Here is a 72,089-nt window from a genome sequence, read left to right on the forward strand (position 1 = left end):
GAAGAAAAATCAACATAAACCCAACCCTGAGTTGTTGTATATATATGCCAACGATCATCGCACATTTGTTTGAGAAGTAATGTGCACTCATTAGGAAGAGTTGTATTTAAAATGAAAAATAAGAGGCTAAAAACTATCTTTTACCTTTAAAAATCGGAGTCATAAAGTGCTATCATGCCAAAAATATCAGTGACACATGGCACAAGTTTCGAGGTAAAAATGATCTACTCCTCACACATGTCAAGTTAACTACACATTATAGCAGCCACACATGTAAACAAACATCCTTTTAAACCCAATTTTTGAACCACAAAAGAGTTTTTTTGAAGACAAAGCTCTTTCTATGCTCAATAACACCAACAGAAGGCTAACTTAGTCACAGCTCAAAATTATTATGTAGCACAAAGTGACTTGGAAAGATTTCATTGCCCAATATATATGCCAAGGCCTCAAAAATGCAATTTCTTTGACAAATCTAAGCTACCTCTGTATTAGTGTAACGAATCTTGCTACATGTTCCCAAAAAGAGCCTAACATATGAAACACGATTAGTCATGGCTCTCCCCATGGACATTAGTTATCTTGTGTTTCATACGTTGAGAGGAATCCAAGTTTCCTAAAAAAGAATGATGGATCAATAGAGCTAAATCACACAAAATGATAATTTTACTTACATTGATGTTGATAATAATTATAAGTGTATCAACTATATGAGTAAGGGTTATTCAGTTTGAGGTTTGGATATTGATGTTGCCATTCAAATTGAAAGTCCCACAAGGTTTGATTACATTGTGGATAAGATTTAAATATTATTGATGTGAACATTCAAATAGATCTTCTCTCTAGGGTTGAACTCATTGAGAATAAGATTTGAGATTTGCTAGATGACCATTGTTTTATTGTGAGACTTGTAAAACTTCATGACATAAATGGTCTTTGATGAAATATGTATTGAAAAAAATTTGAGGTGTGAAACGTGAGAAGTTGTAGGTTTCTCAAAGTCAACAATATTTTCAAAAGCGGCATCCAAGTGGGTGGTAACAAGTCTAGTAGTACTAGAAGTGAAAACTTATCGAAAAACTATAATGACTACCTACAACAAATCTAGAAAATAAGAGAAGACTATTGACTATACATTTTTTCCATGCCATGAATTCCTAAAAGAGAATTCATAAGGATGACCTCTTGAGAAAGATATTGAAGTATATCAAACTCCAATGACCAGTGTAAAAAAAACATTAGTTAGCAACAAATATGAGAAAATTTCACCAACAGCAACTACGTATAAATGATTTATTTGCCTTTCAACATACAGGAAAATATGTGTGTGTGGCACTATCAAAAAACCTAAGGAATCTGGCAATATTTGAACTAGGCTTTGAAAAAAGATATGTGGAGAGAAGTGGATCAACAATGAAAATGTTCTTTGCAATTTCATTGCTGAGAAAAAGCAATATATGTCATGTATAGAACAAAATCCCAAAATAAGATAACGAAGGTGCAAGGAACTTTGAAAAAGTTAATAAAACCAACAACAAACTGTACCTAAGATAATAATAAACAGCAAAAACTATACGCATAGTTGTGGATGGAGAGTTATAACAAATGTTTGTAGAGCTATAGGTTCAAAGTTGTTGAACATAGACAAGGTGAATGTAAGTCTTTTGTCTTTTACTTTTATGTTAAAATTCTCTTGTGTTCTTAACTGAGTTGTTGTGTGTATTGTTTTAGTGTAAAGATTACCCTAAGTCGGGATAAGGGAGAGATGCATTGAGGTAATTTTGAATAGGGCAATCACAATTGTAATATTTCCACGCAATTAAAAATTAGTTGGTTAGTTTGAAAGTTAGTTAGTCAATTAATAAGTTAGTAAGATTACTAACTAAAGACTAACTAAGGTAAAAAATAACTAACATTAATAACTTTAAAAATAATTAATTAAAAATATATGTTTAAAAAATTGAGAGATGCAAACCCGATATTTTTCTCGGATTGACAAGGACCATAGCCACCCTTCACGGAAGTTACAACCTGAACAAGATTTATGAGCCATATTAATCATTAGTTGATATATATAGTATGGATGGTCCAAAAATATTAGATTTTGGGTAAAAGTAACATATTCTAGATATTTTAGATATTATCCTAAAAAGATATGGAGATTTCTAGAACTGGATGTCATTTAAAAGAAAAGACAAGTGATGTTTTAGTTAGTTTTGGAGATTTTATAAAAAGAAAAAAATTAAGAGAGATTGGCAAAATCATGCACGTCGTGATTATAGTCTACAGGTAGTAGACGTCACTTCGAACAGGGAAAGAAAGAAGGAGTGATCAGAAAGATTTCTAACCAAGTGTCTTGGCATTTTACCCCCCTTTCGGAGCCAATGGAACCATTAGATTTATGATTTGAGTATCAAATCACTAATTTTTCCAAGATCCCCTCCACAAAGAGCTCCTCTTCTCAGCCACAACCCTTCTTCTCTAATTCACTATAAATATGAGGCATGGGGAGGCACAAGGAAGCATAAGGAGACCTCGAGAGGCTAGAGAAAGAGAGGTAGAGGGATACCCCTCCAAGAGATTGCGAGAATGAGCTTGAAAGAGAGAGAGAGAGAGAGAGAGAGAGAGAGAGAGAGAGAGAGAGTGTGTGTGTGTGTGTGTGTGTGTGTGTGTGTAAGAGAGAGAGAGAAAGAGGAGTTTTCCCGAGAGGATGCGAGGGAGACAGTTACCTCAATTCTCCCCTATCTCGGTCTTTGACTAAGCCATCTTCTATTACACTCTCCTATCTCGAATCTGTTCCATCTTCTTTATCTCTTGAATCTACTTGCGGACGATGGCCTCCAAGCGAAGGATGTCACGTGTGGATGGCAATCCCACAACTAGCAACGAAGCTTCGGGCAAAGGAATCACTGTCAATCCAACTGCGGTACCAGTCGTAAGTAATGTGTTCCCAAATTGATAGATGCTTGCTTTGATTCTCGTATGAGATACATTATACCCCATACTATGATGCATGAGTATAGATCATCAGAAAGGATAAATTTCATCTCACATATTTGAAAGCTTGCAAAGTGCATGTATCAAGGAAAATTAATTACACCTAGTTACATATGGCTTATTCGCTGATACAGCAAATACAATGAAGAATTGATCAGGGGTTATGAATGGCATAATCATAAAAAGAATGACATTAAAAATTTTGCATACAAGTGTTAAGTAAATTTTACATAGAATCGCTCTTTGATCCCAAGGGGGAGAGCAGATATGCGATGGAAATGTTATCATGAGTATTCTTGCATTGTTTGGGAAGAATATAATTATTTTTTTTGTTGGTTGATCGAACAACATCCTAAATGCTTTTACATTCTACTGGTTGTTTGGATGATTGTTCCAAGTGCTTGTGATTTATGGTAAATTCATGGCAAGGGTGTGTGATGATAAGTTGCCATGGGGATAAATAAATGTTTTCTTGGAAAATGATATTAGGGTTGAATGCCTTGTGCTAGATTCCTAAAGGATTTAATTAAGGAAGGATATATTGAATAGGTGGATCACCTCCATGATCGCACTGCAGATTAACCCGAAGAGGGAACTTCTCGATTCATGGGCCGAAGGTCAAGTGGTGAAAAGGCCAATCACGAGAATGATGTTTCACTCCTAGACAACTTGCGGGTCAGGTGGAGCTTTGGACACCCCTTGCTAGGTCTAGAATTGAGTTGAAGACCTTCGTGGCCCCCAACGTCCGGGCATGTTGGGAGATCCTATTCTAGATAAAGGATAGAATTTGTTTTTCCATGTGATTTGGACCAATTACTTCTGTTGGACAAAAGTGGTACATAATTTCTCTTGTATGGGCAGGAGACAAAGATTAACTTGAAGATAAGATAAGGAACTTGTTTGTCAATAGATTGCTTGATCTGTATTCGTGTCTATGTTGTAAATTACGTGAATTAACCCCATTTCCTAAAAGGCTTAATTAAGGAAGATGATTTTAAATGTCACACATAAATGTGATAGGACCTAATTAGATAACTAAAGAATGCCTATTGAGGGAAGCAGGTGGGCGAAACCTTAGATGCATCTGTCCTATAGCAGGGTGGTCCCAGAGAATTGGGAGGCTTCTCACAAGGTTTTACCATCTTTGACCTTAGAAATTTTTAGGATAGAATCCTGATTCATGCCGTTTTAGGGGACCAGAATGGGACTATGCCCTATGGGTAGAGAGGTCGAGCAGCACAACCCTCTTTTTCCCATTCTCCTTGAACCAAGTGCAGTATGGGTCAACTTCGGCTTGGGTATCTTTGCGTAAAGTAGGATGTCCAAGATCTGACCCTAGAATGCTGTTAGGAAACCTTGGCTACTAGGAGCCCAAATTTCAGGTCGATCCTAGTGGGTTTGACCACGAACGTTCTGTTGCGAGGCGGATTCAGGAAATCCTAGGTGATAAACCTCAGAACATTCCATGGGAGTGCCGTGTAGTGACTCAGATTCATTTCTCGATGGACCACTAACTCCTCTGTTTCTTCTAAATCTTCCATGGGAAATGCCAAGAGATAGGTGAAAGCTACAAGTAGTAAGGGCATTGCCAGGCAACCCCCAAAAATCCTTCAACTACCTCTACAAAGAAAGGCAAGGGTACAACCAAGTCAACCACCAAAAATATTTTTGTTGCCTCCAGAAAGAAAGGTATACTGAATCTTTCTCCTTTGAAGTTTGATCCATCTCCTATGAAGCCTCAAGAGAAGAGGGTACTAGAAAAATTCAAATTCTTCCACTAATAAAGAAAATAGCTTGAGTGAGATGAATGAAAGTGATGAGGATGAACCTATGTTGAAGGAGGAATGAAAGGAAGGAGAAACTAAAGATCAAAAAGTTGACTAGCCTTGTGTTTGTTTCTTCGTTACATTTGTACTACAGTTACATTTCCTTTGTACATTCATGCCTCAATTTTGTAACTCACATATATTGAAATTTTGGAATCTTGCTAACATGATTTCTCTCCAATTCCTATGAGTATCTATTGAAGAATACCTTTGACAATAATGTTTGTGAGAGAGAAAAAGTTTCAATTTTTTATATATATTCATAGTTCAAAACTCAAAATGCTAGGAGTCAAACACCTCTCATACAAGAGAAAGATCATTTAGCTCTTCTTCCAATTGTAGTGCCATTGATCTTGACCTTATTCCCCAGGAGTTGTATTATCTAGAAACTCCATGGCATCTCTTATATCCTTTAGACTTAGATTTCTATCCTTTGCTTCTTGTCCAATTACTCTCGCCTCCAATTTTATTGGAATACAATTAACATCAGAATCTAAAGGAACCATGACAAGCTGCAAATATTTACAATGATACAAACCATGACAAGTGTATTCTTCTAGATATCTTTCTAGGATTCATGGCCTTTTGAATGTATTTGGCTATTTTGAGTTTGAAGCTTTTTACCATTGCTTCATCAAGAGTCTCTCAATTCAAGGATGTAAGACTTAGCAATGGCAAATTTGCAATATGTCCCTATACACCTTCTCTTGACGGGACTACATATTATGCATAATATACAAAAATCCTAGTTGAGTCCTAGCTTCACTAAAAAAACCTATAGTTTGATTAGCATACATAATGTTTGCAAATTCTTTATTGATTTCATAGAATGTGCTGTAAGACTCTCCACATGGCTACCATTCAAAACTTGTGGAATGAAAGATATTTAACACTAATAATCCATTGTTTACTTAGTACTTTAATGAATAAATATATTCCCATACAAGATTTAATTAAAAGCTAAACTCACATTGGCTTTGTTGAGAAAAACATTCATTTAGAGGTCAAGTACATCTCCTTCATTTGTAAACATATTGCACCCAAACAAACCATAAGGTGTGATTTTGAAAGTAGTGATACTTGATATACTCTCATTTGTAAACATATTACACCCATGCAAACCATGATCTGTGATTTTGAAACCAATGATATGTCCCTTCTAGTGATACTTGATATCCTCTCCTTTTGTTTTCTTTACCTTATGAGAGCCCCTACAAGATGGCAACATGGTAACACAATTGCTTATAATAAATATTTTACTCTCCCATTTTTCATTTGCATTTTAGTTAAAGATGGTGCAAGAGTTTATTGAATGAGAAGGACACCTTTGGAAGCCATGAAAAAAGGGAGTACAACCGATGTACAAAGAAGGAAACTGAGATAGGAAAGCTCAATAAACTCAAAAATGAATGTCAACAAGGCTAATGAAAATACATTGGGCATGAAGAAGAATATTCAAATGCATCTCGAAAGATACAAAACTAATAGTATTAATTTTATAAGATTTATGAGCTTTGGAACTTCCAAAAGATGACACATCTTAGAGATTTTTGCTAAAAAGAAGTAGAAATTCATGAAATGGCCTCTACTATCTCCAAAGTGGAGAAGACAAGAATACCATATTCTTGCACATGTGGCAAACTCTTGTCGGCTCTTTTCTTAACCCAATGATTAAGAAAAGTAGAAACACCATTTTTTATGTGTTTTCACCCTAATCATAGGCATTTTGAGTCTGTTGGGGTAAAAAGCATCTGGGCTTGCCCGTGTACACTGTGACTATCCATTCTTTATTTGTGTATAATATGATAATGCAATAAGGCAGTCAATTCATTTGGACAGCACCTACATTCTGTGCAATCTTCTCTCCCACCGCATCTTCCTATTCTCCTTCTCCACTGCCATTGCATCCCCTTCAACTAGTATCAGAGCTTTGGATCAGAGCTTGATCGTGGATCTTGGCCCGGTATTACTTCAACTGGATTGAAGACCTAGAGCTTGGAGCTTCAATGCCAGCCATGGCTTCTTCCCCCCGGGGTAAGATTTCATCTCCCACCTCTCCTCGGCCCTCATAGGCTCTTTGCAGACGTTCCTTGGCTTCATTGGGCACCTTGTATGCCCCCATTTGCCCCCTTATCCTCAGTATAACCAGCATGCCCCACAATAGCAACTCACGTTTTTTTGCGCCTCTTTCAAAATCTGGCTCAAAAATCCCATTTTTTCTCATATCTCGAGCATCCGGAACCTGATTTAGGCAAGGTAAGAGTCAAACTTTGGGTTTTGGCACACTATGGATGCAATGATGATGTCAAATTTGCCAAATTCTGATCACAAATTTTTCTGTAACAGATCTGAGTTGATTTACAGTAAGAAAGTGTCATGCTCTTAACTTATGTGATGCTCCCAAGGATTGGTATTTGATGCCCAAATGCTTTGGGGATGTTTGCCCAATGTTTTGAGATGCTTTGGAACTTGGTTTGAGCTTCCATAGCTCTATTTATGCAGGGATTTACTGATGTACATTGATTAGGCAGCAAGGTTTTATCAGGGACGGCTTATGCATAATGCTCTTTGTTGACATTCAGGTGTCCTATTGGATGTATTGATGCTTGGTCATCATGGTTTATGCCCAGATATGCTATTTGAGAGCTATTGAGCCCCGATTTGGATACAGACACTTCATTGTTGGTTGGGATTTATGCTACCTTGGTTGACATGTTATTTTACCTCCAGTTTGGTTAGGCCTATGGTCTACGGGTGCTCCCAACTACTCAGGATTATATGTTGATGCATTTGGATGATGCCACTTTGATGTTTATGCTCCCGAATGCTTCTTGAGCAAAGAGTAGAGCTCAATTCTTGGTTCATTATCATTTTCTTTGCAGCTGGCATTTCACTTCACAAGGTTTATGCTCCATGCTACCCATTATGGGGCTAATGTTTGATGTGGATTCTTTTGGGTTCGGCTGCAGTATGGCAAATGATTGGGCTTGAATCGACTTGCATTTGAGAATTTTGTGGAGCAATTTTCCTTTGGTTGGCTTATCGCTTATGCAGCTTGGATGCTATTTGGCCCTTAATGCCCCAATTATGGATCTTGGATTTACTTGGATGCAGATACATGTTTTAAGCAATGCTTGCTCCATTGTCTTGGCAGTTGATTATTGAGATTTCATTGCTCATTGATGCTTGGTTCTTTGCGGGTTAGTCCTTGATCACTAGACTTCTTGACAATGCTTGGGTTTAGCAGTTATGGCTTTGTTGCTTCTGGTTGCCTAGCTTCTATGCTAGTTGGGTTACTTTTGCCCATACAAGCCAGAGAGCAGTTTCTCTTGATGCTTACTCGGCTATGCACTTTATCTACTGTCATGTACTTTACAAAGCCACTTATTTGGATGTTGTTGTATAGATACTTGGGCTTCTCCTAGAGCTTGACCATTGCAGGATCTTATGCCACTAACCAGTCTTGCATTGACTTGGATGCTACTATGTGGTATGATGTACTGCAAAGTCATGTTTGCCATTAACGGGCTGATTTCATGGTTGAATACCATATGCTCTTACGACAGATGTCTTATGCTTTACCGTACTGTGGTTGGTTATGTCATGTGGTTGGCTACAACTCTTCTTCATGTGGAAGCTTTTGCATCCTTGGTTGATGCCTTTATGTCCTCCCATCTGTTGAGGTTTCATGAGCCTTTGCAGCATGCTTCTACCACTGATATACTTGTTGCAGATGATTGTCTTTATGAGCAGGTTCCCTCCATTGGGATATCCCTTGACTGCTTGAGCTCTATGGATGCTATGGATAGCCCTATTCAAGATGACTTGGATTCTTTGTCGTCTTCTACAAGTTCTTCTACTTCAGATGTTGTTTGCTTCCGTTGTGGGAAGCTTGGGCATGTTCAAAGAAAATGCTTTAGACAGATGAGAGAGCAGCAGAGACAGAGATGGACTTGACATGAGTAGAGAGTCAAAGATACAGTAGATGTAGCAGGTGTTACCACTCTTACTAGTGGTGAGGCACATGCAGTTACCCATGATGATGCAGTTGACATGTACTCTTATCTCTTTTTTTTCCCTACAACTTACTTGCTCAGTGATCAGGCCTATGCGTTTGATTGGCTTTTGCACTCTATGGCATCTTGTCATGTTACCCCTCATAGAGCATGGTTCTCTTCTTACACAAAGGTTGACAAATGTATTGATTTGGGCATTGAGCAGTCTTATGCTATTGTTGGTATAGGGGATATACACCTAGCTTTGCCTAATGGAACTTCTCTTATACTCAAGGATGTTTTACATGTTCCTATGCTTAGTAAGAGCTTGATTTCTATCAGACAATTGCATAACGCAGGATATACTATTTCTCTTTAGGATAGGTCATGGAAGATCTATCGTGGTTGCTTGGTTTTGGCCAGAGGTTCTAGAGTTGGTTCTCATTACCCATGTATGTCTCTCATGTGGGAGATTCTATGGTTGCAGTTATCCGGATACCACATGCAATGTTATGGCATTATCGCCTAGACCATATGCACCATAGAGAGATGGAGATCTTGTCTCGTTTAGACTCATTGTTGCCTCCTATGTCACTTATAGATCTTGATGCTTGCCTTGATTGTACTCTTGGTCCTTGTAGAACCCCCTTGACTTATGGCAATCGTATGAGGCATGCTCCTCTAGATCTTGTCCATTGTGCAGTATATGGACCTATGCCTTCCCAGTCACTTGGTGGAGCATCGTACTTTGTGACCTTTTTTTATCATGCTACCCACCATGTTTGGGCTTTTCCCTTAGTGCAAATTGAAGATGCTACAGTTATGCTTGACAGGTTTATGGATTCTACTGGTAGCATGCCTAGGTGCTTGCAAATGGATTATGAGAGTCATGCTCTCTCTCCCAACTTTCGGACCTCTTGTCAGCAATATGGCATTGATTTCTTGTGCCCACGGTATTATGGGATTGCTCATGGCATGTGCCTAACCTTACAGGCAAAGGTTTCTTCTATGCTTACCACAGTTGGATTATCTTATGGCTTTTGGGCTAAGTCTATCTGGTTAACAAGATGTCGTGCTTGACCTTGGATGGTATTACACCCCATGAGGCATGGAGTGGCATGCAGCTCTCCTATGATTACTTGAGGATTTTTTGCTGCCAGGCATCTGTACGTATGCCACATGAGCCTATGTCATGTAGATGTATCCTCCTTGGTTATGAAGATGGTGACTTCAAGGCCTAGAGATTATGGGATTTGGATGCCCAGTAGGTCATACACTGCGCAGTCGTCATGTTGTCTTCTATGAGATGCAAACACCTCTCAGGCCTCTTGATGAGCGTTCAGTACACTTTATGGTTGATTTTATAGCAGCTATAATGCCATTACATCAAGTTTTTTATGCTAAAAATGAGGCACTTATTGGCCTAGATGACATAGCTGTGCATAGCAATCAGGGTCAGAATGTTAGTGATCAGTTACTAGACCCCTTGCAAGCTCATGAGAGTCATTTTCTTGTAGTTTTGCAGGCTAGACAACCAGACATATGTCAGTCTTCCGCTTCGCTGAGGCCACATGTAGTCTTGAGACCCTGTTGGATGAATGTCCGAGATGTTGGCTCTCTTTCAGTGATTGACTCTGGAGAGTTTGACTGCTCTCCATTGTCTTGTATGTGCCACAGTGATGCTATGCGCGACTCTGATGCTTTACATCCGTGCACTGATGAGTTGTGCTTGCTTCATGAGAAGAATTCTTGGATTGCTCCATTGTATAGAGCTATGCAATCGCTTATCTCCTAAAAGTCATGGACTCGGGGATGCTTGACTCTTCTTCTGCAAAGGTTCCCAACACTTCTTGCACAGCTCGCTTTTTGATTGGTGGGCGTTGGGTGAGATGTCATGATTCCTCGCCTTGTCTTTTTCTTTTCTTTTCTTTGTTTTTACTCCCCAACCACATTGGCCTTTTAATGGGAGGTTGTTGGGGTAAAAGGACTCTAGGCCTACGCGTGTACACTGTGACCGCCCATTCTTTATTCATATATAATATGATAGTGCAATAAGGATGTCAATTTAGTTGGACAGCACCTACATTGTGTGTGCTCTTCCTTCCCGCATCTTCCTCTTCTCCTTCTCCACTTCCATTACATCCCCTGTTGGGGTAAAAGGCCTCTGGGCCTGCCCATGTACACTGTGATCACCCATTCTTTATTCATACATAATATGATAGTGCAATAAGGCTATCAGTTCAGTTGCACAGCAGCTACATTGTGTGTGCTCTTCTCTCACGCATCTTCATCTTCTCCTTCTCCACTGCCATTGCATCCCCTTCAGAGTCAAGTACCTACAAAAGTAAAGTTACTATTAATGGGTGGATACCTCTTGTCTAAGCCAAGAGTAACCTCTAAAAATAGTTCTAACATTGAGACAAAAGCATGGATGCAATGTTCCCCTTGTTACATGGCCACCTTAGAGCCATAAACAAAAGAAGAATTTGAAGCAAAGAGCCTATTTGTCTCATACAGAGCTCTTCCATAAGCAAAACTAGAGTCTGAAGAGCAAGACAATGAAAGTAAAGAGCAAGGTTTTGAGAGTGTAGAGGAAAAATATTTCTTATAAGAAGAGGATCCCAATGATGCAGCCATAGAGTCCAAAACAGATGAAGATACCACATGGTGGGATGGAATGAAGTTGGTACCCTTTGGATTAGTTAATGAATCTCATCAATGTGAAAAAGGCATATCAAATATGGATCAAGAAAAAAAACATTTCCTTCACTACTAGCTCTTGTCATCCCGATCTACCTTTCTCAACAAAAGATGATGATGATGATGATGATGAAGCACCATGACAACAAGAACCAGTGGCACAAAAGAAAAATAACTTAGATAGTCCTTGTTATGTGACATTCCTAGATGTATCCTTAGAAGATGAATCCTCGTGTAATGAAGTGACTATTCCTTTAAAAATTTTGGAAATAGCCCTTTTACCATATCAACATCCAACAGTATTAGACGAGTTATAGTTGAAGGAAAAAGAGGCTAGTTCTAGTGGAGCATTCAAAGAAGAGACGACTCCCTTGAAGGAGTTAGAACATGTTCACATGATATTTAGCAAAGAAATGGAAGGTGAAAAATATTTGATCTTTATTGATGTAGATGATGGAATTGAATGTCATCTCAAAGTGGGTAGTAATCTCCTTGACGAGAAGTTATTGGTCCTCCATGACCTACTGAAAGAAACCTTGGATTTGAAAGGGATTGATCCCACTATAGGTTAGCACCATATTGATTTTAAGCCTAATGCCAAGCATGTATGACAATGTCAGAGATATATAAATCCTAACAATTCCACCCTGGTAAGAACAAAGTTGTTGAAACTTTTAAGAGTCAAGTTCATCTATCTAGTGGCCAATAGTGAATGGGTTTCATCTATTGTGATTGTACCCAAGAAGAATGGGAAGTTGTGGATATGTGTGGACTTATGAAAGTTGAATTCCAAGACAAAGAAGCACCATTTTCCTATTTTACAGATGTACTACTATGCACAGTGGTGGGACATGAGTTGTACTCTCTACATGGATGGATTTAATGGATAGAATCATGTGCAGATTGTAGAAGGAAATTATTATCAGTTGATATTTACCATTGAATTGAGGAGCCTATACCTACAAGGTGATGTTGTTTGGGCTCTACAACACTTCAGCCACCTTTCAGTGAGTGATGATGGCCACATTCCAAAACAATCTGCATGATTTCATTGAGGTTTATTTAGATGATTTGTATGTCTTGAACCTATTCTGCAAGCATTGGGGATACTTGTAGATGCTCTAATTGGAGCTCTGACTATTGGACCTCCCTCAACCCTAGCAAATGCATTGGGTTTTCTTTAGGAACTCTATTGGGTCACATTGTCTTTGCACATGGGATAGCAACAAATCTAGTAAAGGTTGAAAAGATAGCAGCTTTGATAGCACCAACCAATCTCAAGTAGTTAAGAGGTTTTCTTGGCTATGTGGACTACTACAAGAGATTTGTTACACATTTCACAACAACAACGGTAGCCCTCTTGCACAAGATCTTAAGGAAATATGTAGAGTTCATTTGGACAGATAATTTTGAAGAAGCTTTCAACACTTTGAAGTAGTGCTTTATTAAGTACATATCTTGTAACCTCTTGATCAATAATTCATCAATGGGTTGGGCATAGCCATCTACGAGAAAGATTCCTCAAAACTAGATCAACTTATTTACTATGAAAGTTGCAAGGTCACTGATAGGGAAAGAAATTATATAGTGACCAAATTGGATTGCCTAGCAATAGTGCTTGCCATAGAGAAGTTTCGGTATTACATTTAGTCAACTCACTTCAGTTGTTATGTGGATCATGAGGCTTTGTCCTTTTTTATGAATAAAGTTGATATGGCTGCATAATGAGGTGGTTACTCCTATTCCAAGAGTTTGATATTGAAGTGGTGACAAAATCTAGTTGCTCCCATGTACTAGTTTATCATCTATCGCAGATTCCTCAAGGCAAAGAAAAGGAGCAAGATGATCTTGATCTTCATGATGCTTCCTTGTTTTTGTGGTAGAAACTATAACACATTGATATGTTGACATTGCTAATATCTTAACTAAATAGCAACAACATCTTGGACTCTCTAATTGGGAAAAGAAGAAGCTTTTGTTGGAATTGGCCCTCTATACCTTACTAGGCTGCACACTTTACAAGAAAGGAAAGGATGAAGTACTGCAAAGACGTCTTATAGGAGAGTCTTGAAAGTTTACCATGATGAGCCATGTGGTGGTTGGACACTTTGTAGGAGAAGTGACAACCAAAAAAGCTATGCTTATAAACACTAGTGGCCAACACTATACATAGATACCTATGATTACTACAAGTGTTATGATACTTTTCAATGGATAGGAAATCCTTCCAAGACAACCAGTGACATGCCTCTAAAGCCTATTTGTCACTTGAAGTTGTTCAAGAAATGGGGCATCAATTTTTTGGGATCAATTGACCCTCTCATCAAAAGGAAGTAGAAGCACTACATCCCGATATGTACTGACTATGTGATGAAATTGTGTGAAGCCAAAGATTTCAAGCAAGATGAATCAGGGGAGTTTTGAGGTCTTGAAAATTCCTTTTAGGAGATAGAGAGAGTTCTCTAGACTAATAGGAGCAGAGCCTCCATAACTGAAGTTCTCAATGTTTAACTCATTCCAAAAAGATGGAAGATGGATTTCTACAATCATTAGCAAAGGCAGTTGGATCACCATGCAACATGTAAAACATGGGAAAAGGTGAAGATATGAGAACTCGTTCATCTTTGCTTGGAAGGGTAGAATGCGAGATTTCATGCTTGGAGTAAATAAGAATAGCATAAAAGAGGTACTGGTGGTGCAACATGTGTTTATGCATAGAGAGCTATATTTGGAACCTGGAACTTCAAATCTTCCAATGCATAGACCAAATTGTAAGGATTCGATTCTATAAGTCTTTCTTTTCTTGAACTTGGTTTAAGGTTTATAACATTTGTTCATTTGTCTTGTATATGTCTATCCCTCTAATCTTGAGAAATGGCAACTAGTCGAGTCTATTGTTGATGTTATTGATGTGATGCATGGCTAGATTGGAGAAGATATGTACAAATGTAGAAAGAAGACAGAGCTTGCAGAGAATGGAATATTCTTCTATGACCATTCTTATATTATTCCCATGCAGCGTAGCCAATGGGGATCAATATCCCCCTTCCTTTGCCCAATTTTTCAAGCTTTGAGTGGCCTTTTCCAAGTCCATCTACTAGTGAGGGCTATAGATGTAAAAATTTTTTTGAATATAGAGAGCATTAAAACCTAATATCTCAAGTAGACTAAACAAATGTACTTTGTTCATACCTATTAATATGTTTGTTGACTTCTTTTCTAATGATGAGATAAGAAGATCAAAGGTCATGCTTTTAGTGAAGAGACTAACATATGATAATGTTATACAATTTGTTGATGGGGAATGGGACACTAGGATAGAAGGAAAATTATATATAAGATAGATCAAGACTTGGTAGCTTGTAAATATATGATTGCTACTCAAAATTTCATCCTTAGCTTTTATTATAGTAGATGGCATTATATTGGTGGTAGTCTGGTTGCTTTAGACTAAAATCTTGATAATTTTAGCAAAGATCCTATAGTGGATCTTGATGTTTGGTACAATGAGAACATTAAACCAATCCTAAAGGTTAGATCATCATGTACACTACATCAAGTGAGGATGGATATACAAAATAAAGATATTGAACTATCATACTCATTTGTGCTCCAACTTAATAACAAACGAGTAAGTTTTTATATCGTATTATATCCACTTAGGTGTATATCTGATTTCACTTTCTTATTAATAAACATTTGTAACATGTTTTTGACATATATCAATGAGGAGAGAGAAAAATATACAATGCAAGGATATTGAAGAGAAGATCTCTTTACTATCAATATAAAATACATATACAAATTTTGTGGCAAATTTTTGTCAGCCATCTCCATGACTTATATGGCTTACAAGCAATGAGGCAAAGCTACTTCTTTTCTTGAGAACTTTTCTTAGGAGAAGGGACATACTTTCTAGGAGTCCATTTGCGTTTCTTTGATGCTTTGGTTGCCTTGGGTGTTGAAGGCATAGCTTCACCTGCTATAGTTACATGCACCTCCTCTCCTTCAATGTCCAAGTCTCCACTATTATCCATTCTTGCCGGCTACATACAATTGACCATTATGCACTTCATGACCTTTGCTCTTACATACTAACATGCTCACTTGTATAGCAATCCCTTGTAAACTATCATACATTTGTAAGAAAAGATTTTTAGTTCATTGGTAATTTTTACAATGGACTATACTATTATCATCAATGGATTATTTTGCAATAAAGCTCTATCTTAAAGTTTAGTAGCTTTCATATTACCATTATAAGTTTATCATCATTGAGATAAATAAACTTAACCAAACTTCTAGCATTTGCAATTACTCTCCAGCCACAAGAGTGATTATCATCTTGATGAGGACGCTGCAATCAACAATATAAAGTAAAACAATGAAACTTTTTTATGATAGTTTATAAAATAAATTTTCTTATTATATTCCAACCATATTAATCAAGACCTTAATACCGCAATTTGTCTATATTGCATTGTTGCAAGTAAATTAGAAGGCATGGGAGGCTTTTTCTCTAGCACTTCAATCAATCTTTTTACAACTCTGTACCAAAAAGGTAATAAAATTTAGAGTATTTGTAAAAAAATATCAAAATATTTAAATTACTTGAAAAAAAAATATTAAAATATCAAGGAGACCTTAGATTATATAACTTACAACCTAGCATTTCCATGTCTTCCTTTCATAGAAATGATGAGGAAACATTGCCTCTCTACACAATCTATTCCAACAATTAGGCTCTAATGAGAACTGAAAACAATCATATTTCAATAATCTAGCAAAACAAGATATCATAAAATCTAATAAATATCAATTTACTTAATTTTCATTGTATGGAATTAGAGGAACCTCCAAAGTTTCAAAGTCAATTGGATTAAACCAATGATCAAATGCACTTGCATCAAGCTCACTCCTCATATAGTATGTGATAGATGGATCAAGACCCTCAATTTTTTGTTGTATATCAAAGAGGAACTCATGCATTACACACCTAGCAAAGAAATGGAGATAGTAAGCATCAACATGAAAGTCTATTGCTAGAAAAATATAGTGAGTAAAAACAAATTTTGATATACTATACCTCATCCCAGCAAGAAGAATAGAGTCACTTACTTCTCTCATTTTATTCTTGATAATTTGAACATAGTCAGAGTTTAAAAATACCATATCAAATCTTTTCTTAATATCACCAAGTAAAAAGTAACAAACATTGAAGCCCTTAGAGCCAGCCCTTTCAAGAAGGGTAGATGGCTCTTCTTAAAAAGATGGGAGTTGCTTTGCTTCCTTTTCTTCTTCCTTATTTCTTTTATACTCCCTCCACTTATTTGCCCGCTTTTCTATGGCCTTTTCCTCTTTCTCATGTAGTCTTGTGTCCTTTTCATGGGTGACATCTTCAACCTTAGGACTTGGATCGCCTTTCTTTTTTCTATGTAGAGGCATATTTAAAATATTGAAAGCCTTCACATAAAAAAGGGGAACTGGCTCAGGGACCTTTAAAAACATGTATATCAACCTCTTGAGAATTATCATGTCTTTATCCATAAGTGCAAGCCTATGTGCATGAGCAGCACAAATATAAGAATCTTGAAAAAACTCAATCAAAAAATCTTCTACAACCTCCTAAATACAATTGAGAGCTACCCTAGTCCATCTAAAACTATCAAGACTATGCTTGTCACAAATTTCTTTGACAAGGCTTTGAAAAGGCAGTTTTGGAATTGCATTATTGAGAGCCTTCATTGTACTTCTTTAGGCATCTAACATGTTGTGAAAACCTTCTCCTTGGCTTTGATTTCCTTGTAAGTTTGGAAGGCTTGGAGGATTGATGAATCTTTGAAGCAAGATCCCTATGATCAACTTTCTTCTTCCTTGTAGTGGCCTTAGTTCTAGCCATTTGAAACAGTCAAAAAAAACAAAAAATACCTCAAAATTAGGACAGATCTATGCTAAGGTATTCCACTTTAGCTGCATTTCAAGAGGCGTTCACAAATCATTTGGCCAAATATCTTGCCCATCCTCTTATAGTTAATTAGGCCAAGAAAATCAATCTTTCTCTTGCAAATAACATATTCACTTTCAATCTCCTCTTTGATTTTCTCCTCCATGGTAGAGAGTTGTAGTTCCAGTTGGATATAAGTGACTAACATCTTGAATGATAGGCTCTAACACCTTTCTCAACTTTGGGGGAACATTGAGGATCTCAATGGCTTTATAATCAATACTAGACATTGGCTTCAACACTCTGTCACAAACCTATACCTAAGCCTGCTCACCATATTGAAGTCCTTGTTCATCAACGTGACCTGGTATGCACGGGCAGTAGAAATGTAAGAAATATTCATAAAATCTATGATGAAGTCCTCTACCGCCTCTTGTAAACATAGAATAGCTAAAACTTGCTACTTCCTTTGGAGTCCATCAATTGTGGCAACCCTAAACAATCTATTTGAGATATCCTTGACCACTCTGATAAATATGGCCTTTGGGATAAGATGCTTGGTTGCTTTTTGGGATTTTCTTATTTCTCTAACATTTATGCATACAAAACCCCCTTGACTTTCTTTTCCTATTGGCTAGGGTTAGTTAGCAATGTTCCTCAATTGACATAGTTGAAGGCTCACTATACTCAAGAGCATCAAGAGGAGGTGAATGTTCCCCTTGGCCAAGAATAGTAGGAGGGGTTGAAGCTTAAGGATTAGGAGAAGTTTCGAGACCTAAAATGGGCTTGACACTGGCTCTCTAGCACTAGTCGGACCTTGAAGACACACAAGACACCCCACACGGCCTCATGGCCAAGAGCATCTAAGGCTCACACTATGTTAAACTCTAATATCCATTTTGCATTTATAATAGGACACAGTCCAATGTTTACCTTTCCCTACTCCTCCGAGGGAGATCCCATAACATATAGGTATAATACCTCGTACCACATACACAGGAGGCAACCTCTCGGCTGAAACACCACGGCCTCACTACAACTCTCCTACATCTCAGGGATTGGCCCCAAGATGTGCTACCTCAACATGAAGAAAAAATGTACAAGCTCCACTCTTTGATTTCTCGAACGATCTAGGAGTTAATATTTCCTCACTGAACTTATCCCAAGGAACCGCTCGTCGAACCTACATAAAAGAACTTCCTCACACTCTCAGCGTTGGTCAATGTTTGGCATACAAGTGCTATGCATCCAGGATTTTGTACCATGTGACATGCAAGATGCAAAAGTGAATGCTTATTGTGCACAAATATTTTATTATTAAAAATCAGTAAAGTGGAGTGAAAAAATCAGCCCTTCAATGATTTTCAATCTATTCGTTGTTGTTGCTACGTTGCTAGAGACTAGCACCAAGTTACCTTGTGCTACTAGCCTCTTAAAACTTAAATCATCATCATCATATATGACGTGCATAGCCAAAATATCAGACTTTACTTCATTCTCAACACACTTAAACACTTCCACAACCCTTCTTTTCCCCCTACCGCTTATGTATTGCATCATTGCATAGGTGTAGGGTTTCGTTTTTTATCATTTTCAATGTATAAAGCGATAAAAAGGGACTAAAACACAAAAAACAAGGATGAGCTGAGGCTATACCTCTTGCCACACATTCACGAACATTAATCATATTTTTTCCTATTTATTTGTCACAAAAAACCTAACTTTTTTTATTTTTGTTATTTTTTCCTATTCATTTTCTTCAAAAATTATGAAAAATCATACTTGTGAGCTCTCACTGGTCAAAAGCACTCAACTCCACTTCTTTATTCAATTTTACTCCAAGGAAACTCAAAACACTCACTAAAACCCCCAATTTTCATGATTTCTTCAAAAACAACACTTTGCGGGTTTTACGTGTTTTGAGAAAAATTTATTATATCATCAAAATTTTTGGTTTTATCTTTCATTTCAGAGATAATTCAGCATATGAAACCAAGATCAATCATCATCAATTATTTTCTTCAATTATCTTTCATCAAACAAAGAAAAAGACCACTTACTCATAGAAACTCACGTGTTCAAGGCACGTATCCTGAGATTGAGAGGCCGTTGACGCTTCCCTCTTGTCGTTGATATGCTCTCTAGTCCTAATCTATGTCCTCTACCACTCCATCAACATGGTTTGCTTCAAAATCTTCATCAACTCCCCTTCTCTCTTTCATTGATGCATATGAACAGTCCACAAGAGGAGAGAGGAAGGAGGAGAGAGAAAGATTAAAAATCAGATTTTCATTCCTTTCATTATATTACACATGGTTACCATCAAAATCTTGCCCTCCTTGCATAGATCGGGGATCTCCCTCTCTCTCTCTCTCTACATAATTGAGGATCCAAGAGGCACAAAAATCCCCAAAAAATGAGGCATCAATCAAAAAATGCCCCCTCCTTGCATCTCCACATGGTTTTGCATGTTTTCTTCATTTAGAGTTTCATTTGTAAAATGTCCACTTCAAAAAAACCACTTTCACACTATCGCGGAAGGGTTTTCAAGAGGTGCAAACGGACTTCGATTCACGATCCGACTAGACAAGCGGCTTCGTTGCATCGAAATCCATCAAGTTGGCCTCTCCCACACACTTTTTGGCTTCCCAATCTGGTAGCCGCTTTATAATGTCGAACCTTGCAGGGATTAAATGGGGGGTCAAACGACCTCCGATTGACAAATCGAGACTTGCGTTTGGTTCATGACGTCGAAATGCATCTAGGAGAACTCTAGCTTAGCCATCTGCCACCATTTTGTTTTTCATGAAAATTGGCTCTTTAACGCCTCTTGGGCACTTTCTGGCTCCAAAACAGGCTCTAGTGCTCCAAGAACGGGTCCAAATTGGGTCCTAAAATCTAGCTCTCAAGAAGTTAGAATTTAATTGTTATTTGAAGATGTTGCTTCTATTGGAGTCTCAATGGGAACCTCTTGAGGGACTATGGGAAGATCCATGATAGAATGGTCAACATATTCCTCTAAAGGAACATCAAAAGCTTGTGGATGTGGCTTTTGGATATAGGCCTTCCTTACAGTCTGCTTGGTCCTTGCCATTGGAAATATGTTCTCTCAAAAGTAGGAGAAGGAAGAGGAAACTTGGAAGATGCTAAGAGAATTGCCGTTATGGCACAAGGAGAGTACTTCATGGAGGCCGAGCTACTTGCAATCATACCATTGCAGATGATGTTTGGGAAGGTACTAACTAGTAGTAAGGGGGATGATGACTGTCACAACATTGAGGAGAGGACTTTGTGGAGACCATATTGACTACGATCACACCATTGTGGACAATGGTCATCGACAAAGGTGCTTATGCATAGTAAGGGATGATGGCCATCATGGCACAACGAGAGGTTGTCTTGGAGTGTGTAGGAAGTATTATTATCATTTATGAACTAGTGAATGATGTGTTGGATGAACTTTATAGAACTTCATTTTTCAACTACAAAAGTCATATCACTAGGTTGAGTTTCTAATAATACCCACCATAGGTGAATAGTTGCAAACAATGGTACACCCCAAACATACATACTTAAACAAATTATCTAGTGAAAGGTAATACATGATATGTAATAAATAAGATGGAACTATTATGTCCAACACAAAGTGAGCACAAAATTAGCATTTTTTCATGGAGTTGCAACTATCTTAACAATCCATATTTGATTCCTCATGTCTTTGGATTCTAGAAGTTACCATGCACATTAAAAAGCCATATTAATTACAACCGACTAATAACTTAGCATTTTATGCATGAAAGCAACTCACACAACCAATTATATGTGAAACCTAATACCTAATTGAATATAAAAATCTATAATTTGCACGCAAGATCTAAAGGACTCATAGTAACCCTTTCACCATATATCATCAAACTTCACAATAATCCCCCATGGAAATCCATTTTTGCAAGGTTGCAAAATGCAACACAAGTTCTACCTTGTTAATAACATATACAAGCCTCCACAAAGGACATCTATAACTAGCAACATGAATGATATCTAAGTTGGCATCCTTCATCAAAAATGAATCCTTTCAATTCATCGAAAGATTCATTGCCACATGAGAAATGAATACAAACAACCTCCATGCCAACAACCATTCAGTATTCCTTGCATGGACCTTTGCTAAACATGGTGCTTTCTAAAAAACTATTTGCTCCTCAACAAGATATGGCTCATACATAGACCACATGTATAGGACACTTCATTCAAATGTTTACAATCTTCTAACCCTTGGTCTAACCACTTGATTACTTCTATTAGTACACATCTTTGGAGTGTGGATTGCCTCAATACTTCTTTTATAAGTAGGTTGGTCATTGTGATTTTTATTACTTTCTCATTTCAAACTACGAATCAAAAATTGTAAAAGTTGATTTTGCATGGCCTCGGCCCAATATCATTGCTGTCTGACTCTATTATAAATTAGAGAGGAGTGTGATCTAATCGGTGTGGGCATATGTTATGCTAACCAACACATCTCTCGCTCTCTCATTCTCCTACTAGTACTCATTCATGTACACTTAAATGAGTACTACGCTAGTCTTATAACACACACACACACTCTCTCTCTCTCTCTCTCTCTCTCTCTCTCGTACTCATATTCACGTACACCTAAACGAGCACAAGACCGGTCTAATTTTATGAGAGAAACATGCAAGGAAGTAAATCAACAACACTTGCTCCTCCCACTCTTATCACCTTGATGATCACCATCATCGACTTTGACAGAGAGGCTGACGCCAGAGAAGGAGGAAGAGCTAAGGCGAGGACTACTATCGTTCCGATGAGAGGAGGCGACGATGGCCTTCTTACTACTGCAGCGGAAGATGGTCGTGTGGATGTGAGAGAGGAGGGTCATGAAGGCGGGCTCGACGTTGGAGGAGTCGAGGGCGGAGGTCTCGAGGAAGAAGAGGCCGTGCTGGTGGGCGTAGGCGGCGGCGTGGTCGAGAGGGACGGCCCGGAGGGAGGCGGGCAGGTCGCATTTGTTGCCCACCAGCATCACCACCACGTTGGCGTCCGCGTGCAGCCTCAGCTCCTCCACCCACCTCCCCACGTGCTCGAACGTCTCCCGCTTCGTTATGTCGTACACCACCAGCGCTCCCACCGCGCTCCTGTAGTACGCACTCGTCACCGCTCGATACCTGCCGCGTGGTTTTCTTACATGAGCATGCTCTCTCTCTCTCTCTCTCTCTCTCTCTCTCTCTCTCTCTCTCTCTCTCGCGCGCGATGCACCCGTGGGCATGCGGCGACACACACACACACTAGCTGGCCTAGCTGGTGTTACCCGCCAGGCCTCCTACCCATGCATTGCATGGTTGGTGGGCTTGTGAATCTCTCTCTCTCTCTCTCTCTCTCTCTCTCTCTCTCTCTCTCTCTCTCGATGCACCCGTGGGCATGCGGCGACACACACACACTAGTTGGCCTAGCTGGTGCTACCCGCCAGGCCTCCTAACCATGCATTGCATGGTTGGTGGGCTTGTGAATCTCTCTCTCTCTCTCTCTCTCTCTCTCTCTCTCTCTCTCTCTCTCTCTCTCTCTCTCTCATACATACATGTGTGTGTGTTTTCAAATTCAAATAAATGTGTGCTCACGTGTACACACACACAAAAAATAGAACATAGAGGAGAACTCTTATACTTTAATAAAATCTAAAACATTCAAGCTAAAATATGTAAACACTAGGATCACTTTGGTTATAACATGTCTAATAATAATAGAGGAGAACTCATAATAATAGAACTTGAAACTTTTTGCACGAAAATATCTAAATGCTAAACTTTACTCCAAGATCGCTTTGGTTATAACATGTCAAGAAAATGGAGAAATTTTTAATTTGCAAAATAACTTCGAATTTTTTGGATGCCAACATTTTATGACTATAGCTTTTGGGTTGCTAGGAGTATCATGTTTCACAAAAGAAAGAAATCTTATCTTCAAGAAAAACAACTAATCTTAGTCCCTCACTTGGCGATAGACACAAATTGACCTTGCTACCTTGGGAACTCTCATTTGACCTATCTCCACCCCAAGGAAAATGCCGGCCCACCATTTCTAGTTCTTGGCAAATAGGTTGGCAACCAAGTGGGTGGCTTGAAGTATCTGATTCTCCATGGAAGATGATGCCATCCTTGTAAACAAACCTCCTTAACATGGCATATTCTTCTTAAAGCTACATGGATGGAGAAAAGGCAAAGAAATCAAGTAGAGGTGGGTTGTGCCATAAATTTAAGTATTAAATAGAAATTGTCTTACATTTGCTTTTATCTTGCAACTCTAATGGAGATTTCTTAATTTTCTTGAACTACATCATTTGGCCCTCTCACCTTTACATGCAACACCATTGCTTGGAATTGAGGAAGCCAATGGTCTACACACAAAAGTTTAAAATTATCTCAAAGCCCATGTGTCATGACATATCTCGCTTCAAAGAAATGAAGCTCTATTCCAATATACTTTCTCCTTTTCTATTCACGCATTAACATGATCTCTTATTTTGCATAATAATGTTATGGAGCAAGGGCATCATGAAAGCCTCGGCTTCAAGCCAAGTGAAAAAATACCAATTTTATATGAGGACCTAAACAATACTCCTCACTTGAACCAAGCCCAATTAGATTCTAACACACTTGACTATCTCCCACATATAAGAATGTTGCTTCAAACTATGAAGCCTATCCCCTCTACTATAGTGGACCATTGTATATGCCTTTCTATGCACTAGTTGTGCACTCCTTATATTGGACATTGTTTTGCCTACATGGTTATATGATGTTTTAATATCCATACACATCCTCAGTGTATATGGGCTAACAAGCTTCTATTATGGTTGTATATAAGTGTAGTTGGGTCCATACTAAACCTATTCCACTTGAGTCATATGTAACTTTTCCTTATTTTTGAAATCTGCTTCACTACATTTTCAAATAAAAATAGATTGATTTTATATTAAAGAAAAGCATCCTAAAAGCTTTGGGTTGAAATATTTTAAAATGGAAAGCTTAGGAAAACTTTAGGTTAAAAAGTATGTGAGTTGTTGATTCTTGAACTTGTATATCGAATTTCTTAATTTCTATACAATTATATGTTTCCTAGAATCTAGGCTATGCTAAGATTATTCTCATATTTAAGGGAAAATTTGTGAAGCCAATCAAGCAATCACCAAGGGTTCATCCTATAACTTGATCTTGACGACCAACGTGCAGCCCATGTTAGAAGCCCATTCCAATATAGGTTTGAGCTCTTCCTTGACTAGAAGGATAGTTCTACATTTCCCATGATCCCTTGAGTTAGAGAAGCCCCAAATCCTCAACATTTGATACTTCACCTCCTAGCTTGAGTTTTAATAGTCCAACTACATTTGATCTAACCCTCTCCAAAATAGCTCTACACTCCTATTTCTTTTTGGGTGAGCACATGCGCCTAACATTGTAGGTTAGGGCGATGACCTTCCTTGGATCTTATGCACAAGGTAGACCAATATCTAGCTAATCCTCCTTAATATGCTACAAGGGTGGCATAGATATTGGTCTCAAGAAAAGACTAATTAGCAAGCTTCTTGAGCACGACCTAGACCTTGCCACCATCTTTATATTCTTTGGCCTACTCTTCCTGAGAAATAAATTTTCATTATTGGACATGACACCCTTGGTTTCTTTAGCTTCCTTGGCTAGTGCATGTTTATCTTTGTTAGAGCTATCTCAAAAACTATAATAGGATTTCCCCTACTCTATTGAGGGGACTTGGAGCTAGAGGGGTTATAGTGCACAGTTTGAGGGGCGATTTGAGGAATTCCAATTACTTTTGTAGCCTCCACATGCTTATTCTCTTCAACTTGCTTCTCATCCTAGTGGAGCTTATTAAGAGGCTAGTCCCTGGCATAGTACCAAGATAGTACCTTGAGACTTACAATGATAACCTGTGTCAAGAAATGCTACTAAAAAAACTTCTATAATGAGCAGGAACACTCTAGAAACATAAATGGATGTTGAGAAGCATAAATGTATGTCAATATTTAGTGGTTTAAACATACATGGTTGATGTTGTTTTTGGCTATTTTGTTCGAATATAGCTGGCTTTCTTTGAAATCTATTAAGCATGATATCTTTGAAAGACAACCACCACCATCACAACTTTTCCAATGAACAACTACCACCATCTCAATTGCTCATAGATAGCTATAGCGCCATGATGTAAAAGTTACCATGGAATCTAGATATAGCATATTTTTATGTTATGAGCATGTGTTCTCCATTTAGCGCTTTCTTTGTTTGTTTAGTGTGCATATTGGGTTTTTCATTACAACACGCAGACATAGATGTTTTGTGAAGATTAAGCCTAGCCAAAGACAATCAAGGATGACTAGTTAAACGATAATATTCATTGGAGATGGAAGTGGTCATCTTCTTGATCAAAGGATTGGTTAATTTATAAGGAAAACTATTGCGTAAGGTGATCGAGTACTTCACCTTAGACCTCGGTGGAATTACGGTAAGCTCCATTAACCTAATGTGTGGATGGAAGGGTGACGACAAATGAACCTTATATTCCTTATGGGGTTTAAAGTTAATTGTATGAGAGAATTTACCTCTCTTGGCCTGCAGTGTCCCAGATCTGGGCCTTGATGGTCTTGCCGTCGATAACGAGGGTTCGAGTCTGGAATTCGACACCGATGGTAGCCCTCGAATCCAGGCTGAATTCCTTCTGCGAGAAGCGCTTCAGCAGCTGCGACTTGCCCACTGATGTGTCCCCAATCAGCACCACCTTGAATATGTAGTCCACCTTATTATTAGCATTAATGTTACTGCTGGCACTGTTGTTATTCAAAGTCCCCGGAGAAGCAGCATCAGTAGCGCCAGAAGGCCGATCTGACATGGCGTCTCTCTCTCTCTCTCTCTCTCTCTCTCTCTCTCTCTCTCTCTCTCTCTCTCTCTCTGCGCTTCTCTCTCTCAGTAAGGATCCGCTCAGCTGCTACGATCAGCTGCGCTTCTCTCTCTCTCTCTCTCTCTCTCATCGTGCAGACGTGCCCATGCACTTTTGCCTCATTTCCAAGGCAAACTAACCAAACCTTTAGAGCCAGGACACAGGCTAGTAAATGGCCGTATGTGTGCTACTCTGGCAAGTTGACCAACATCAGTAGGGAATTGACTAGGGTAAGCCTCACCAACCATCTTTGTGGTTTCACCAGCTACACCCATTGCATAGAGGAAGATTGTAGGTTTTTAAATCGCCAAAATCCTTTTACATATCCATCTATTGCTCTAACTATGTTGTCACTAGCCAATAGGAAGGATTAGCATTCCCTTTGTGATGTAAGGATTTGGCATTTTCAATGTGTTAGCAAGGGTTTCCAAGGTTTCAAGAAACCCCACTATCTCTAAACCCATGTGGCATGAACCAAGGTTAGTAGGGGAAGTAAGGTTCCACTTACCCCACTAATCTTGGCCATAACCCAACTCTAATACAATCCCCACATTAAGGTAGAGGAGCTAGTAAACTTATACTAAACTTCACATCAATCCTTTGATACATCAATGCAACTGCTTGCCAAACATTTTTTACGAATGCTTACACATTGCTATATGCTTGATGGAAATTTACTAAAATTAAAAGAATGAACTTGTTATGCCAAAATCAAAACCATTTTTTGAATTTCCTTCATAGAAGAGGGGATCATTGAAGTTTTTGAATTCTCCTCATAAAAAAGGGTACCATTGAAGAGTCGCAAAGGGGAGTCATTTTAAAATCTTTAAAGGGACCAATGCAATATAGATTTGAACCCTCATCCCAAGGCCTTCATCTTCAACCATTCCTCATCCCAAGGCCTTCACATTCATCCATGTCACTTATACCGAAAAGTCATTAGCTCATGTGTATCACTCTAGTGATCCCAATTTGTTATACTATCAAGATCAGCTAAGTACCCAAAGAGTGTCAAATTCTTCCTCTTCTTTCCATCTTGTTAGAGAAGTTAAGAACATGAAAGTGGCAGATTGAGTGCGGGAGAGAGTGAAGGACTAGTTGCAGAAGCTCCATTCTCCATCCTCTACTTTTTTCCCTATTTCTTCTCTACTCTCCTCTTGGTGAGAGTAGGGGTAGTAGGATGAAGCCACATCAAATCTGGAGCTTATTGATAAATTGCTTGACAAAGTGAACTGCAACAAGTGCAAAGGACTACAATAATGCTCACTACATTTGTTCTTAAAACAGTTAGCTTATTTCGTGTCATGAGATTGAGAGGAGAGAATTAGTCAATTTATTGCAAGAATACAAGATGGTTAGGTGAGAGAAAACTTCTGTGTGTGTGTGTGTGTGTGTGTGTGTGTGTGTGTGTGTGTGTGTGTGTGTGTGTGTGTGTGTGTGTGTGTGTGTGTGTGTGTGTGTGTGTGTGTGTGTGTGTGTGTGTGTGTGTGTGTGTGTGTGTGTGTGTGTGTGTGTGTGTGTGTGTGTGTGTGTGTGTGTGTGTGTGTGTGTGTGTGTGTGTGTGTGTGTGTGTGTGTGTGTGTGTGTGTGTGTGTGTGCGTGCGCATGCTAGTCCATGTCCCATCATTGAGAGTTTGTAGAGGCTACCATTTTGGTTCCATTGCTAGGATACCGAGGAAATCTACAATCTTGAACTTTCTCAAGCTCATACCAACTAGCCAAATAAAGGATCTTACTAAGAGGCCATGCGGCACAATTGAATAGAGGACCTCTTAAAAAAACATGTATGACTACAATAGGCCAATCAAGAGGATAAATCAATGAGGAATCGATTTGGGGAATCGCAATACGTTAGAATAGATTATGGTGGATCGAAATTGTTGAGAAAAAAAATAAATGTTGTGTGAGCAATGTCGTGCACTGTAGATTCATTGGTAGCTCGCATGAGGATTAGTCACTTGCCCATGATTATCCCCACAATTGTTGACTGGGAAATTCCTACAACTCAAATTAGTTGTAACCTTTGCATTTGAAGGATAGGTTCTCAAGGCACTCAAATTGATCAAAACAATACCATTGAGCAAGCCAACATGTGTAAAAATCATAAAATTTCATTGCCATCAAAGGATATTGTGGGACTTTTTTGTTGTCCCTACTTGACCATTGCCTTGTTGTCTAGAACAACAATTAGGTAGCCTCTCAGTAGCTCACATTCTTAACTTTCCATTCTACATTCTTCTCAAAGTTCTCTCATGAGACCTATTATAATATTTGTTTTGAGTTATCGGCATACTTCAACTTGCAATGCTAGTTTATTTTTCTCATGCAAGGCTCTCAATCCATAAACATTAAACATAACAATTTAATTAGGCTTGTTCATGTAACAATTGGCAATGCTTGTTTATTTTGGCATGCAAGATTCTCAATCCATAAACATTAAACATAACAATGTGATTAGGCTTGTTCATCTAACAATTTTCTAATGTTTCTCATGGATTGGAACCAAAGATATACTTTTTCCCACCTAAAAACATGTATGGGATCATTGATAAAGTCTAACCTTTTCTTGGCATTGAGTTCTATGTGTGCAAGGAAAACATGTCCAAATCAAACTATACCTTATCGATTGTGTGAGACATTAGTGTGTGTGTGTTGTATCTACAAGTTGTCATTATGAGGCCTTTGACAATAAAAGTACCCAACTAATCAAGTCCATACTACATTTTTATCAACCAGTAACCCCCAATTGAGTGAGACCAAGCCATTCCTAGCTTTGAGAAGGCAAGTTCATTAGTTTGAATGGAGTTTGAATGGTGTTTACATTCAATATAACTTGGTATCTTCTTTGTTATCTTACATAGTTAACTTACAACCCAAGTATCAACATGACTTATCATCTCAAGGTACAATTGTTCAATTAAAGCCAAGTAACCATGATATCAATTAAGTCATTCACAACCTAAAAATAGAGTCCTAATCATTCACTACAAATCAATCTCCTACTACTTAAGCTAGTGGATATGCTCATACTACAAAGAAGATTCCATTTTTCTTAGGTTACACTGTTTGAAATTTGTGCTTTGTAGAACACAAGAATAGGGTGCATAAACCTTTTGAACCTGGTAAACGTTGTTTGCATAATAGGTGACACGTGCAACTTTCATTTAGACCATCTTTAACGATATACTATGTTGACTATATCCTTTGTAATATCTAACTTGAGAATCTACCTAATATTAAATGTATATTGTCTTCTCATTAGGGGGCCTTATGACATTAAGAACTGCTCCTACGGATAAATAAAAATTTGAGGAAATCTCCAATAATAGCATTTATCTAACCTAAACATGTTTTTGAAGAGTATTCATCTAGTCTTAGGTATTGCTCCTCTTGATTTCATTGCTCCAAAAGTATTTTCCCTTTTTGAAACATTCCCACAACCAACTCAAAAGGGAAAACACATAGCTCTGCATTCTAAATTTTTCTTGACATTACAATTCGAGAAGATAAAATAAGATTGAAAAACTATTTGAATGGGAGATAAAAGTATTCTTCACATCTTATATGTGTCCAAGTGGTTGAGAAGCCACCAATCCATTTAGAGGATACCATTTAGATAGCATTTTCAACCACTCCCATGTCATTATATAAGGAACCAATATTCATTAACCATACATGGCCATCTTTTTTTTATAACACATCCAAATGCATTTACCTACAATCCTTATGGATACATGTATTTTCATCAAATTTGCATTGCTCTTTTATGCCTAAAAGCATAAAGCATTTTAATAAGATGGCATAAATATGTAACTTTTTCTATGGAACAAGTTGTACTAAATGCTAAACAACTAGGGCTCTAGATGTTAAACATGTACCCTACTTAAGTCAATTGACTTGAGCATATGCGGCAAGCTTGGTCAATTGCCGAGATCACACTAGTGCATCATTGTTGATGTGGAGTCTATAGCCAACCTTCCTCCTCGGATAGGGTGGTAAATCCCTAATTAATTATAGCAGCAAACAATAAATGTAAATTTGAAAATTAATTTTCCTCCTCGGATAGGGTGGTAAATCCCTAATTAATTATAGCATCAAACAATAAATGTAAATTTGAAAATTAATTTTCCTCCTCGGATAGGGTGGTAAATCCCTGATTACAACTTAATTACAGCAACAAACAATAAATGTAAATCTAACAACATTTATTGTTTGCTGCTGTAATTAAGTTGTAATCAAGGATTCACCACCCTATCCGTGATTTTAATTCTCAAATTCAATAGTTTCCTGCTGTAATTAAGTTGTAATCAATGATTTACCACCCTATCCAAGGAGGAAGGTTGGTTTCACAATCACTAAGTTCAAGGAGAGAGAACAAAACAATCCACTACCAAAGTGGAGGAAAAGCATTTGATATCGACCTCCTCCAATCATTTTTTGCCACATTAGATTTACCACATTAGGGAAAGTATTTGATGTTGACGACTCAAACTATTTCCAACCACATTAGGTTTACTATATGAAGTCTACATAGTACCCTCATATTTAGAGGGACTACATCGAATAGATGGAGTGCCAAGAAAGGCACTTATCCATGGGCCCAAAATGCCACGAAAGTTAAAGTCGCAATTCTACACCTTCGTTTTCTTTACTCGTCTCACCCAAGTGTATTGACCTAGCCATGCCCCAACTCTTAGTATGACTATACAAATATCACAAAGAGAAGCCCTATTGTCAAATATAAGGGCTTCACACACAAAAGAAAAATTACACTTTTTGCACTCAATGCCACAAAAACCTACATTCTCCTAACAGTCGAAGCCCTAGTTTTGCAATCTTCTACTCTATGAGACACTTGTTGGAGAGGAAGTGGTGTAATGAATTTCCTAACAAAGGACTAACTCAACCCTATGCCATTAGGGGAGTTTCATACCAAAAAATGGGCCTTGTAAGGATTACCATGTCACAATATTCCCTAAAACAAGAGGGCACTATAAAATTTTTGCAAACAAGCTGCAAATTTATTGAAGATTGAGGATTTTACTCATCAAGATCTTTCTGGTGAGATTCTTGGTTTTAATGTTCACTCCTATATTGGAAGAGGAGAGAGTGCTACATAATCGTTTCCTTAGTTCTCTTACCGCAAATAAAGGAGTTACACCTTGCAACAAGTACTTTAGAATTCCCCTACCTTACAGAATTTTGACACATTCCACTCAAGAATTATCCCTAAGCACACTCTACAATGACAACTTTCAGCACCAAAGAAAATCCTTGCCAATGTCTCAAGTGTAGGCAGCTCTAACTAACCATACTAGAAATATGCGCGAGGTAAACCTTACTAGCAAAATAACAAGCTGTGTTTTTAACAATAATTACCGAAAAGAATGATGATCAAATAACTTCACTCCTAAGCTCAGGTCCATTTGAGGATCTTCTCATGACCACATAACTAGCATTGTACAATGGGCAACATGAATTTCTCGGTGTTTGGAAAGACTCAGGAAACAGTTAAACAATAAGCCACTCCATTGAGCATTGACTTTTACCAGCCAGCAACTGATATGAAGATCTTTACATACTTACAGAGACTCTGAGCTTGCTGAATGCTCTAACCAGCATCTAGTCTGTCTAGTGCGCACAAACCTTTCACTTTTCAACTGCAAAGTCTTCCTCCCAATACAACATCCTGCCACATGAGGATAGAATCTGAATGCACCGCAGCAGCATCCAGGCATATTACATGCTCAGGTCCATTCCCTAGATGGCAATAATTGACAGTCAAGGTTGGCCCATTTGAAAGAAACCAGTTTGTTGCTTTACACCCTCTCGAAAGTAAGCGCAAGCTCAGAACCATAATTCAAAACATCGGTCCCCTGCACCTTCAGATGAGCATGGCAAAGACTGTTATGCAGTCGCAGCACATCATCACATTTAACCATATTCGGATCAGGTGATACTATGACATGGCCAGCAGTTTTGTTCCTTTCGATTCGTACAGCGTTGTCCTTGTTACATTTATCCACTGGCGAACAGTTTCGTTCCCCACAGAGTCTGTCAGCCACAAACTCCTTTGGGCTCTCTAAATCTGGAGCCACCTCTGCAGTATTCACATCCGGGATACCTGAGACCCTGCCATGTAAAATCCCGACAGCAATTGCAAAAGCCTGAAGGGGTGATAAAGGCGCTCGAAAATCAAGAGCAATGAGTCCATTTTCTTGAGGTGCAAGGCTGATGAATGCATCATTCTGATCTGAATCCTGTTACAAAAACACTATGTCAGATTTCAGGCCCAACAAAAAAGGCATTCTTAATGTGAAACCTTGTAGCAGAAAAACTACCTGCTTGTAAAGCATTAAGGGCATTCCCTGCCTTTCTATCTGTCTAAGCTTTGCAAATTCACATCCGTTGTCATCAGTTCTTCCATTGCTTAGAACCAACAAACCACATCCAAGGTCCCAACCCTTGCAATCACACTTGCCCCCATCTTTCCATCGAGTGATAAGGGGAGAAGGACCCTTAGAATCACTAAGAGGTCTCCCATGATTTCCAGAAGGTAAAATAACAGTGATGTTGGCTTGACGGTTTGACCTTGAAAATCTAGAATGTGCACCATTGCAGGATCCATGTCGATCAGATTGCACACATTCTTGTGTCCCTTCCTCCCAAATCTTGGCCAAAGTTAGTCCTACACAACCTCCCTGACTTTCTGATTTACCTTTCTTTGACATGGAACCTGTTAAAAGAGCAAGAATGGGTTATCAGGTGTATCAAGGTGTGCTACAAAAATATTTGCAACTAGCACAAGGTGGTATAGATATACAGAAACTAGTACCATCTGGCATTCCTTTGTCCTGTAATTCAATTGGCACATTTATTATCATCGCAGCAAGTTCAGTAAAATTCTGACCCTGCTTCAAGGTCATTTCAGATGTGTTTTTTGCATTTGCGTCATTGCAACTGGAGCTAGATGACTGATTATTTTTCTTTGCTGTCTTGCTATGGCTGCCAGATATCCCAGACTGAAAACCCCACTTTCGGTACTTGCTTTTGTGTTTCTGTTCCATGTCAGGTGCAACGAAGCTACTTGGCAGTAAACTCTGTGTGACATACCAGGCAGATATTGCACCAGTGGATGACAAGTGTGAACTTCCACTGGATGTAGATGTAAAAGATCGAAAAGTTGACTTGGTATTGATATTGTAGGTGGCTTTGCTGCAATCTTCCACAGATGAGGAACTGGCTGCAGATGAAAGATTTGCATGTGGAACAACTGAGGGTTCTTGTGGCCTAGCACTGTAAAGGATGAACTCAGACTGTACAGCCAGATTCTTCTCTTTGTCAAACCCTGGATCACAATGCAAAGCACTTGAAACTTTCATCTTTCCGACTACTCTTGAGGCGAGCTTCTCCTTCCTCTTCCAGTGTTTCCAGCCCATTTTACCTTTCTTTTTACCTTCCCCTCTCAAGGAGTAAAATGTGTATCTCCATGCACCCTCTGCTTCTCCCAAGAGCATGTCCTCCATCCAAATCTTGGCTGTCACAACTTCTTCATAGTCATCAAGAAGAAATGTGTAATTTGGAAGGCCCTCCCTAAGGGTGCAGTGGAGAAGCCCATGCATAACTCCATAAGGAACTGGTTCGACAATGGAAAGATTTCTGGGCTCTAGTTTAAACCCTGCAGAGTGCCTTTTAAAAGGACTATTGCTAGCTGGTGAAGATGACTGCAGAGGTGAAACTGGTGAGACAGGATCTCTCTCTCTCAAGAAATCATGGGACTTGCACTCAGCAAGAACAGCTCCTGTGAGCTCCAAACGGGATGCTAACGTAGAACCCTTTTTGCATTTGATTGGCCGTGGACTTATTCCAGGGCTTATTGGCTGTGGACATTTTCCAGGGCTTATTGCTTCTACCAAGTCTGTCATTGACATGGAAGAACATCGAGGAGACTCCCGTCCACTGACAATGGTAGCCCAAGCTGCCAGTGGCAATTTCCCTGAATCCTTTCTAACATCAATTTGTCTGTTTCCTATACACACTCTTCTAAGTGGACTCAAGTCTCCACTTACCTCAGTTGTAACAGTGCCATACTTCTCATTTTCATCATATAGCATGTGGATGTTTCCCTGGTTGGAATTTAAGGAGCTCTGAGAGGATGTGACAAGTTGCTCGTGTTGAGACCCTGAAGCAACTTGACAGATCTTTCTATTGTCTGCCGGCAAATACCAACCTGAGCCTCCTTTTAGAGAACCAATATTAACACCTCTAAAATGGCCATTATTATTATTTATGACAGAAGAAAAGTCCTCTGCTGCAGCATTAGAATGAGCACCACACTTAAAAGAACCTCTGAAATGATGCATGGGAGTACAACCAAATTCGTTCCTTGTATATGGCCCATTTCCATCACACCCTGTGTGTGAGGCATGTGAATGATGCTTCCAATGGAAGTCCTCTTCTTCTGAACATTCCCCTTCCACATGGGAAATATCTCTGGTCCCTGTAGCAAAGCTGCGACGTGAGGAACTCCCTTCGGAAATCGATTGCAAAGCCAGACTATCATCTGCATCTAGTTTCACATCTCCCTTTGAAGACTCGTGTTTTTCTCTTGACTTGAAATGGCCTCCACTCACACAAAACCTCAACGGCATATATGAGCAAGTTTCTCCTTTAAAACTTTTCAATGAAGATTCACAATCCTCTGAAGAAGAGTTGTGAAGCTCAACACTCTCATTTCTTGGTGAACTTAACCCAAAAACTGTACAACTAGGCAATTGTTCTGCATCCTTGACTCCTGTATTTGCAACATTTACAACCCCATGTGCATTCTTCTTCCCCCTGGACAGATTCATACGCGACTCCCAAGGCCTCCATTCAGGACTGCTTATGTCACCACATTCCACCATAACCCCATCAAAGAAACTGAACTCCAGGTAAACATCTCTGGCTGAATCATCAACTGTATGAACAGGGGGCAACTCAAGCATCTTGTAGGAGCTTGATTTCTTCAAGAGCTTTTTCCTGGAGCATTCTCCTAAATGTTGAGGATGCATGCTTTAAGACCATGATATTCTCCTGTCATAACAATAAATAATCAGATGAAAATCATCTTTATAACTGTAACACCTCCAGAAAGTTGAGGAGAAAAAGGATACAAATTGATTATAGTCTCTTCAAGAGTGACAAGTTTAACTAATTATGGGTAACTAGCCTTTCAAAACAGTGAAACTCGTGTCTCTTGAACATCAAAACTGTGCTGAGAAGCCTAATCTCTTACCACTGCTTCACATTGTGTCACAAATATGTAGAGTGAAGGCGAAACCCTCACAATAAGCAAATAATAATGTTTATTACAATCTAAACACAGTGGAAATACTAAGTTGTCATTTAGCTGGTACAGCTTCAAACCATCATTCCAAAATAGTCCAAGTAAGCCACTTAAAGTGACTTACCTATCTATGGCTGTGATTCCTTGCAGTCCAAAAAACCAAGTCCACCCTAATAAAAACTTTAGTATATATTTCAACCATTTGAAAGAAGTAAAAAAGTAGCAACAGGAACCATGGAAACCAGTCTGTACAAAAGATTCTTCATAAGTCTCTAGCAAATACACAGCCCAAAATCTGAACTGATAGAGCAAAAGTGGTGCATCTTACTTGGTTGTTTTAGACAGATGCCTCTAAAAATGGAGTTTCTGTTAGAAAGAAAATCTCATTCTCCAAAGCAGCTCTTATCTGGTTCTAAGGGGCCTGCATTGCATCTTAAATACCATCCTTGTATAGGTTCTGAGAATGTCTGTGAAACCACAAATCGCCAAAATGTCTAGCATTCTGGGTGGGTAAAATGTACTCTCTATCAGAATGCTGAGAAACAAATACTACCAATTTCACAAGATCCCATTAGTTCATTAGCCAAATCAAGTAGGATAAAAATGATTGTTGAAACTTCAAACATGAAGATAAATAACATTTTTCAGCTATGAACAGGTCAGACTTAATTTTTTCAAGAGAAGCATTCCATGTCAAATGCCACTAAAAGATTCAATATTGTCATTGCTGCATCCTTTTATAAAATCAACTACTTTTTTAAAATCTCATCATTTTACAGGTCTCACATGTGCACTTTGAGTGGCAGTCAACTTCCAAGTATTAAAAAAAGGTGCCTCGTTTGTGAATGGTTTTGGAAATAGCTCCTTAATGGCAGACTTACAAAAGCTTTGGGCTATTACCTCCCCACCAAACTGGGCAAGGATGAAATCACCTCATTCTAACCCATACTTACCCAAGTCACTATGAAGTTTGAGCCTTCTATGAGGTGTGTCTAGCTCAAAATTGCTAAGTTCCACCCCCTACTCAGTCGGACACACATTTGGAAAAGTTAAGATCCCCAATATTTAATGGCCTGTTGCCAAAATTTGTTTCACAAATTCTTTTTATGGCTACTGTTTTTGTGGAAGAATTCACTTTATTGGGTGCTGCCATGTGCATAAAGCCTAGGCTGAACATCTAACTGAGCATAAGACACTTTTCAATGTCAAGTTTTATACATGGTGTGGCACTGATGGAGCTTGTGTTTTGTATCCACCATGACATTGAGTTCAGATAGCAAGTGCACAAGTTTAGCAGGAGGAAAGGCCACATGCACAGAGTCCAGGGTGTGACAACAGCATCTAGCACCACATAATCATCTACAATCTCTATTCAACCAGTCACCCATTGTCCACTGCGAGATTTTGTATCGCTTAAGTGATAGTAAGTTTCAACAGCCCTTTCCATATATACACATTCTAAGAGGCACTGAGGACAGGGGTTTTATATGCGACTCAAATATAGTTGACTATGATAGGAATCCTATGGTTTCTTGTGAAGCTGTGCATGGTTAAGTGCAAACTGAACTCATTTTACCTTTACCTGATTCCCTTCTTACTTCAGGCATTCACAAAAAAATCTCCGTTGGACTTGAAACCTTCTTGAAATTTGAGCTATCTACCTAGATATTAAAAGCACACTTGCAATAAGGTAAATTATACATAAATAAGGGGGAAACACTGGAACCATATGCTGAATTGACTAATACACAAACTCAGCCAACTGACAGGTAACAACACGGCATGGGTGCAGGAACTTTCGTTATTTGGTTAAGAAACAAACCACAAGAACCGATTCATGCAGGTTTTCAGTTAAAAGTGGCACTTCGATATTTGGTTAAGAAACAAATCACAATAATTGATTTCATACAGGTTTTCAGTTTCAAGTGGCACATGGTACTAGGTCGGGATGTAAGTAGAAATACGAGTGGCCTTTATACCATCATAAATACCCTGAGATTTTGCTATGCAACAGAGCCCATATATCGCACCAATTGCACATACTAGCATCTGAAATGTGACAGGGACAGGCCAACCTAAACCAAATCTAGGACAGGAGCAACAGGAACACTTAATGCTTTACAATGGCTCTATACAGCGCAAGCTCAGATGTTTTAGGCATGCCGCACCCTCGGTTTTTCCCTCTTCATCCCTCTTATTTGTCCAAATCCGCAATGCAGGTGAAAACTAGTCCATTTCTTCAACACATTGTTATCAGGTTCATTTATTGAACGATGTCTTCATTTCCCAAGGAATCTTTCAGACTAGAGTACGCACACAAAGACTACCAATTAGGATTGCAGAAGTAGCCAACAGCACTCTATATGCATTTGTTGAATAAAGAAATACAGTAATTCAATGGAGGGGCTGGAGCAAGGAGGGAGCACCTCTGACTGGCATGAAACCATGGCTGTAAAATGGATGGAGGGCCATATTTGTACTATGTGTATATCTTCTGCATCAGTTTAGACGACATCAATCCACATTGGCTCTGCTGCTGTTGCTGCTGCTTCTTCTTCTTCTTCTTCTTCTTCTTCTTCTCGGAATGAAACCCACGACTTCAAACACAAAGGTGCAGCTTCGAGCATTTCAATGTTGGCTCGTGTTTCGAATTTTGGGTTTGCATGATGATGGTTGTTAGTGAGCTCTCTCAATGACACGCCGATGAAGCCCACGACACGCGAGAAAAGGGGCGCGGGGGAGGGGAAGAATGAAGGGGGGAGAATGAGCGTGTGAGTATGTATGTGTTTCCACAATATAGACAGAGTGTGTGTGTGTGTGTGTGTGTGTATGGAATTCCTCAATATGTTACACAATACAATAAGAGCCGAGCCACACCTAAGTCTATGTACTTAGTGTGGTAGGGCTCTGATGGCAAGACTGAGCAGCCACACTCAAGGTTTGACAGTGCAAAAAACCCAGTTTTAAAATGTCTTTTTTGAAGAAATCAGCCCCCAACCCACTAAAAAAAGCATTTCAAAAGAGGAGAGAGAGAGAGCGAGAGAGAGAGACAGACAGACAGACAGATTGTTGCATGTTGCCATGTGTGAAAACTTCTTGAAGTAGAGCTAGACCCTCTATTTTTGGTGATGCTTGCTTTACTTGTTGGGGTCCCTTTTTTTAAGGAAAACAAGTCAAGTTTTTTTGCCACTCTCCCTATAACTTTACTCCAACAACCTATACATGTCAAATGGACCTAAGCATGACCCATCCCTAAAATGTGTGTGTCAGCAAAATCTGAAGGACACTGAAGACAATTTTAGGGTGATGTGCTCTCCAAAGTCCATATACATAAGAAAATTTGGACATTCTCACAATAATCCCCACCTTGTGAATTACAAATACCTCAAGCTGGTAGCCCCCTACTCCCAGCCACACCTGGCTAAGTAGGAGATCTCAAGCAGAAGCTCACAAGGTTGATCATGATAGTGAAAAACACAGAAAAAGAACCCCTTTACCCAATGGTTAAATGTCAACAACTTCATATGATAGCGTCTTATAAGGACCCCACGACCCTATATGGTGCAAACTTGCCATTTTAGAGATATACATATACCATATAGGGTCTTAGGAGGACACTCACTACCCTATATTGGGTGCACTTGCCATTTTAGAGAGATGTTCTCACCATATATGTTATTGGGAAAGCACCCATGATGCAATACATTGCACATTTGCATTTTAGAGAGAGATAGGGTCCATAGGAATAAGATGTCTTAGAGTAATGGAACCAATGAAGTGATAAAGTGGCAAACCATTGTACATCGTATCCGTCCCTTAAAAAAGGTGTAGTTTCTCTCTCCTTACTCTCCTTAAAGATTCTAGGATTTAGAAAGAGACTAATTGCATGTAAACAATGCTTTTAGGTATCATAATGTACCATTGAAAGCCCTCAATCAATGGTGAAACTCCCTCCTCATTATTCTTTCTCATCTTGATGCACCCTATCAATAGCAATCCACAATCATTTCTCCCTTGTTGACCTTTAGCTCCACAATGGCTACCATCTCCCCTCCAATGGCTACCCCCCCCCCCCCCTAGGTTACACAATTGGTGTCTCATCACCTCTCTCTCTCTCTCTCTCTCTCTCTCTCTCTCTCTCTCTCTCTCTCTCTCTCTCTCTCTCTCTCTCTCTCTCTCTCTCTCTCTCTCTCTCTCTCTCTCTCTCTCTCTCTCTCTCTCTCTCTCTCTCTCTCTCTCTCTCTCTCTCTCTCTCTCCTCCTCCTCCTCCTCTAGGCTCTAAGTGTGTATCCTCACATTGATATTTTATAATGTGAATCTCTCATCCAACTCCTTGTAAGTTGGGTAACTTTATAGTTTGTATATTAAACTCACAAGAGATGATGATCTTACTCTTCACTTTACCCACATTTCTATCTAAACTTCCAAACAACTTCTTCCTCTCCATAAGTCTCCCACAATAGACAATTTGTACATGTTTTCTATTCACTCAAGTGCTCCTATGACACCTTGCAATGCTATTCTAGTGCAAACAATTCATAGCATCATATAGAGATTAGTTAGTTAGCTTTTAAGGATGCATTTGTATCACTATAGTGCATGGCATGTTCACTTTGTCCTTAACAATATTCATGGATGGTACATCATAGCTACCCCAATGCATTCACACACATTTTCAACACTTAAAAAGTGAAATTTGGCCTATTGATTACACAATATTTAAAATATTATTTTTACACTCAAAACAAGGGAGAAAATATCAACATTGTAACTTTATATCACCAAAAGTAAAATGTTGTAAAGAGGATTTTCAAATTTCAATATCATACAAAAGGAGGGTCAGAGAGAATAAATTCAAAGGATTCCTTTCTTCACAAGGTTTGATTTGTTTGAGGATAGGATTATGGTAGAAGAAAACATTAAAATTTCAAGGCTAGGTCTTCTAGACATACTAGGTGGAATCCCAAATTTACACTATCTCATTGGAAGCTTGGAAAACTGCAGTGCACGTTCTAGAAAGGTGCATGTACAAACTCTTAAGTTCTTGCATGTTTGTGGAGGTTCCAATGTCATGTCCATGGGTACACCTTACTTGGCAACATATCATTGTTGTATTTGATTGTTTCAAGGAAACACCTAGTCACAACTTTTTGAAATAAAAATATGTGGGCAACTCAAAAGTTTAATACTTTGAAGGTGTCTTTGTAGTGAGTGTTGTGCAACGTGCTAATGCTTGATAACTACCAACATTTCACAACACAGACTTTTAGTGTGATAATTATTCTAGATTATGTTTGTGCAAGTAAGTTGATTGAAGCTCCCGTATCAATGTATGATTTGCGTGTGTGTGTGTGTGTGTGTGTGTGTGTGTGTGTGTGTGTGTGTGTGTGTGTGTGTGTGTGTGTGTGTGTGTGTGTGTGTGTGTGTGTGTGTGTGTGTGTGTGTGTGTGTGTGTGTGTGTGTGTGTGTGTGTGTGTGTGTGTGTGTGTGTGTGTGTGTGTGTGTGTGTGTGTGTGTGTGTGTGTGTGTGTGTGTGTGTGTGTGTGTGTGTGTGTGTGTGTGTGTGTGTGTGTGTGTGTGTGTGTGTGTGTGTGTGTGTGTGTGTGTGTGTGTGTGTGTGTGTGTGTGTGTGTGTATTAATATTGAAAAATATTTATAAATACACATAGATACACAGATGCGAGCATGAACATATAGTTATAGATATGCATATAAGTAATGACAAATACATAACACATGTAGCTCTTGGCATATCATTGCCTTCTTTTCTATGTTCGATTCATTATTTTCTTCAAAAATTTTGTTTTAAAAAAAGCTTTAGTTGCATTATTTATTCGATCGCCCGTCTATGTTCCTTCGTGCTTGATTTTTATGTATGCATTCCTTCTAACTACTTAGTAGATTCATGATCATTCTATGTAGATTTTTCTTTTTTCATCTATATAGAATGCTCACAATACTTCTACTCAGTTTGGTATTTCATGGTGCTTTCCTTCTACTATTGGGCTACTTCATTTATATAGTACCTTGCTAGGTTAGCATATTGATAACACCTACATAAGGTGCATTTCCTACCTCTTTGTACTATATTAATCATCCACGTGCTTTGAATTTAAATTTCCATTATCACCTATCCAAAATACTAACTTTGTTGTTGCTCTTACTTTTGAATTTTATGGTCTATTTTCCATATAAACTTCACTACTACATTTCCTGTTACTATTACACTACTTCATTTATGTAGTACATCGCCAGGTTAGCATAGTCATACATGCTTGCATGGGGTGCACTTCCTTCCTCTTCATACTCTATCAATCTATTGTACTATTACTACCAAGCTATTTGGTCTTTTCTTTGTTATTATTGATTTTTTTCTTATTTTCCCTCTAGACTATGGATGAATCATTACATGGCTATTATTCTATATATTTTATGTGCATTCAATGCCTTGTTGTTGTAATTAATCTTCATCTTGTTATAGTACATGTCCTTTACAACATTCAACCATAGACTTATAAATTGGATATTACCTTCATTTTTGCATGACTTAATCCATGTTAATACCCCCTTATATGTGACAAAGGATTGGTGTGCTTGTCATTAGTTGTACTATCTTTGTGTTGTGTGCACGCATGTGCATGTGTGTGAATTGAGCAAGGTGGCAGGATGGACCCCCCTAACTCTTGCATTTTTGTCTTAATGGATTTCATTTATCAATTTCTATGATGTTAAATATTTTGTACCTGCTAGTAATGATGTTTATTTTTTCCTAGACCACTACAACATAAGTTCAACATACTTTTTTCTAAGCATATAAGTGATATAATAACATTGAAGCCTAGTCTTTTAATTCAATAATACCTCTACTTGCCATTTGATTGACTCTAATTATAGTTGGCATTAGATGTTGACATGTTAGACATACTTTAGAATGTGAAATGAAATTTGATGATGATAAACTACTAATATTTTGGAGTACATGTGAGCTTTGCCAATTGTTTGCTATACTATTGATATTGGGCAATTAGGTCTATAGTTTTCATGTAAAGAACAATGACCTTTTTACATATTAACAAAACCTCTAAACAAAAACAATCTCAAATAGTAGAACGTACAATGAATGAAGCAAGCTTCTAATAGTAGGGCATTCATATGTGTGGGTGTGATACATAATTTTTTATAGATAGCTTCCATATTATTTCACCTACATGCACAGACTCTAGAAAGAGTGCATTGATACATGTGGGTGCCATACATAATTTTTTATGGATAAGTTGCATAAGACTTGACCTAAATGCATAGACATTCCTTTCTTTTGATGGGATGGGATGGGAGAGTAAACATGTAAAATGCTGAAAATGGTCATTTAGTGTTGCTTTAGTCACAAAGTGTTAAAATGAATTCAAAACTTGGAAGTTGACCTTGCTTGTTTCTTGAACCTTTTATATTGCTTTGGATGATCAAAAAAAGCCTTAGACGATGAACCATAGACTATAGGATATGATATCGATAGACAACTCATAGAGCATATCAAAATAATCAAACTCCAAAGGAAGCAACTTGATTGTTAGTCCATGATGGAGTGGTCAAACTCTTAGAATAGGGATGGCTAGAATTTCTTGGTGTCTTAGACAATGGAAATTAGGATTCAATTTACCCAAGTTAGCCACCCTATTTAAACATGAAATATATTATTGTTTGTTGGTATGAGAGATAGTTTGTAAAATAAATGGGTAATTGTGGGTCAGAAGAAATAATAGGGATAGAACACAAATTTTCATTATACAATTTCCTTTCTTATTACTAGCTTATACATCATGTGAAGGTAAATTTTTTTAGGTATGCTTTTGTCAATCATGTAAGTTTTTTTGGGTTAGGAATAAGTTGACTGAGCTTTTAAAACTTTTTGCCCAAATTTTACTTGCATCAAGTAAGATTTTTTTCCTTACACATGATCAAGAATGCAATGAAGAAATCTACCAAGCTCTAAAGTTTGTAGATATTTTGCTTATAGATATGGTGGAAAATAATAATTTTGAAATTTTCAAGCATTAACTTGGCTACCAACTGTTTCATATAGGGATTCTTCTTGAAATTCTAGTAATTTTGAATATAAATATGACCTAGATTTGATATGGTACAATAAAGTTACAATAATTTTATGCTTTTCCTTTTTGCCCTCCCAAAGCTATCCTCTAGTCATAGTTTTTTACACATGTTGATATAATGCATCACATGTCTATTGGGGGTTAGATCTTGATATCCATGATCCATTGGTCATGAGGTCATTGGGCTCAGTGTGTTGGGGGTAAAGGCATTTGTGCCTACACACATGTGTATTCACTACATTGACACTACCCGAACACATGTACACTGCAGGTGGTGGGCACCCATCATTGTCACTTCATTCTTAATTCTTTTAGTGTGACTAATAGAATAAGGGATGCTGGTTGCACATTGTGATCGTTAGAGTTTCCACATCTTGTGTCTCTCTATCTTGCTTTCTTGTAAGCGTCTTCCAGGCTTGTGTTAGCTCCTTCTTGGCATTGAGAAAACTTGAATGAGTACTAGTAAGTGCTCCAAAGTGGCTAGCAACAATAGTATACGCATCAACCTAGTCAACGTAGATTGCACCTATTTTCTAGACTGAATCTTTGCCATTGACAATAGCTTAGTTGCTTGCTCCCTGGCTCCTATGGCACTTGGATGATCATTAAGCATTGCCCCAGTACTCCCAACTTTGGTTTAGCACACATTGGAGGTCTCAAGCATCAGCCACATTGACTATGAGAAAAGAAAAGACATATTCTTGTACATGTGGACAACCATTGAACCACTTTGAGAGCTTCATTTATGTTCATTTACTCATGCTATGATGCTAGGATCATTAGAGGATGTTTACCCAATGTCTTGAAATGTTTTTTTACTTGCTCTTGAGCTTTGTTGTTTGGGTTGTATAAGGCTAGCCATTGTTGGTTATTGCAGACATGTCTATTGTATACACTACATGGCAGCATGTATTAAGTTCCATAATGCCTATATGATGCTTATGTGATGATATTTTGGGCAGAATGCTCGATGGATTCCTTGATGTGTTTATTGTATTGATTTGAGCTTGCATTGGCTTAGTTTTAGTAGGGTTTTCATTGTTGTAATCTAGTGGGTGGGTAGTAAGCATTTTTTATAGGCAAAGTTTTATGTGTCTTATGCCTTGATGTCATTTAGCTCTACTTCTTGGTTCTAGTGATGCTTAGCATTGAGATATGCCTAGATGTTCTTATGGTTTACCTTGGCAATAGACTTTGAGCTTGGTTATATATATTGAGCATTAGCTTCATGCTTTGGGTGCTTTAGTGATTTAACTTACGGGCTTGAAGTTTGACTATATGTTTTGCTTTTCGATGTATGGTCTTGATGCATCTTAGGTTCTGAATGCTTATATACTTCATGTATTGAGCTTGACTTGAATACTCATCTAATCATTCAATTTTGCTTTAGTGGAAGTACTTGACACTTGGATCTTCACATTGAAATTTGGGCTTCTATAGTTGAGCTTGATCTTACTTCATTAAGCCAGTGGGACTTTCATATGATGTATATGCTCTCTGGATGCGGTTACTTGCCTAGTGCACTGATTTATTTCTTGCTTTGGATTCAGCACCTATCTCTGTTAGTGTGTTTTCAATGACGTATCCACCATGCTAGGATATGTATTGAGCTTCATTACCCTTGCTTAGTCGGTTGTGCATTTGGTAGTTCTCTTTAGTTATTCTTGAGACCTACTACATGCATGATGTTTATGCCCATTGGATGTATCTCTCTCTGATGCATTGAGTTTTGATAGTTTTGGGTACCAATTACATGCTCCATCACTACTAGTTGCTCATACATATCATGTTTGTTGTAGGATATAGCTCATAGTTGGAGCTTGGATTCTCTAGATAGCTCGCCCACACTTGGTTTTGGATTTACTATTGTATTTGTTTTAGCATGCTACAATTGTAGTTTTTAGCATTATTTATAAGAGCAGACACCTTGTCTTGACGGTGCATTAGCTGCAATTAGTGGATAATAGCTCACTATTTTGATAGTTTCTCTTGCTTAGCCCTTGTGTTGGTTGTAATTTTGGGGTTGATTTGCTATAACTTACAACAACTTATCTTGTTGTACTGTGCTCTCATTTGTTAGCATGATGGCTAGTGGTTCAAATGATAGTTCTATCTTTAACATTGAAAAACTGGATGGCACTAATTATAGCCACTAGAAGGCATAGATATGGCAAGTTTTGGAGCAAAAATTACAGATTAAACCATTAAGATACAAGTAAGACACTCGAGTGTAAAGCCCAAACACTTTGACATAGAGGATTGGGATGAATTGGATGAGTTATGTAAATCTACAATCATTTTGTCACTCTCTAAGCAGGTCTTTTACAATGTTGTCTCTGATGCGTAGGCTCCATGGGAGTCATGGGGGAAGGTTTGTGATATCCATGACAAGCAAAGCCTTGTCTCTCAGATGTATTGACTGAAGCAACTTGTGGACCTTCGTATGAAGGAGGGGACTTCCATATCCACCCACTTGAATGAGTTTCATTCTATTTTCAACCACTTGTCTTTGCAAGGGATTGCCTTTAAGGATAATCTTCCACCATTGTTCTTGCTTGTTACATTGCCTAAATCATGGGTCATATTATGTACTATTATGTGTGCAAATATGCCTATTGATGGGCTAAAATTATAGGATGTAGAGGGTGCATTATTGAATGAAGAGTTTAATAGAAAGAATATTGATGCTTCCCATAGCTCTCATTCTTTGATAGTCAGAGGCAATACTGCTAAGAGCAGTAATGATCACTGTGGGAGAGGGTCTCAAAAGTCTCATTCTCAGTCATGTGGATATTGTCATAGTAAGTCCCATAGCCATAAGTCCGCATTAACTTGTCATTATTGGGGGAGGTAGGGTCATATTCAACCATAGTGCCATAAAATGTGTGATGACAAGCACAAGGAAAAGGGAAAGAGCAAAGTGTAGGAAAAGAATGATGATCGCAACATTTTCCCTAGCAAGTCCAACATCAAGATTGAAGATATTAGTGTGGTGTAGATTGATTTTGATGTCGATTACATACTTACAATTTTTTCTCTTGATATTTTGTAGCTGATTGATGCCTCATCCACCTATGCTCAATATTAGCTTATTGATTTAGGGGCTTCATTTCATGTTACCCCTCATCGAGAGGGGTTCCACTCCTATCGTAGCAATCAAATCAACAACATGGATGTACACAACCATTTTTTTTCATGATTTTCATACTAGCGTATTTGCAACGTTGCATAGGATAACACTGAGTATAATCGTGCTACTAAACCCTTTAACTTTTAAAATAAACATTTCCTATGTGTAAAGTGCATTATAAAAATCAAATTTTAGCCTATATTTAGCGCTCATTGTCCCTCCCCTCCTTACCATTTAATGTTATGTTGCTTTTGCAGTGGTAGGTGTAGAGAAAGTTTTCATATCATTTTCTTGTCTAAAAAGTAATAAATCACACACTATAACATAAAAATGGGGCTAAGCCTCATGCCTTAGACCCACCATATATCCACAAACACATTTATAAATTTATGTAATTTTTAAGCACATAAAATCTATTTTTTCCATATAAAACTTATTTTTCCTGATTTTTATTTATTTATTTATTAATAATTACTATTATTTTATGATTTTCTAACTCAACTTGATTAGGATTAAGATTTACCACTATCTTTCATTTCATTCCATAAAAACATGATTTTTTCACATCTGAAATGATAAAAATCCTTATTTTTCACTTAAATATCGCATTTCAAGCTTTAAATTATTAATAATGTTATATAAGGTTTAATTAGAGTTCTATGTATTGTTACTCGCAACCCTCAAAGACATATAGAATAGGGTTCATACACATTTTTATCCCATATGCACTTCATTTGGCCATTGGACCCGCCATTGATCTCCATACAATGCTTGACATTCCTTCTCAGCATCCTCTCAATCTTGCATCAATTTGGTGCATACTGGACAAGCATTTTTCATCTCCTTCTTCTCTTTCTATTTTCTACATGAATTGTCTCTTGGAGGAGAGAGATTGTAATGAAGCAAATTATCAACATGAGAGTTGAAGCCTACTCCAATTATAAACCTTGTAAATACTTGAGCCAAGAGAGATGACGGCTTTAGGGTTTAGTATAAAAAGGCAAGAAGTGCTAATGTAGCATTTATTATTTAGCACTATCACTAATTTTCCAATTTTTCTTGTCTTTCATATTATTGTACTTGGTTTGCAGCTCATGGATACATTGTGCTATGGTAATAGAAGATGTTTCATGGCATGGCCATGCATGGATCTCAGTTTGGTATATTTCTTGTTATGTGTAGCTTAGAATACTTTGATTTCTTGTTCATCTCCATTGTTATATTAGTCTTTCTTTACATTGGTATCAGAGCATTAGTCTAGATCCTTGTTAGGAGTCATTTTCTTGTACTTGATCCAATTTCACAGACCAGGGAGTGGAAACCACAATTAGATTTGAGTTATAGGACTTAGTTTCTTCATAATCAAAGTTATACTTGAAGGTCTGCTACAAACAGTGACGACGATGGTGATTCTTGGCACTACTCTATGGAAAATGGCAGGCTCCAACCAATTTGACAGCTCATGACCAAGTTTTGGACCAAAAATTGGGGTAAATTGGACAAAATGAGGGTTACATGACTTAGTATGGGTTAAACTTGAGTTACTTTTCAAGAACAGGGGTTTCTTCTCTTTCTTTTCAAGCTGTCCTCAAGAATCCATGGCCAAAGACTGATCTAATCTCCTTCCCATGATCTCTATCATTCCAATGGACTTCATAACCTTGCTCTTCACCTCTTGAGCTCTCTATAGAGTAGTGATTTGGCTCACTTAGCCTATTTTTTTCCTTCTTCATCTCGTAGTATGCTGCTGTGTGATTTACGCCTCTGCAAGGCATACTCCATCTTGTTTTGAAAAAAATGAGCTATATAGCTCAAGAAATCCATGGCTAATGCCCCAAACATAATTGGCAAGTGGCCTTCTTCAAGCTTGGACAAGATCCCTTCCATTCTTTGACTCTTCCCTCTCCCATGAAACCATAAACATGACAGTTTTGGACAGCATCAAAGAATTTCAGTTTTCTTGAAGCAAATGAAGTGAGTTCTAGTGGCAAATCACTCCTAGAGCTTGCTTACACCCGTGGCTTCAATCTATTGTCAACATTGAAGCAACATTGAAGAGTTTTTGGCATACATTGGTCTATGGAAGTTTTGGACATCATGCATCTTCAATGTCACCGAAATATTTGGTTCTCTTTTCAAAATTTGGAGTCTACAATCTACATTGGAGTTGTTCATTATCATCCTTCAAGCTCTACATCAAATGGAAGAAGATTTTACCTTCAACAACCATACTTGAAGCATTGGAGCAACAATGGAGTTCATAGGAGAAGAGTATGAAGTTGAGAGCTTATTCCATCTTGAAGCATGCTTAAATTGGGACTTTCTTGGATCATTTGAAGCTAAATACAAGTCATCTTTGTGAGAGCTATCTACATCAACCACACTCTTCACATACAAGAATAAGAGGTACTTTCAATCATATTTAATCTCTCCCTTTTGAATCCTATTGCTGAGCTAATTCAATTGATGGAAGAGGGATTAAAATGATTAAGAATTCCAATCATTTTCTCAAATGCATTTCATGAATAATCCATAGAGCTACCTTAGTGATTAATCACTGCTTGATCACTTTCATTCACTGAAATAATCACTCTCGATGCCTCTAATTCTCATCCATTTTTCCTTAACCCTGAAAGAGTATATCTTCATTCCCCAAAGAATGATCAATTGCAAATCTTATAGTTGGTAACTTGGTCTCTAGGGGTAGTACGCACTCCTCATCATAAACTAACTTGAATGGGGTGTGGTCGATAGTGCGCTTAAAGAGGTCGTATTATACATCCACACAACCACATATAGCTTCTTATCCCAATCTTGTTTCTACTCTGATACTATCTTTAATAGATACCCACAAGTTGTTTATTGGTACTTTCAACCTATCCATTCACCTGTAGATTATAAGGTGTCATTTTATTGTGTTTAATCTACCATGCTTCAGTCAGGCTCTTAATCACCTTATTCAAAAAATGGGTTCTGTAGTCTGACACTAACTCCTTTGGTGGACCACATTGGCAAATAACCTGCTCAAGCTGGAAGTTAGCAGTCTCCTTTGCATCGTCCTTCCTTGTCACTTGTGCTTTTTACCACTTTGTAAAAAAATCAGTTGCCACTATGAAATACCTCTTCTGCGCAGAGGATGATCGGGTAATAGGACCTACAAAATCAATGCCCCACTTTTGGAATGGTAGTATAGCTATAATAGGAATAAGTGGGTGCTTCCTATTCTCCCTACTATCCTGCCTTTGATATACATTACATATCTTGACATATGCAAATGCATAGTGAAAAATGGATGGCCACCAATATTCGGCTCTTAAAGCTTTTTGTGTAGTCAGTCGTGTCCTCCACAAGTAGAGTCATGATACTCTTCCAAGATAAATGGAACATCATCATGCATAACACATCAGTGATAAACATCCCCAACCCCCTACTGATATAACATTCTTGCAATTAAGGCAAATCCCAAAGCTTGTTGTTTAATTTTCCCCTTCTTAGCCTTTGACAAAGCGGCTCCATTCTCTCCTGTAGGTAGATAGTGCATTATGGTAGCATATCAAGATGGAATGGAAGCCATATCAATTTTGAATAGATCCTTAATGTCACTACCTTGAGTCAAAATTTCTTTTGACTCCTCAAAATCCACAAGAAATTAAATGATGCCTTGCAACTTTGGTGGCTTACTCTTGATTTCATAATCAAACTCCTTTAAAGTGATTAACCACTTTGCCAGGCAATCAAGCGGTTGTAACTTATTCATCAATAGCCTTAACCCCTCCGTATTTGTATAAAATACCACATTTTCATTGAGAATGTAATGCCTAAATTTCTTTATCACAAATACCATCCCAAGGTACAACTTCTCCATGTAGATGTAATTAATCTCTAATATCCCCAATTTACAGCTAGCAAATGCAATTGGATGATATCACTTCTCAAGACTAGTGCTTTCACTAATTTCTACTTTATATCCTCAAAGGATACTTGACATGGATCACTCCAAACAAACCAATAGTTAAAGGATAGTAGATTTGTCAATGGCAATGTCCTCTCTACAAGTGCATTGGTAAATCTTTGATAGTATCCCATTGATGATGACAGAAAGATGTGTACGTCTTTAGGAGTACGTGGTGGACTCATAGCAATAATAACCTTTATCTTTTAAGAATTATTTGCAATACTAGCCAAGTTAACCACATGGCCTTACAACAATCCATAAGGAACTCCAAAGATGCACTTTCTTATATTAAGAGCAATGTAGAATTGTTTGCAACACTCAAAGCATTTTCTTAAAATAATCAATTGTTTCTTCCTTGTGGTGGTTGCCCCTAGATCATCAATAAATATTTTCAACTCCTCTACTGGGGAAATATCACTAAAAGTCTTGTCAACTATACCAAAGAACCTGGCACATTGCATAACCCAAAGGCCATAACATGATATGCAAAGGTACCAAATAAAGTGATAAATGTCATTTTCAACTTGCCTTCCTCTCAACAGCCATTTCGTTATATCCAACAAAGTAGTCCATGAGTGAATAAATATCTCTATTGTTAGAAAGACGGATCTAGAGCATGGCAGAAGCTATGGAGGTTGGAAGATGAATACAAGACTCATGATGACATAGACAATGGTCTGACTGTTACATAAGTGAATTAGGTTCCAAGATGGAAGCTTGGACTCATAAAAACACAATCTTGTTTAAGAGACTAACAATGACAATGACACTAACTAAAAGAAGAAAATATCATGATATATTGCATTCAACTTATGAAAGTGATAGTCAAGTACAATGCTTTATAGTAGTTGGGTAGTGAAATTCTACCTCACTATGCCTATGGAATTCAGGGCATCTCTTCTTGGAGCATATATCATTTGTCATATCTTTCAACACCCTCCCCCCCCCTAAATGATGAGTTCCTACACTTGCTGGCTTTTGCCCACCCTACATGATGACATGGCTAAGGAGACTAGCTCATAGAGGCAGCCTAGTCAAGTCAAAGCTTGAGAATTTACATCTTTGGCAAGGGTTTTTTTTACAAAGAAAATCCACTAAGGGAAACAAAATACACTATGGGAAAACACAAGATCCACTATGGGAAAGATACAATGAAAATTTCTTCAAAACAATCTGTTAGAGTTGTTAATAGAGGAGGCATCTTCTTCATTCATAAATTGATTTTGATGGTTACCATTCTACTCCTGTTGTGCTCTTTTCTTGTGGAAACATTCACTAGTCATGTGCCTAGTCTTACCACAATAATGACATGTGAATCGATCCTTATTGTTGGTGTTGAATCCTAATCCACATTCTTTTGCTCCATAAGTTCCCTTGGTGTACAAGAGATTGCCTTTTGAGATGGTTTCTTTTGCATCCTTGTTTTTTGGTTTACTTTCTCTATCAAGTAAAGAATGCTCAATGTCTTTGAGTGAGAGATTATGAACATTACTTAGGTAGACACAAGGTTCTCATATGGTTCTTGATTTGCACTTGCTACTAGCACTGCTATGGCATCATCCTCATCTATGTTCTTCTTTAAAGTTGCAAGTTGAGTTTTTAGACTCTTAAACTTGTTAATGTGCATGGTCATAGAAGAATTGTCCTTATAGAACTGCATGAGTAATTTTAGTTTTGAGTTTTTAGCTTGAGTTCCAAAGATCCTATCAAGATCATCCCATGCCTTTTTTACATATTTGATGCTTGAGATATGGTGCAATACACCCCTAGCAATGATGCCTAGAGCTTTGTTGTTCATATTTTTCCACTCTTTTGTCTTAAACAAGACTTATTTAATGAATCTGTCTTCATCATCTTCTTTCTTGCCATCTGCATCTCCTATATCATCCTTTAATAGATCCCAGATGTCTTTGCTCATGAGATGGTACACTATCTTTTATTTCCAGGCGTGAAAGCCATCACCATTGAATTTGGCAATTTGCTCAAGTTTAGGCATTTTGAAGGAGGTCTTACCATAAGTATACTTGCACAGCTTCTATCTTTTTACAACTAGATTGAGGCTTGCAATAGATTTAATCAATTGGGCCTTCCATATTAAAAATCTTCATGTTTTTCATTGCAAGAACTAAAGTAAAACTAGCAAACCAGATGATCTTGAATGTGCCAAAAAAACACAAGTGCCAAGAAGCACTAGATTAGTATCAAAAGCTATGAAAAACTTGATGTCAAGCTTAATGATGCCTGATCTTCAGGTGGTTTTCTTGATCTTTAGGTGGATTGCTCCAAATCTTCTTCTTGAGTGTTAACTTTATGGAAACTGATTAGATCTGAGTAACAGAGGGTTATTTGAGCTAAGAATAGTGAGAAAATGAAGCGGAAAATGCTTGAAGTACAGAAGGTATGGTGGATTAGGGTTGCAAGAATAGGCCAACTGGTTTTTCAATCTTGCTGTAGCTCGTAGATGCAGTAATGTGTCAAAATATTTTGATGTGCAAGAAGATTATAAGCCAAGCTTCAAATGGTCTCTATCCATAGGATAATAGTGGTCTGCAGAAGGAGAATGAATTGTACGATTGGAATTGGCAGGTGTAGAATTACATCTATGACAAAATCACACAATGCTAGCTACTTTGTGCATCAATTGGCTCAATTTTTGTGATGGGATGAAGCATCATGGATTGTAGAGAAACTCTCTAGAAGAAATTGAATTGAGATATGGCTTGTAGAGAGAGTTATGAAGGCTCCAAGTGCTATTGATACAGTCTAGCTATGGCAAACAAGAAGGTAAAGTGGAGATGGAGGTGAGAAATGAAACCATGAGCTAACAACGAACTGATTGGAGGTAAAGAGAGACTAGAGGAGTAGAGTAGAGCTAAGCCATGCTTAGCTAAGCTCTGATATCATGTTAGAAAGATGAATCTAGATCCTAGTAGGAGCTATGGAGGTTGGAAGATGAATACAAGACTCATGATGACATAGACAATGGACTGGCTGTTACACAAGTGAATTAGGTTCCAAGATTGAAGCTTGGACTCATAAACAAAATCTTGTGTAAGAGACTAACAATGACAATGACACTAGCTAAAAGAAGAAAGCATCATGATATATTGCATTCAACTCTTGAAAGTGATAGTCAAGTACAATGCTTTATAGTAGTTGGGTAGTGACATTCTACCTCACTGTGCCTATGGGATTCAAGGCATCTCTTCCTAGAGCATACATCATTTGTTATATCTTTCAACATCTATCCACTAAATTTGGTTAATAAATGGCAGTGGATAGTAATCTTTGACCATTTGTTTATTGAGCTCACTAAAATCTACACAAAGTTAGATTTGATTATTGTTCTTTTTCTTGATAATTACTGGTGAACACCACTCCGTGTGGTGTATAGGAAATATGAGGTCAACCTTATGCAATTTTTGTAGCTCTCAGATGATCCATCCCTTAGCTCAAAAGGCATACACCTCACTTTTTTTCGCATAGGGCAGCTACCTTCCTTCAAGGGAATGGTATGCATAGATATACTTAGAGAAATACCCCTAAACTTATCATAGCTCTAGGGGAAAATATCATGAAACTCTTGGATCAAAGATACATACTCCTTCCTTTCTTCCATATTAAGTGTAGACCCTAATTTAATTGGTGATGGATCATCCAACATACCGAGGTCTAACTCAATCACATCCACATCTCTTATTCTATATTGAGCTTCTATCAACTCATTTAAAGTCACTTGGTAGATATATTCCATAGTGGAATCCTCTTTTGATTCATCACTTGACAAAGTCCCATTACCAGATGGATCCTCTAATGCATCTGAGACAAGAGTACTCTCTCACTTTGAGGAGATTCAGGATCTACATCCATTATCACATGTTGGGCACCTCTACCAAAAATAAGATGACCAACGGGTGTATTAACTTGATAGTCGGATTGTAAGATCCATGGCCTTCCTAACAATACTTGATAGCTTGGTTGACCTGCAAACTTGATAACCTTAAAGTCCACAATGCATTCCATATTGGCAACAGTCACACGGACTTTGGTAATGCAATCTTTAGGTTGCCTTAAAGTGTCATCAACCATCTTGAGAATTGTGGAGGCATCCTTTTGGATTTTCAATCCTAATCTTTCCATCAATTGTGAGCTCATAATGTTGACGGAGGATCCCATATCCAGAAAGGCATGTTTCACTATATGCCATCAACATTTGTTGCTACCCTTGGGCAATGCTTTTTAGCATGTTCAGACCAATCATTTCCCACCCAAGCTATTCCTAAGGGCTCAATGATATACCCAGTGTGAAGATTCTTCTTGAACTTTTTACGCACTCATGGAGATAACTTGATCAACTATAGAAGATTCACATTAGGCTTTATCTTGCAAAGTAGAACTCACTAAATCAAATTCATGATAGCTAGCAATGGTTCTCTTCTCGTGCTAGACTATTCTTTCTCTTTGCTGAATAAGCTTTGATGTCTCTTTCTTAGCTTTTACCTTCTTCTTTGGCAGCACCTTATTGGGGTCAATTTTTCCATCAACCACTTTTAATGGACCGGCTTCCACATTAGGGTTAAGGACTTGCATCCTTTTATCATCCTATTTGGGGTCTATCACAACATGTTTTGCATTATCCCTATCACCTTCTTTAACCTTTTGTCCTCTTGTAATGGCTTGCAAATTGGAACCTTGAGTGGTGTTAACAAGCACAGTTTTGATAAGGGTGACACCATACCACCTAGGCAGCTCCTCTACGATAGCTTTTCCTCTTTGTAGTATTTGTTTTGGCCCTTCATCTTGCTAAAGGTTGTTCCCTCGTGCTCAATGGTTTATTGGACATGGCTGCTTACTCGCTTGTTGAAGAGAGATGATCTTACTTTAGCAAGTACTAGCTAAATGATCGGACTTTCCAGATATATCACATTTGACATTAGGGTAGTTTCTCAGAAATTGTTGACCACCACACCACTTACAACTAAATCTTGATGGACCACCCTCTTCAGGGCATCGACTTCCTATCAAATTTAGTTGCTTCTTTAGAAAATTATCATGTATAGCTATTTGTCTATACTATTCTATTATTATATCAGTATATTGCTTCATCATTTCCTTGACTTCTCCATAAAGACATTTGATGCACTGGACTCATATCTGGGATTGTCTACTTTCCATCCAGTCAGTCTAACCAATTGATTAGAGATCCGCTACTATTGTTGATTAATTGAAATGACATTATGTTTGTCATTTGGCTTCCATTGTTCAGTGAGGCATTGTTCATGGGTATTCCTTGACTTCCACCAATCAATGCCAAATTATTTCCAAACCCTAGACTCGAATTTAAGTTTTCCCTAGAGGTGTAGGCTACTTGTAATCTCAACTCTACCTCCTTTGCTCATGTAATAACATTATCAATTTCAAAAGAGCAACACTACTCAAGTGTATCATATTAGAATCCAACCCATGTAGAAAGTACTACGATTAAGCAGCAACAACGATGGGAATATAGGTTTGCAATTTACAAAAAACTTCTTTCAGTTTCTTGGCATAAACTTGAACATTCTCATGATCTTAATATGTTCCATTAAGAACACATAGCCAATACACTGACCTCCTCTTTCATAGGTAAACTCTCTTTGAAAGGCCATAAAAAATAGATCAATTGTAGTTATGATTTTGCTTCTAGGCTATGATACCATACACAGCTCTCCCTTTCAAAATCATATTAAAGAACATCATCAGAAGTCCCTCATCTTAGATTCGATAGTTGACTATTAACTTTTGGAACTCACTAATGTGGAGCTCCGCATCTTCCTCTGCCAACCCATTAAAAATGGGTAGAGAAAATCCTAAGGCTCACAGATCTGGCATCCCTGCAGGGATTGCAATAGGTTGTGCCACAATGATGACTAGATTTGCTAAGGGCCTCTAAACTAGTGGAATCACTACCCCACTCAAAGTGGGTTGATTGATTGGGAGAGGAGGGATATTGCGGGCTGCTCCATTGAGGAGAATACCTCCTAATGATTTTGGCCCTTTGTCTAGCCCTTTAAGCTCTTTCTTGCTTCTAGATCTCGGTGGCTTGACGATTGTCTTTTGGATCTATTTGATTGTCTTTTGGCATACATTAAACAACTAGTCCCTATCAACCAAGATTTGGAAACCGCCACTTATTAGTAGCTCCTAGCAAATGCAACACTTGTTGGGACCAAAAATGGGCCTTACACTAGCTCTAAGGCTCTAGTTGAGGGCCTCTATGCTCAACCAAAACACCCCATGGTCTTGTGGCTAGAAGCATCTGGAGGCTACACGCACTAATCTAACTTAAATACGTGTTTGTATTGTTTATAGCCTAACAAATCCCTTTCCAACTCTTCACAGGGAGTATCCAAACATAATGGTGCCTAGCACCTCATAGCACATACACAGGGAGCACCCCTTCGGGTGACTATTGCAGCCCCACTAATGGCTCTCCTACACCTTGGGGATTGGCCCTGAGATATGTGCTGTTCTTTTTGAGCATGCAATACATATGACACACAGTCCCCTCTTTATAAAATTCATTCTAGGAGATGAAGTATAATCCTTCACTGAATCAATCCCCAAAGAAATGAACATACTAAACCTATAGAGCTTGGGACTTCTTGCACTCTCAATGTGGGTCAACATTTAGAAAACCAAGTGCTATGTAGTCCAGGAGAGCTGATACTCGTTTGTTGTTGATACCATGTATATGGAATGCAATGCAAAGGTGAATGCCCACAAGTGCATAAACAATTTTTTTAATCAAATCAACAATGTGGATGTGCACAACCAATTCTTTTCATGATTTTCATACTATTAGTGTATTTGTAGCATCGCATAGGAACAACACCGAGTATACTCATGATATTGAACCCTTTAACTTTTAAAATAAAAACACCATCTATGTATAAAGTGCATTATAAAAATCAAAATTTAGCCTATATTTAGCACTCATCATGACCCCTTCCCTCCCTATTGTTTAATGTTATGCTTACTATTGTAGGTGCAGAGAATGTTTTCATGTCATTTTCTTGTTTGAAAAGCAGTAAATCACACATATTTATAATTTTCTAGAATTTGTTGGTACGTAAAATCTAAATTTTTCCATATAAAGTCTATTTCTATTGATCTTTCTCTATTTATTTATTAATAATTATTTTTATTTTATGATTTTTTGACTCAACCTGATTAGGATTACTGAGATTCATCACTATCTTTCATTTTTCACTCGAAACAACAAACACTCTTATTTTTTCACCTAAATACTGCATTTTAGGCTTTAAATTATTAATAACAACTACATTTAATTACATATTTTGCATATTATCACTTGCAACCCTCAAAGACATATCAAACAAGGTTCATACAAATTTCTATCCCATGTGTACTTCATTTCAGCCATAAATTGTTAAAAACAAGTAAATTTTCTTCATTAAATGGACATAGCGCTAACTTGCATGTTTTGGGTCATGAAAATTGAATGTGTGGATAGCCAAGCATTGAACCTGCCATCAACCTCCACAAAGTGCCTAACATCCCTTCTTAGCATCCTCTTAATCTTGCATCAATCCAGTGCATACTGGACAAGCATTCTTATTCCTGTTCTTTTCTTTCTATTTCCTGCATGAATGGTCTCTTGGAGGAGAGAGATCGAGGACAGAGAAAGACTAGATCTAGAACTCCACAACTAGGCAGCCATGGCTCGTGTGAAGAAAGACGAATCGGAGTGAAAATTTGGAAAAGTAGGTTGGTATCTTTAGATTAGGTGGGTATTTTCAACCTTCAAACCCCCCTCTCCACTAAATCATCATGGCGAAATAGGCATTTGGGGCTCCAAAGGAAGCCCCCAAGAGTCACCCCCTTTCCCCCTTTACAAAATCTCCTTTACACTCCTTCTTGGTCTTGGGTGCCCACCATTTTCATGTCCAGCCTCTGAATTACGATCCGAAAAAATATGCTAGCTTATCTCGAGGTCTCGAACTGCTTGGAACTCGCTTTACTTCAATCCAACACTTGAAAAATTGAGAAAAATATGCAATCGCTATGAAGATTGGTCTTTTAAAGTAATTTGAATTCCTATCTTCCATAGCCACTTAAAATTGTTGGATCCGTGTCTTTCGCTTTCAGTGAGCTTCCATTTTTGCTTTAAAATGACATATTTTGGCATGTCTCTAGCTCTTTTTCCAACATAAAATCCCACTCTTAGAAGACTCATGAAGATTTGTTGTGCTCGGTGTTCTTTTTCTTATTGTGATTACATAAAGGATAAAAACAAGCTTGTTGATGAACACAATATAGATTTTCTAGTAGTAAGATCCTTGTTTCCTTGGTGTTCTCTCAAGAGCTCCATGTTTTTTGTGCGTAGTTGGGGAATACTGCCATCAACAAGCACACTAGAGGTTGAAAATGGAAGAAGTGGCACTGTTGAAGAGGAAGAAAATTAATGGAAGATTGTAGAATCCTTGCTACTATTGAAGAATTAGAGATCTTCATTGTCAAAGCCACTTTCTACAAGAAGTGCATCCCTTAATGATGAAATCATGTCATCATCTTGACGTGGGCTCTATGTGATAGACTGATCCCACTGTCTTCTGAAGCTACAAAAAGTTGTATCACAATAGTCAATTGTTTTCCACAAAATTGAAGAGTGAAGCAGAAATAGAGAGAATGACCATCCATGGAGACTTGGCCTTCATTAAAGAATTTTCAAACACCATCAAGTGGGATTTTGTGAAAAAGCTTTAGGAGTCATGGTCAATTGAAGTTCATAAGAATAAGAAGGAAAAGTGTTGGAATTTGTTTGTGGATTCTCAACAATAAGATAAGTGGGATACTTGGTGCAATGATATTGTCCAATTGGCAACTCATTCAAAGCTAGTAGACAAAGTGTTCTTCACAACCTATGCTATTGAAACCCTCTAAAGTTGGTATTATCAAGACAATGGCAGTATGGCGATCCTTAGAAAAATGAGTTTTGATACCTTCAAAATTGAATGTCTTCCCCTCTTAGTGGAATGAAAGCCAAATTCAAGGACATTGAAAAGAAGGAAGTAGAAGAAATGTTGTCAAGAGAGTCCTCCAAAGATTGAAGTCCTTTTGATTCTCTTCTATTGAGTGCAAAAAAATTGGGTGGAGCTAACTCCTTGATAAATGACATGATCAAGAGGTAAGCAATAGGACAAGTCTAGAGGTACATGAGAAGAGAGAACAAGCTAGCAATAGAAGTCTCCTTTGACGCCCTTGTGGCACTCTTTACAAAAGTCCCAATGGTGCATCAAGATCCCCTTCCTAGTTAGATCCACTTGGAAATATTGATGATAGGCCAGCGAATGTAATCAGTCTTCTAGTGAATGGGTGGAAGCATATGTCTCGTTTAGAATGGAATCCATATTGAAGGGATGGACTAACAATCACTTGGATAAAGGCATCCAAAAGGGAGTTTTTCTTAGAGACTTACAATCAAAAGTTTGTAAGTTTGTGGAGCTGATAAGACCAGCCAACTTGCAGGCTGCAGTGGAAGGTGGAAGACTATATGATGAAGTTGAAGCAAGGCTATCAATGACCTCAAGAAGAGGAGTCTTACCTCCTCCCATTCCAGGAGTGGTATATCCACCAAATGTAGTTCTAGGGGCTATTCCCTACCCCTATCCTCGGATGCACACATCACTGCAATATAGTGCACTGAATCCACAGTGGCCATAGACAATAGTATCTCAAATGATGGTTCAACCACAACAATAGTGGCCTCAAACAATTCCCCCAATGGTGACTCAACAACAACAATGGAAACCTACCAACTAGAACCAACCACCGGTCTCAATAGGAGCTTTGAATTAGAATTAGAACAAAGGACCCTTTGGATTAACCCAACCCATCTATGCAGTGATTACGAAGGCTTCCCAAAATCCTACTATGAGTACTCCAAGAGTAGAAAATTTGAAGGACTATTTGTCCAATTTAGTTGCAAGCATCAACAAGGAGTTGATGGATGTGATCACATAATAAATGTAGACACTAAAGGTGAATATTTCCAACATATTCGGTCCTATAGGAGGTGGAAGAGATGTGATGAGATCTAATACATGATGTGGGTGCCATCATGCAGAACATTTAGCCACAACTGAATATACCCAAAAACCAACTATCCTTGGAGCCTTTTGTTCGTACTGTTTAAGGAAGAACCATACAAAATATATCTGCTCTCTGAAGGAGATGCATGAACAAAGGAAGAAAGACGAAGAAGCAAGATTCAACTTTTTAGAATCCAAGATGACCACCTAGGATATCAGACCAAAGCCTAGAGAGTTCGGTCCTAATTTTGGCCCAAGAGATTTCCCTCTCAAAGTTAAAGAGGATGATAGTTTGGCGACAGAGATCAAAAGTGGAGTGTTATAGATGTGGAGAAAAGGGACATATCTCACCAAATTGTCCAAACCCTAGAATGTCCATGGGCTACAAATCTTTATGCAGTCCATGCAAAGGTGAAGGCCACACTACAAAAGATTTTCCCACTCCAGATCTCGTGAAAGCCAACACCATTGATGATAACCAAAATAAAAGACCCAAGAACATGCCTCCAACTTGGTGGAATTAGAAGTTTCCGCAATAGTGTGTGCCAAGAAAAGAGAATCCATAATTCTAAAAGAGATGGTTCCTTCTGTCAAAACGGTAAAGTCCAATATTTCAAAAGAGAAATAGAATAGTACAAAATTGACAAGAAGATGTGGCCTAAGGATTGCCCCACAACTATCGATAAGTCGAATAAATACCCAGAGCCTATGAAAGAAGTGGATGTGGCCAATACCTTCCTAGATCTTAGTACCCGAGAGATTAGCATTTAGATTGAGGGATGTTTTGTGGCATATGCATTGATTGATGCTGGTTCATCAGTGAATATAATGATAAATGTGATAATGAAGGATCTAGACCTACAAGGCATGTAGCCTACTTAGTGTCTTATTAGACTAGCAAACCAAAGTAGAATTAAGCCCTTAAGCATTTTTCCATATGTGAAGACAACTCTCGCAAGACAAGACTATTGGCTAACCTATTTGGTGGTGAAACCAAATTCCTATGGAATCTCATATCCTCTGCTACTAGGAAGACCATTGATTTTTGAAGTAAGAGAACAAATAGATTGGTTCAAGGGAAACCTAATCCAAGAGTAGAGAACCCAACAAGGTAGTGGTAAAGTTGTATGGTTCGCAAAAAGGTAATGGATCCACCTCCATGGAAGTCTTAACCGACTCCTTCAATGAAGTAACATATGGTATATCAGTAGATGAAGAAGCCATCAAATAGATATTTCCCACAAAAATAGAGGCACATCCTTGATAGTAGTAGGCACTGTAAGAAGCTAACTCCCAACAGAAGCAAAGCCCTTATTAATGGGTGAGTGTTTACTGCCTGAACTAGGAAATGGCTTTTGAAATTACTTTTGATAGTGAGATAGAGACATGGATATACTGCTCTCCCTATTATATGGCCACAGAGATAGACACAAGAGAAAATCCAGAGGCAAAAGTAGAAGCAAAGGATATAACAGAGAGTCTATTTTTCTTGTATAGAGCCCTTACTATAGAGGCAAAGACATGGTCTGTCAAAGATGAGGATGCAAGTCAAGATGAAGACAATGAAAGTACTATTTGGACTAGTTAATGAGTCATAGCATATGGAAAACCTCCATAAGCAGAATGAGCCTTTCTTTAACAGTGGCTCTTATCACCCTAATTTACCCTTCTCAAGAAAGGATGATGATGATGCACCTTGCTAAAAAACACTAGTCCGATAGCCTAAACAAAACTCAGATGGGTTGTGTTATGTGACATTCCTAGAGGCATCCTCAGAATATGAGTCCTCAAGTCAAGAGATAAGTAACTCTTCCATAAAATTTGAAACATACATGATACCATTTCAACATCCCAAAGAGTCAATTGAATTTCCATGGAAAGAATTTGCTTCCAGCGAAGCATCAGATGAGGAGGCCACTTTCTTGAAGGAGTCAGATCTATACCTAGAAGTATTCCATGGGATCTTCATCTATGAAGTGGAAGGTGAAAAGCAATAAACTTTTGTGGATACAAATGGTACTAAATGTCACTTGAAGATAGAAGAGGAGTTATTGGTCTTGCATGACCTATTGAAGGAGAATTTGGACGTGTTTGCATGGTCATATAAAGATCTGAAGGGGATTGATTCCAGTGTGTGTCATCATCACATTGATCTTGAGCCTAATGCCAAATTGGTGAGGCAAAGACAAAGGTGCATGAATCCAAATTACTTAGCCCTAGTGAAAGCTAAATTATTGAAGCTCATTGAATTTGAGTTTATCTATCTCATGGCCAATAGTGAATGGGTTTTGCCCATTGTGGTAGTACCCAAGAAGAATGGAAAGCTACAAATATGTGTAGTCTTTTGCAAGCTGAACTCCAAGACAAAGACTGATCATTTTCTATCCCTTTCATAGACTAGCTGTTGGGGACACTGTGGCTGGACATAGAGTGGTTGGATAGTCTTATGCCAAAAAGGCTCCTTGAAGTTAGATTAGCCAATCTACTATGCAAGCCAAAAAGTGAATGACAGAGAAAGAAACTACACAGTGATAGAGTTAGAGTGCCTTGCAATGGTGTTTTCCTTAGAGAAATTCTGACACTAAATTTTTTGTGGACCATGAGGCACTATCCATCTTAATGAATAAGGCAGATGTGAAAGGTCGAATGATAAGGTGGATCCTTCTATTCCAGGAGTTTGATTTTTGAAGTGGTTACCAAACCCGATCACTCCCATGTCTTGGTTGATCATTTGGTGCATATCTCTCTGAGCAATGAAGAGGCACATGATGATCCAAACCTCCCGAATGCTTCCTTATATTTGGTTGAAATTGTAACTCCTTGGTACATAGACAATAACGAACCTCTTGGTGAGTCAACAATATCCTCCTTTCGCATCTCCAGCCGCCGTGAGAAGAAGAAGCTTCTGTTGGAATCAGCTCCCTACACCCTGTTAGGTGATGCTTTGTACAAGAAAGGCAAAGACAAAGTGGTACGAGATGTTTTGCAGGAGATGAGATTGGGATAGTGCTAAAAGCATGCCATGATGAGTCCTATGGAGGACACTTTGCAAGAGAAGTGACAGCTAGAAAGGCTTTGCTCGTAGAGGATACTGGTTGCCTATATTACACAAAGATACCTATGACTACTGCAAATGTCATGATGCTTGTTAGCAAATGGGAAAGCCTACCAAAACCAGTGCTATGCCACTACAGCCCATCCTTTCCTAAAGCCATTCAAGAAGTCGGGTATCAATTTCATCGGCCCCATCGATCTGCCAAATAGAAGGAAGCAAAATCGATACATTTGATTTGTATAGACTATGTGACAAAGTGGTTTGAACCCAAAGCTATCAAACAAGATGATGACAACAATGTGGCCATGTTTTTGTATGAGAACATCATTACCCTCTTTGGTAGTTCTTTAGAATTGGTCAGTGATAGAGGTACTCATTTTTTGAACAAGATTATGGAAGAGGTGATAGAGCTTTATAAGATACACCATCATAGTCCACACCCTACTACCCCAAAGCCAGTGGCCAATTCAAAGTTACCAATCATATCCTCTGCTCAATCCTGACAAGGAGGATTATTACACATCGGTGTGATTGGGAACATTGACGTAGAGAGGCCCTCTAGGTGTACAAAACCTCTTATAAGACTCCTATAGGACAAACACCTTTTTAGTTGGTGTATGGCACAAAGCCATCTTTCCTATCGAGTTAGAAATTTCCTCTTTATGAGTGGCTATCATCGAGTGCTTGGGAGATAATGAGTTAGTGTAGCATCATCTTCTCACTTGGAATGTTTGGACGAAATATGTTAAATGGCCTTACAATGTTTGGAAGCCACCCATGCTTGACAAAAGGCTTACCATGATAGCTTCATAAGGCACAAATAATTCAAGTAAGGTGACCTTGTGCTCACATATAATTCGAGGTTTGGCAAGTTTTCAAGCAAGCTCCAACAGTGCTGGATGGGCCCCTACAAAGTACTTGCTATTAACCCTAATGACTATGTTCAGATATAGACCATGGACACCTCTGAAGACCCCTTAATCAATGGCTATCTCCCAAAGAAGCACTTCCATCCTTGGGGATCCTGGCAATCACAGCCAGCAGTTTCTCTCCCTCGGGGATGTTGCTCCTTTCTACTTCTTATACTACTATTGATACCCATCATTCTCAGCTTGATGGGGTGGCACCATTCTGTTAGCCCCTCACCTCCACCTCTACCTTCTGTTTGATTACCTTCATATTCAATCCAATTGACGTGGCGTGGATGGTTCTGATAAATAATATTCTAGCCTTGTGAAAAAAAAACACACAAAATGAAAAAAAAATTGTTATGGGAGAAAATGAAGCAATTCCCTATCATAACAGACTTTGCTCCAAGAAAAGGTGGCAAACACCCTTGGGTGGGAAACTTATTGTGGAAAAGGTGGCAACATTCTGTAGTCCAGATCCGTTGATTCATCAATTGAACTTCCAAGATCTAGTATTGAAGTCTCCTCCCTTGGTATGTTGTGTCATGCTACTCTCTAAAGAGCATTTGACTCCTCTAGCAATATCAAATGAAGATTCCTACATTCAAACCATGTTCCTGATTTGTAGGCTACCTCCCTGGGTACACCTCTCCATCAACAGATAGCGTTCGGCATCATTAGCAAGCTAACGTTGATCTTCATTGAAAACCCCTTGAGTTATGTGATCTATCATCTTAACTAGATGGAGATGTGAGTATGGGATACCCTCTTTACTTATCAACAAAGCGTGAGATAGAGGGTGGGGTGAGTGACCAATCCTTGCCCTTTAACACGAGAGGTGAGATGTGTGAATGGAGCATTGCACGCATGGGTTGGGCCTCTCAATGCACATAGCACGATTTGTTCCTGTCTGGGGCACTATAAGGCTCCCTGGACATTACGCTAGTACAAGGCAGGATGCATTGATGCTATCAATTGTGCATAAGGCATATAGCCTTCACAAAAGTGGCGATAAAGATTAAACCAATGGGTGTCAAGAATCGGGTCACCCTCTTATATTCATAAATAGAGCATGAGACAAAGGGGGGTTGAGTAGTGACTAAGATTTCGTTTAATCAATTGAGAGGTGAGGTTTGAGGGACATTACGACACTAGCAACCTTCTCGTTTTCCTATGCACACGTGGGATGGCGGGCCTCTACCATCATCACAAGACACATCACTATGTTCTTTGCACTGCACTATAAGGCTCCTTGGCCTTCCTCCTTGCACTATGCCAAATTTTTTTAGGACGCACTAATGCACCATAAATTGTGCACATTGACATACTTCCTCTACATCATTCCCATTTTTGATTTCTAAAACGGGTGTGAGATATGGGTCCCATTCCACTCCTCATCGAGCGATGTTAGTTATGGGGTGAGTGACTAATCTATCATCCCAACATGAGTGATTGTCGAGATTGAGTATTGTATTCTTCGCCATCGATGGCTTACCGGGTCTTCATCAACGACTCTACCTCCGTGTTACTGTTGCATGGTCCTCATCAATCACTTGAATGGGCCAAGTGTTTCTAACTCCACCTCTTGCATTTATTAATGTGTATGTCATGTCTTAAGTGTGGGGATGCAAGGGTACGGGTCATGGTCACGTATTAGGCCTATATTGATTAGTCAAACCGATCTGTTTGTGTTTTAAGTATGGGACCATGTCTCTGTATGTCTCGTCTGCATACATTTATGAATACACTGCTCTATGATGGTTACACAATGAAATGTCTATTTTATGCCCTATTGAGGTCCCTTCCTTACTCACCCACTCTATTCTAACCCATTCCTACGGTCTTCTCTTGCCCTGCCCTTCTAGTTATTTTATCATTTGCTGATCCTCCACATGAATGTATCCTACATTCATTGAAATTGGAATATGAGTTTACAGCCCTGTTTGTCCCTTTGAATTGGCCACTTTTCTTTTTTATTACTCTCTATTCTGAGTAATGGTTCATCAGTTGTTAATTTTTGAAGAATTTTCCGTGAATTGAATGTGTCTCCATGCAAGCGTATCTTTTTAGTGCTAGAACTGTAGTTTGATGTAATAGCCCCAATCTTCCCCTTTTCTCAAACACTTTTTCTTTTTATAGCCCATCTTTCTGATGCATAGCCTGGTTATTATTTATTTTTGCATGTTTGTGGGTTTCTTTTTATGCATTTTTAATGTTCTTTCCATGTGAACATGCTCTTTTCTCGTTGGAATGGCATCTTATTTGGATAGCCTCAAGTTGTTAGTCCCCTCGAATATTTTTTTCTTTTTTCTCCCTCTTGTTTTGACCCACTAATTTCTTGTTATTAAATTTTAGTTGTGTTTTTCTATGTATTTTTATCACTTTTCCATTTGAACGTGCCTTTCTTCCACCAAAATCATGTTTTGACCTGATAGCCCTATCAAACACTATTCCTTGGACAAATTTTCTTTTTGTTGCCCCTTGTTTTTCCTGCTAGATGGTCTAAAATGATTTTTTTTTTCAATTTTCATGTGTGTTTTTATCTTTTTTCCATGCAACCCATCCCATTTGTCATCGGAACCATGTTTTGACTTGATAGCCCTATCTATAAACCAAACATTTTCCTTCTTGTTGCATTCCACTGCGATCATCCAATTTTTTATTATTAATTTCTAATTACATTTTTAAATTTTATTTTTCTATTTTTTCTATGTGAACGTACTCTATTCTTGTTGGAATTGTGTTCTAACTTGCCAAACCTATGCAACACTTTTGCTTGGAAATTTTTTCTTCTTTTTGTACTTCATTTTGATTGATGAATTTTTGGTTATTAATTTTTACGTGTTTTCATACGTGTTTTGTCATTTTTCCATGTAAATGCTAGTTTTCACCTCGTATTGCATGTTGTTGTATCCACCGTGTTGCATTTGACCCAAACCTACTTTTCTTGCTCATGCCTAATCCCATCATGGTAAAATTTTTTACTTGTGCCCCACAATGGTGCGCAGGACGAGGGCACTTATTTTTTTGATTCTTTATTTTTATTTAAAAAGAAAGAAAAAAACTCAAAAATAAAAAAAATCCCCCCAACCATTCCCTCCCACTCCCTTTCTCTTCTCTTCTCTCTCTCTCTCTCTCTCTCTCTCCTTCTTCTTCTTTCTCTCTTTCTTTCTTTCTGTTCTCTCTCTTCTCCCTCCATCTCTTCCCCTGACATTGTCTTCTTCTCCCTCCCTCTTCCCCCTCCTCTTCCCCTACTTCCTCCTCCCCCTCCCTCACTCCCCCTCCATCTCTTCTCTTGCTTCCTCCTTCCCCTTCCCCTTCCCCCTCCCCCTCCTTCACTTCTCCTACTCCCTCCCCTCCCTCATCTTCTTCCTTGTAGGCCCTCCTTCTCCCTTAAGCACCCTGGCCATTGCCACCCCTAGCCGTCAATGCTCGCCCTTCCGCATTGTCGCCGCTTTGGGACCTTCCTTGCCACCTCTGCCTTGTGCCTATTGAGATATTTGCAATCACACCTACTTCAGTCTCCTTGGATGGAGCAGTGAGGGCTCAAGACAAGAATCCCATAAGCATAGTAGGAGGATGTGCTGCCTAGAATTTCCTATAAAGCATTATACTTGCTTCCTTTTTTCAATGAGAAATGATAGTACTCTTTTCTTTCCACTAAAGTGTCATTGTCCACACACAAGATTGTGTTTATGAGTCCAAGTCTCAATCTTGGAACCTCATTCACTTATGTAACATTTGGTCTTGTCTGTGTCTATGTCTTCATGAGTTTGGTCTTCATCTTTCAATTCCATAGCTTCTGCATTTCCATGTCCTAGATCCATGTTTCAACATGGTATCAAAGCCATGTTGAGCATGGCTTAGCTCTTCTCTCTTCTCCTCTAGTTCCTCTCCATCTCTGGTGGTCAGATCATTACTTACTCAAGATCTCATCTTCCACTTCTATTTTCACTTGTATCTTCAATCAAGCTTGTGGCAGCCATAGCAGGCTGCACCTACCCACCTTGGAGCCTCTTGATCTCTTCAACTAGGCCATCTCAACTAAAGCTTCCTTTTGGAGATATCTTCCTTTGCTCAGGGCACTTCTTCCTGGCACTTCAAATGCTGACATTGGTGATTGTATGCTCCAGCATTGCAAAAATTTGACTTTGCTACCTATTTGTGCCTGCAGTCCGTTTATACACCGCCCTACGCAATCTTGTCCAAGATCATAGGGCTTTGCAAGCCCATTAGCCAAGCTTCATTCCCATATAAAAACTTTTGGAAATGGTTGAGTATATAGCCCACACAGAGAGAAAAACCCTAAAACTCCATAGCCATTTCATTTCAAGCTCTCTTTTCCACTTAAATTTCTCACTATTCCAGTCAACTTAAGATTCTAGCCTACTAAATCTGAAGTTCCCACCATCAAATCAAGGAGGGGAAGATTTGGATTTGAAAGATCTTGAAGTTTTTGGAAGACCCAAGAAGATGCAAGCATAGTGTCTATTGACACTCATTCAGTGACTTTTGCCACTTGTGTCCTTTTACACAATCAGCTCATTTACTAATCTTGGTCTAAGATTTTTGGTGATGATTTGCTGTTGTTCCAACCATCCAACATGGGAAAAGACTCTCCAATAGCTCGCCTCAAAGGAGTCGGGTTTCACACCTGGCAAACCCGCATCAAACTCATACTAATGAAGAAGAGCCTATGGGCCATTACCAATGGACAAGAAAAGAAGCCTTGGGATGCAACTCTTGCAGTTACTTGGCCGAAAAATGATGATAAAGCACAAGCCATTATCAAATTGGAGTTGGATGACAGCTACATCCATCATGTAGATGCTTGTGACATGTCACATGACACTTGGGATAGATTAGATACATTGTTTGGTGCACAATCCAAGTCCTCCAAGTATGGTTTACTGATTGAATTCTTTTGACTTGATATGAAGTCTAATACATCCTTGGCATCTCATCTGAACTACATGGAAAGTCTCCTAACCCAACCTTGCAGGGATAAATCTCAAAATGGATGAAGATATTTGTATGGGTGTTTTGCTAAAAAGTTTGCCTTCTGATTATGATAATGTTTCAGCCACCTTAAGCAACATGCCAAACCCTAAATTGGTTGACATTAAAGCTTCTTTGCTAGAGGAGGAAAAGAAGATAAAGTCAAAGGAAGAACCAAGCACCTCTAAAGATGAACAAATGCTATATGTCAGTAATAGGAACAAAGGATCCATTATTTTGTGACTTTTGCAAAAGGACCGGGACACACTGAGAAGTTCTCTCATGCCAGGAAGAGGTTCCAAAAGGCCTATCTAGTTGCTGTCAAGGAAGAAGAAGACCATGGAGAAGAAGAAGAAGATCACCAGGAGAAGGACAAACCTCATTAGTCCTTCTATTCTGATAGCCTTTTTTAGCCTTGTATTGCCTAGTCCTGATGCTTTTGACATAAGGTTGTAAACTCCTCATGTAGCCTTGTACTATAGCCTCTGTACACTTTGTGAGGCCCCTGTTACAGCCTCTAGATGTCCACCAATTCTTTGGTACCCACACTTAGCCTTTTTTGTGATAGCCTCTGGTGTTTACCAAGTTTGTGGTGTGCCCACACTTTTCAGGTGGTTGCTCACTAAAGCCTCTACACACTTTGTACTTCTGGTTGTGATTGAGGAGGGGTGTTGAGATATTTGCAATCAAGTCTACTTCAATCTCTTTGGATGGAGCAGTAAGGGCTTAGGACAAGAATCCCATAAGCACAGTAGGAGGATGTGCTGCCTAGACTTTCGTATAAAGCATTGCACTTGCTTCTTTTTTTCAATGAGAAATGATAGTACTCTTTTCTTTCTAGTAAAGTGTTATTGTCCAGACACAAGATTGTGTTTATGAGTCCAAGTCTCAATCTTGGAACCTAATTCACTTGTATAACAATTGGTCTTGTTTGTGTCTATGTCTTTATGAGTTTGGTCTTCATCTTTCAACCTCCATAGCTTCTGCATTGCCATGTCCTAGATCCATGTTTCAATAGTGCATCTCCTCCTCTCCCTACACCCCCCGCGCCGTTCCCATCATTGTTGCCTTCCCTCCCCTATCCCTTATCGTACACCCCTTGACCACCCCCAACCCCCAACCCCAAAGCCCCCACCCCGCCCACCTTACCCTACCCCCCAATTTGCTCTTTCGTCATCCCTTCCCCCCAACTTCCAGCCCACTATCTAGCCTTTCCCTTCCCCAACCTACCCCCCTATCTTGCCCTGCCAGCCATCCCCTATCCAACCCTTTATCTCGCATGCCACCATTCCCACCCACCCCAAAACTTGTCTAACCCCCCCTCCCCTCCAAAAATTGACCACCCTCCAAAAATTGTCAACCCCCTCCAAATTTAGCCCCCCCCTAAATTAGACCCCACCTGTAAATTCAGCCCCTTGCCTCAATTTGACGCCCCCTCCAACTTTGACCCCCCCTTGCCCCCAATTTGGTCATTGCCCCCAAATTTGGGTCCTCCACCCCCGATTTATACCCCCTCCTTCGCATACCCTCACGTCACATAATGGGCATTCGTGTGGATGGTGGTGGGCTCCTCCCGCATGCTTTCTTTCATGGTTATTCACATACAGATTTTTTGTGGTTTGTGTGTGCGTGCTGTCTAAGATCCCTTTCACGCACAAGAGGCACGTTTGATCTTCTCCGTGCAGTGGATTTGTTGTTATTCACACGCAGATGTAGTTGGTACCTACCTTTTACTCGTATTATTATTTATTATTAACTTTTAAAAAAACTAAAAACCCCAAAAACACATAAAAACTCATTAAAAAATCAATTTAAAAGGGAAAAATTACTAAAAATTTACACAAAAAATAAAATACTTCTAGAACTTAGGACAACCCATTTCTAATGAAAATTTACATAAAGAATTATTTTTTTGGAAAATCTATTTAAAATTTGTTAAATTCATGAAAAATCTGTAAAAATCCTAAAAAATAGTTGAAATTTTTTCAACAATCCACTCCCCTACATAAATTCCACTTGCTTTTAATTGAATATTTCTTTCTACTAACATGACATCCTCATTGAAAAAACAAAACAAACATCAACAC

At 38.5% G+C, this 72,089-nt stretch overlaps 2 protein-coding genes across 4 annotated transcripts; both read right to left on the reverse strand.

Moving 5' to 3' along the window:
* Positions 1 to 21,431: 21,431 nt before the first annotated feature.
* On the reverse strand, positions 21,432 to 26,432 carry LOC148025497 (ras-related protein RABA4c-like). Its single transcript, XM_087692667.1, has 2 exons — positions 26,092 to 26,432; positions 21,432 to 22,648 (listed from the first exon to the last, which is right to left on the reverse strand). Exons 1-2 carry the CDS (start codon positions 26,376 to 26,378, stop codon positions 22,174 to 22,176), a joined length of 762 nt encoding a protein of 253 aa, XP_087548793.1. The 5' UTR covers positions 26,379 to 26,432; the 3' UTR covers positions 21,432 to 22,173.
* A 5,336-nt stretch (positions 26,433 to 31,768) lies between these two features.
* On the reverse strand, positions 31,769 to 38,595 carry LOC148025498 (uncharacterized). Of its 3 annotated transcripts, none has more exons than XM_087692663.1 (5): positions 38,181 to 38,595; positions 36,083 to 36,256; positions 33,262 to 35,501; positions 32,768 to 33,162; positions 31,769 to 32,686 (listed from the first exon to the last, which is right to left on the reverse strand). In XM_087692663.1, the coding sequence occupies exons 3-5, from the start codon at positions 35,477 to 35,479 to the stop codon at positions 32,246 to 32,248; spliced, it is 3,054 nt and encodes a 1,017-aa protein (XP_087548789.1). In that variant the 5' UTR covers positions 35,480 to 35,501; positions 36,083 to 36,256; positions 38,181 to 38,595; the 3' UTR covers positions 31,769 to 32,245. The 3 variants fall into 3 exon arrangements, with proteins under 3 accessions (XP_087548789.1, XP_087548790.1, XP_087548791.1); XM_087692664.1 differs by having other exon boundaries at positions 36,083 to 36,303; XM_087692665.1 differs by lacking the exon at positions 36,083 to 36,256.
* Positions 38,596 to 72,089: the final 33,494 nt, after the last annotated feature.

The sequence above is a fragment of the Lygodium microphyllum genome, chromosome 14 (genome assembly GCF_053477565.2).
Source record: "Lygodium microphyllum isolate KBCC chromosome 14, Lygodium_microphyllum_v1.1.10, whole genome shotgun sequence".
Taxonomy (NCBI): domain Eukaryota; kingdom Viridiplantae; phylum Streptophyta; class Polypodiopsida; order Schizaeales; family Lygodiaceae; genus Lygodium; species Lygodium microphyllum.

Bases quoted from the DNA above. Each gene is read 5' to 3' on its own strand.
- LOC148025497 (XM_087692667.1), bottom strand. From the start codon at position 26,378: ATGTCAGATCGGCCTTCTGGCGCTACTGATGCTGCTTCTCCGGGGACT. The intron at 22,649-26,091 runs GTAAATTCTCTC...ACCACGCGGCAG, and splicing joins GACACTGCAGGCCAAGAGAG to GTATCGAGCGGTGACGAGTG.
- LOC148025498 (XM_087692665.1), bottom strand. From the start codon at position 35,479: ATGCATCCTCAACATTTAGGAGAATGCTCCAGGAAAAAGCTCTTGAAG. The intron at 33,163-33,261 runs GTACTAGTTTCT...CTCTTTTAACAG, and splicing joins GGACAAAGGAATGCCAGATG to GTTCCATGTCAAAGAAAGGT. The intron at 32,687-32,767 runs GTAGTTTTTCTG...TTTTTGTAACAG, and splicing joins CCTTAATGCTTTACAAGCAG to GATTCAGATCAGAATGATGC.